Source organism: Pinus tabuliformis, chromosome 1_1 (genome assembly GCF_031772625.1).
Source record: "Pinus tabuliformis cultivar Carrire ecotype Pingquan chromosome 1_1, CPIR1, whole genome shotgun sequence".
Classification (NCBI taxonomy): domain Eukaryota; kingdom Viridiplantae; phylum Streptophyta; class Pinopsida; order Pinales; family Pinaceae; genus Pinus; species Pinus tabuliformis.
The window spans coordinates 613,263,485-613,335,573 of NC_142297.1; the positions used below are offsets into that span (position 1 = coordinate 613,263,485).

The following is a 72,089-nucleotide window of genomic DNA, read 5'->3' on the forward strand; positions in this document are numbered from 1 at the left end:
CAGAAGCATGGTTTCTAGGCATGAAAAAGTTCTCCAGGTTGCATGAATACTCAGAGAACATGAAGGCTAGAACGACTACATTCAGTCTCAAAGGTAAAGCAGAAATTTGGTGGGAAGATGTGAAGAACGTCAGTGGTATACATGAGGAATATTTGATTTGGAGTGAGTTTAAGCGACTATTCAAGAAGAAGTACTTGTTAGAGAGATACTTTGATGACAAAGCAAAATGATTTTATGAGCTAAAGATGGGATCCATGATAGATGATGAGTGCACTAGCAGGTTCTTGGAGTTGCTAAGGTATTTGCCTTACCTCAAAGAGGAGAAGACCAGTATTCAAAGATTTACCAATGGGTTACCGATGGCATTTAAAGATAGGATTGAGTTCAATGATTCTAGACCATTAGAGGAGGGCATTCAGAAGTTGAAGCATTGCTATGAATAGTTGAAGCACCAAACTGAGACGAAGCCAGATTGTAGAGGTAATGCAAAGAATAAAGGAAAATGGGAGAAGAAGCGAGTAAGACCATAGGATTTAGGTAACAAGGAGATTGTTGCACCACTTAAGAGGTTCAACTCATCAGATAGAGGACATGGACAAAAATCTGAGGAGCAGAATAAGGAGCCCATGCAATGTTGGACTTGTGGAGGAGATGATTGCATGAGGGATTATCCACAGTACAAGAGTGGTAGGCCTAAGATATACAATGTGCAGGAGGTACAAACTATTAGAGATGTTGGTCAGAGTATTCCATGTATCAATGCAACATTGGATAACGTACAAGTAGAGCATCAAGCATCTATCATTGAGATGGATGGTAAGCTTTGTGATCAAGTTATTTCTATTTTGATTAACCATGGATCTAATTATAGCTATGTTAGTCTTGGCTTGGTAGATAAGTGTGGTTCGAGTAAGGAATTGCATGCAGAGTCTTGGTTAGTGCAGTTGGCTACAAGTATAAAGAAACCAGTTCATCATTGGGTAAGAGCTTATGCATTTGATTTAAACGGTATGCCTACCGCAACACATTTGAATGTATTACCGTTGGGATCATACAATATGTTGTTGGGTATGGATTGGCTGTATCTTCATAGAACCAAGGTAGATTATTATGATAAATCCATTAAGAGTGTTGATGACAATGGAGAACCCAGAGTCTTACAAGGTAAGAAGAAATCCACATCAGTTAGGATGCTGATGTAGAAATTTTGAATAATTTAACACATATTCACAGAGATTATCCTGATCATACAATTATAAGCGGAACATGTATAATACATAATCTCCTCTACGTTGATAATCAATTTACAGAAGCAGAAACATTCACAGGCACACATAGAAGCATCAATCAAACTCATTAACACAGTATGTATCCCGGGGAAAGCATCTCGCTAAAATCCCCACACTATCTGTATATTATATTGATTGAATCATGTAACATTACAAATTACAATGCTTATCACAAGCAATCCAGTACCAGCTCCACCTGTTACACACAATACAGCTCAGATCTGATCTCCAAATCTATTCCACTGCTTGCCTGCCTCTCCAGCTCAATACCTGCTCAAGAACTGATGAGAATGGCTTACCAAACTCGTATTTGACCTGCAAATAATCACTTACACTCTGTTGGACGTGAGCACAGGCTACAATTCTTGGTATTGGCCAATTCATTGGCATACTCAATCCCTCTGATTGTGCAAATCATCATGCATAGCTATAGTCACAACTGATAGCAATCTAATCATCTAACACCTGTCCCTGCTGAACTGAACATGCACTGACATGCAACTGAGTTAACTGATGTATTCTATAGTTGCATTATGAGTTAATAACTTGTGAATTAATTAATAACTAATTCACCCAACTCATCTCTAGTCTATTGATCCGTTAGACTAAATACAACCAGTTTAACAAAGCTAAACTGAACACAACTCCATCTACTGCATCTCCAGTCCACTAAACTCAACTCACTTGAGTTCTAACTGAAGTCCTACATGCAAATATTAGTCATCCCATAGGTAACCACGTATTTCCCTCTGGGATCTGCATGTACCACATCCGTAGCTCATCCTGAAGTGCTCCAAGAGAATAAGATCAAGTTTATAGTCCAAATATTATTATGAGACAATAATATTTGACTTTTCTATTTTTGACAGCCAGTCTAAAAATAGACTTTGATCACTCACACTGTGATCACTCACACTGTGGTCACCCACACTGTGATCACTCACAATGTGATCACCCACACTGTGATCATCCACACTGTGATAAAAAATAGAACTTGCGCCATAATTTGCCTGTGGGCCCACTTAGTGAAGGCGACTCTTTTCGCTAAGCTCCATCATCTTGTTGCAATCTCAACAAGCATTTCTTGTTGCACACTTTTCAACAAGTGACAACTATGCAAGCAAAGCATAGTCGCAGGGAAGGGTGTAAGCTATTCACAGTGCACATTTCTAATGACAATGGTAAGGAGGTTGAGGATGCAAATATTTTGAGCAGGTACCTAGTTCTACATTAGTTCAAGGATGTATTTCCCGAGGATATTTCAGAGTTGCCACCTCACAGGGAGGTAGACTTTTCTATTGAGTTGGTGTCAGGGGCAGCTTCGACATCAAAAAAACCTTACAGGATGAGCACACATGAGTTGATAGAGTTGAAGTTAGAGTTGAAGGAAATGTTGAACAAGGGATACATTAGGCCAAGTGTATTGCCTTGGGGTGCACTGATATTGTTTGTGAAGAAGAAATATGGTATTCTCAGATTATGCATTGACTACAAACAATTGAACAAAGTGACTATAAAGAACAGGCACCCTTTGCCGAGGATTGATGACTTGTTCGATCAGTTGTAGGGAGCAGGAGTGTTCTCGAAGATTGACTTGAGATCAGGATACCATCAGGTACACATCAAAGAGGAGGACATTTACAAGACTGCATTCAGGACCAAGTATGGGAATTTTGAGTTTGTTGTTGTTCCATTTGGCTTAACTAATGCTCCATCTACATTTATGTGTTTGATGAATACTGTGTTGCGTCCATATTTGGATAAGTTTCTCATTGTGTTCATTGATGATATACTGGTTTATTCTAAAAGTGAGGAAGAGCATGCTGAGCACTTAGCAACAGTGTTGAGGTTGTTGAGAGAGCATCAATTGTATGCTAAGCTCAACAAGCGTAGTTTCTTTCAGTCTGGGGTACACTACTTGGGGCATGTTGTCTCCAAGGAGGGCATTGTAGTAGATCCATAAAAGATAAGGGTCATCATGGAGTGGGTAGCTCCTAAGAGTGTGGATGAGGTGGGATCTTTCATGGGTTTGGCAGGCTATTACAGGAGGTTCATCAGGAAGTTCTTGTAGATTTCTTATCTGATCACATCATTGCGGAGGAAAGTTAAGAAGTTTGAATGGACAGAGGAGTGTGAGACTAGTTTTAAGCATCTTAAGCAGTTGTTGACACATGCACAAGTGCTAAAGATTGCAGATCCAGATAAAGAATTTGTAGTATGCACAGATGCTTGCAAGAGAGGGCTTAGTGGAGTCCTTATGCAGGATGGACAAGTGGTATGCTATGAGTCGCGAAAACTAAATGAGCACGAGCATAACTAACTGACACATGATCTTGAGTTAGCATTGATCATACATGCATTGAAGATCTGAAGACACTATCTTCTTGCCAGGAGGTTTGTACTTATGAGTGATCACATTGGATTGAGGTATTTGTTTGGCCAACCGAATATGAACGCCAGGCAGGCAAGATGGTTGGCTATGATTAACGAGTTTGATTTCGAGATCAAGTACATCAAACGAAAGAGAACAGGGTGGCAGATTCTCTCAGCAGACGAATACATGTAAATCACTTAGCAGCTATGTGCTCCTATAGGATAGATCTATGGGATAGGATCTTGTGGGCAGGTCAACAGGATGTCAGATATAAGGATATTGTGCATAGGTTGCAACAGAGCACAGGTACATGTATTGGTACAAGTATAGGTACAAATGCAGGTGCACAGGGTATGGATTTTTATCTTACAATAGATGGGTTAGTCAGGTTCTGAGACAGGATATATGTACCAGATAACAATGAACTTAAGAAGGTGATTTTGAGGTAGTTTCACGCGAAACCTTATTCAGGTCACCCAGGTTATGAAAAGACATTAACTGCAGTGAATAGATTTTATTATTGGCCAAATCTGAAGAGGGATGTGGCTAGATGTTTTGATTGTTAGTGAGTGAAAGCAGAATGTAAGCATCCAGGTGGACTACTACAGCCGATTGCGATCCCAGAATGGAAATGGGAATTCATTTCCATGGACTTTATTACAGGTTTGCCGAAGACAGTGAAACAACATGATTCCATTATGGTTATTGTGGACAGGTTGAGAAGGTTGCACATTTCATTCCGGTGAAGTCTACATTCTCATATAGTGATGTAGCACAATTATTTATCCAAGATGTGGTTAAATTGCATGGTGTTTAGAAGAAAATTGTGTCAGAGAGGGATGCGAAATTCATTTCCAAGTTTTGGAAGGAGCGATTTTCAGGTTTGGGCACAAAGTTGGCCTTCAATGCGGCTTATCATTCAGAGATAGGTGGACAGACAGAGAGGGTCAATAGGATATTGGAGGACATGTTGAGGATATATGTGATGCATCAACATCGAAAGTGGGAAGAGTATCTCCCCTTGGTAGAGTTCATGTACAACAATGATTATCAGGAATCATTGAGGATGAGTCCTTTTGAGGCATTGTATGGGCAGAGTTGTAACACTCCCATTCGCTGGAGTGATCTGGTTAGCAATGTATTGATTGGACCAGACATGTTGGCAGACATGGAACATGAAATGAAGGTGATCAAGAAGAATCTAAAGACAACACATGATAGGCATAAGAGTTATGCAAATAGGAACAAGTTGTTCAAGGAGTTCCTTGTTGGGGAATAGGTGTACTTGCACATCAAACCAAAGAAGATATCCTTGCAGATTGGATCACGTGCCAAACTGGCACCACGGTTTTGTGGACCCTTTAGTATCATTGAGAGGATTGGGCTAGTATCCTATCGACTTACACTACCTTCGACAATGAAATTCCATGATGTTTTCGATGTGTCTTTTCTTAAGAAGTATGTTAAGGATGTTGATCATGTGATTGATTGGTTTGTATTGCATGTGGAACCAGATGGAGAATTCCATCCGAAGCCTCAGTGTATATTAAAGAAAAAGGTGCTCATGCTTTGTAACAAAGCAAGTTAAGGTACAGTGGAAGCACTTTGAGCTCGATAAAGCTACATGGGAGATGGTGGATCAGATGCGGGCTATGTATCCTTCCTTGTTTACCGGTTGAGGAAAAAACAATTTTGGCTTGGTGTTTGGGTGTGATTTTGGTATATTTTTTCGGTATATGTTTTGCTGATTTTGGTTTACGTACATATGTATATGGATGTAAATACCACCACGAGATGTGTTATAAAGCTCCACTATGCAGTATGTTGTTATGATGTCATGTTATTATGTTGCTATGTTGGTTTGGTTTCAACATGATGATCATTGTAAATACTAGATCGAGCTAAGCTATAAAGCTCCATCAACAGTATATATTTTGCTTACAACAATTTTGTGGTTATTGGTGTTGTTGAACACCGAGGACAATGTTCCCCAAGGGGAAGGGTTCTGTAACATCCTTGGTGAAAATTCCATGTAATAAAAGTAAATAAAGGCAAAATAATAACCATGGATGATGGGATGCTTATTCCACAATGAATGTTGGGCAGAATCCTAGTGATGGGGATCACTTGTGATTGGTTATGGCGAAGGAAACTAGCAAAGGCAATGGCTAAGTCTTTGGAAAGGCAAAATGACATTTTTGGCACATTTATTTATGAAAACAATGGAAGTTAGGAGAAAAATGAGGTGAAAGGTCATAGGTTGCATGCAAGGAGGAAAATGAAGGAAAATAATGGAAAATGAAGAAAATAGAGGCCTCATTCATAAAAAGGCTTATGAGGATCAGTTGGTAACATTTTGTTAGTTGAGTGTTGGAGCTCTCTCTCTTTATTCTCTCTCTGATACTCTTGGAGACTTTTCTTAGAGCACTCTTGGAGAGTGTGGCATACTTGGATTCTTGGAGCAAGAAGGCAAAGGAAAAGCAGGAAAGCGCATGAGGGTATCAGGATCAACAACTACATCAGATTTGTTTGTAGGTACCGAGTTGCATGTATGTTTCCTTCACTAGTTTTAGCATGCATGACATATGCATGTGGTTAGTTGGTTGTGATCTATCATTGGCATGGAGGATGACTGAGATTGATAGTGGATTGCATAGCCTTTCCATTTCCTGGATAACCATGGTGATTGTGGGTTTATTTCCTTCTTGTGTTTTTGGTTGGTTCTCATGTATCCTTAGCTTGGGTTGAGTTATTAGTCCCGTAGCCTTGGTTGGACAAATGCCTTAGAGCCTTGGAACAACTTGGGTTGAGTTACTAGTCCGGTACCCTGGGTTGGACAAACGCTCTAGAGCCCTTGGTGGGTTGAATTTCTTGTCCTGTAGCCTTGGTTGGACAAACGCTCTGGAGCCCTGGAATAACTTGGGTTGAGTTACTAGTCTCCTAGCCTGGGTTGGGCAAACACTCTAGAGCCCTTGGTGGGTTGAGTTACTTGTCCCATAACCTTGGTTGGAAAAACGCTATGGAGCCCAGTAAAAGCTGTGGGTTGAGTTACTAGTCCCATAATTGTGTTGGACAAACACTCTAGAGCCCTGGATGGTTGGGATAAAGACCGATCTGATGATGGTTTTGTGATGTTCGATCGTGAAGTGGAACCACTATTTGATGGGTTGAGGTGGATGGCCTTTGGAAGCCCTAAGTTTTGATTGATGTGTTCTATGAGATCCCACATTCATGCTTGGAATATGGCACGGGGGTGAATGGCTAAAGAGATATTTGGCTTAACCATTCTACGGTAGGGTGGAACGTGGAAGTCCCATTCCGGGTTTGGATTTTGCATCATTAATGGAAGGTTATTTCTCTTGGTATTTCTATTAGTATTCTGGTGGATTATATGTGGTGTATATGGTTGTGGTTTCATTGATATTTATGTCCCTATTATGCTGGTTATTTATGTGTTTTATGACAACAACTATGCATGGCTCTCATCATGTTTTTACTTGTAATTGAATGATTAATGTATCTATCGTTGAAGAAGCTAGGGCAATTAGGTGTAGAATGATTTTTTGTGACAAGATAACAATTGTGAAGTCTTGTTACAATTTGTCTTTGTTAGCTTAATCTTCTACTTTTCTTATTAATGCATGTGTGTGTGCTTTATCAAATTGCTATCAAAACATCAAACAAGAACACAAGATGTTGGCTGTCTGCCAGGGCCAAAACCTCTATTCTCTTGAGAGGAAACCCTTCGGTAAGTTTTTCTCTCATTGATGCTTCTTTCTTGATCAATGCCAAACCCTAGACCCTTGACTAGAAGATCCTCCAAGCACAAGTAAAGTCCTTCCTTTTCTCTGCACTATGTTTCCTTGACACTTTGTTCACCTCCTTTTGACACTTCGTTCACTAGGACTTTGTCCTTCTTCTAGCACTTCATTCTTCAGCACTGCAGCCCTAATTCTCGCACATGTGAGAGGTACCCTAGAGAATTAGGGTCCTTTTCCTTCGCTAGAGAGATAGGCTTCTTCGCTTGACTTGGGAGGCCTTGTAGGCCTAGTTTCAAACCCAATCAACAAAAGTTTATGGAGAATTATTTTTTAGCCGTTATAATATAACGATTAGATTTGACTAAATAAATAATATTTATTAACAAGGAAATAATTTATGTATTCAGGCTTCTGTGATTCATAATGAATTAAGCAAAGTCTTTTGGTAGAAATCACATAAGAGAAATTTTTGATCCACGCGTGGTTCATCATCAGGACCATATGAAGAGGCAGACCATGACAAAGGCTTAAATAGAGAGCAATGTAGAGACATAATTTCAAGTAACGACTATATTTGAACAATAATATTTAAATTATGATATTAATTTATTAATATATAAAAAATATCATTAAGTAACGACTATATTAAACGCCTAGTTTTTGAAAAATAATATTTAAATAATGATATTAGTTTATTAATTTATTAAAAAATATCAATAGGCAACAACTTAGGAAATAATTGTTAGAATAGAAATGTTAATATTGAATTAAGGAAAATAATTAATTAAAAAGAAAATTTTAACGAGTGGTCTACTGAGGTGGAGGAATTGCCTGGACGACAAGAGGTGGTCGTAAATGTTTTCAAAAAGTCTTGTAGAGATAATGTTTGAATCATGTTTTTGATGGTGGAAATGGATTCAACAACATTAAAAACGTCTCAGGGACCTAAAATTTTAATCAGAATTTCCATGACTTTCAGGGTAAAAAAATAGTCTCATTAGACTACGGCAAACTTTAATGACATAACTATCTAAAAATGAAAATAAAAATAATATTCAAGTCAAACCTAAATAAGCACAACAATAAAACAATGAATAAAATCAATATAATAAAAAATAATAATAATATATGGGTATAATCCAAACAATTAATTCTAAAAACTTAAAAATAATAAATAGTCAAACTTATAATAATAACAATAAAAAATAAGTTAATTAATTAATAAAATAAATAAATCAATAAAGAGGAATATAAAGTAATTAATCATTTATTAGTATGAGTAGACAAGATAGAAATACAAATAAATAATAATTTTTTAGTGTTTTGATTATTTAGGTTTTATTTTTATTTTAGTGTTTTGATTATTTAGGTTTGATCTAAATATTTTTTATTTAAGTTTGACCATTATTATTTTTATATTTTTAAGTATTTAGAATTAGTTGTTTTGATTATTTAAGTTTGATCAAGATATTATTTTTATTTTATTATATTATTATTTTGATTTTATTAATTATTTAGGTTTTACCTAAATTTTATTTTTATTTTTAGATATTTATTTCATTAAAATTTTCCTTAATTCAATATTAACATCTATATTCTAACAATTATTTCCTTATATTAATATATTATTTATTTAGTCAAATCTAACCATTATATTATAGCCGCTAAAAAAGTTTCTCTTCATCTATTTAACTTGATGCAAAGATGTGGTTCTTCATCTAACCATTATATTATAGCCACTAAAAAAGTTTCTCTTCATCTATTTAACTTGATGCCAAGATGCAGTTCTTCATCTTGTGACGATGGTTCTAAACATGTCATGATATGGATCACATAAGCCTAAATTCAATTATTACCCAAAAATTCATCGGGTACTCAAAATCTCCACATTAAACAATTAGCTCATGATTTTAAAAACCTTTACCAAATTTTAATTAAAATTAACCCCAAAAAAATCCCAAAAACACATTTCATATATTCATTAAAATACAAATAAACCACAAATTTTGAAAGTATAATTAGAATAGGTCAATGAACCACTCAATACTATTCTCTATATTTTAACATCTTTATTAACTCTTCCTAATAATTTTCATTTATATTTAAATTTATTAATATTCTTTTTATTGGAGAACACAAGTTGGACTACTTGCAAGTTGATTCCAAACACCAAAATTCTGAGAAAAGGCTACCACTCAACAATGTACATTTTTTTTTAATGTTTTTAGCAAATTGAGCTTTGTGTCTCTCTTCCACCTAATTATGCTTTTGCTTTCCACTCGGTATTAGTTTGTCTTTGACCCAAAATTTATGAAGCTTATCCATAATTTAACATTAGGAATTCAATTTTTGTTATTTTTTTATTATTATTTAAATTTATTTATTTGTAACTTGATTGGTTGAGGTCTTATTATGAGTTCTTTAGTAACTTACTTTTCTATTAGTTACTAACTTATGTTTGTTTTTTGGAAGTGAGAAAAATTATCATAAGTCAGTTGTTAAACGACGATTTTTTGGAAGCTTTTCCGGTGGATTTTTTTGGTCTAAATCACAAGCAGGGGTTTTTCAAGGTAATGAATCCATAGATATAGTCAAAAACCCAGTCTAAATAACACAAACCAAGATTCACCTTAATTATTTATTTATTATTTATTTTATTTTATTTTATTTATTTTTATTTATTCATTTTTTATATTTTATTTTTTATTTATTTTTTTCGGCCGGATTTTGGCACCGGAAAGTCCAAAAAGTTGCACTAAAGACAACTATGTTGTCAAATCAGCAGTGAGGACAACCATCTCTAGATGCTAACCGCAAATGTAGGCTGACTCATCACTGTTATTCAAGGAAAACCTCTTAGCCGAATAGAAGGTGACTTATTATACCTGTCACAACATGGTATAACATAGTTTTGCATTTGGTACAGTGATGTGTGGTTTGACGGTAAGACACATGGGCGAAGCCCGGGAGGTCTGAAGTTCAAATCTCATGGAGTACAGTGACCTGCTGTGGTGGCGGCTAGAGGGGCGGACCCCCCTACCGTGGGTGTGCTCTTGCCAAAATCATAGGATCTTAGTATACCGGACCTGCAGGTGGTTGGTTATGCTCTTGGTGTTATAGTGGCAGCAATGAGGTTTGATCCTGGGTCTCCCGTGGATTAAACTTGATAGTTACCGATTCACCATGTGTTAAAAAAAAACATAGTTTTGCATTTGACTCGGTATTATTTTGTCTTCACAAAAAATTTATGGCACTTATCCATAGTTTAACATTAGGAATTCAATTTTGTTATTTTATTATTATTATTTAAATTTATTTATTTGTAAGATAATTGGTTGAGGTCTTATTATGGGTCGTTTAGTAATTTCCATTTCTATTACTTACTAATTTTTTGTGTTTAGTTTTATTTTATTTTTATTTAACTTATATATATATTTCATGAATTATAATTTTTCCATAATATTTTCAATTTAAAATGACTTATTACTATATTAAAAACATGTTTTAATAAATTTAATTATAAACAATTATATATATTAATAAAAAAACACAAACACAAATATATGTATATTAATATAAACAATATTAATTAATCATATTTCTTAATTTTTGGTAATGACATTCAACAAATAATATTTTATTTGTTGTTTTATTTTAGTGATGTAATTTTTGTCTTTGTTATTTAATTAATCTATATTTAATGTAAGTGGCAAGTACTAAGAACTATATAACCCTTGGTATTATATTAAAAACATATTTTAATAAATCTAATTATAAAAAAATTATTATAAAAATATATATGTATGTTAATATAAACAATATTAATTAATCATATTTCTTAATTTTTGGTGATGACATTCAATAATATAATATTTTATTAGTTGTTTTATTTTTGTGATGGAATTTTTGTCTTTGTTATTTTATTTATTTAATTAAGTTATATTTAAGCTAAACAAGTACTAACTACTCTATAGCTTCTGTTATTATATTAAAATCATATTTTAATAAATTTAATTATAAAAAATTATATATATTAATAAAAAATATATATGTATGTTAATATAGACAATATTAATTAATTATATTTCTTAATTTTTGGTGATGATATTTAACAATATAATATTTTATTAGTCGTTTTATTTTTGTGATGAAATTTTTGTCTTTATTATTTTATTTATTTACTTAAGTTATATTTAAGTTAAACAAGTACTATCTACCCTATAGCCTTTGTTATTATATTAAAATCATATTTTAATAAATTTAATTATAAAAAATTATATATATTAATAAAAATAAATATATATGTTAATATAAATAGTATCATCCCCGGATGCGGGTGATTGCAATGAGAAATAAGTTGATGGGAGAGGGGATGGGCAGGGCAGGATGCCACTTGCCCGACCAGTACAAGAACAGTGGAGTGGTTAGGACACACGGCGCACGGCACAATCGCATGGACGGTTTTCAGGATACGCAAGGCCATCGGAACACCAGGCCTGCAGTGAGGGAGTTAAGACTCGCACGCACCAGCACGCAACGGAGAGCCCAAGCCATCAAGGGAGCAGTAATGGGAGGAGACTCCCGAGACAAGGCTGGGAACGTTAAAGCTAGAGAAAGGCCGAGGAAGATGGACATTTCGGTGGCTCTGCTGCTCCGCCAGCATACCTTCGATCATGCAAAGAAATTCAGGGAGAATGAGGGGAATTGGATCCCAGCGCTGATGGTCTTGGCCTTCCTTGCGAGGCTGGTTATTCTCCTCCCCAAGTATCGCTCAGGTATTGCAAATTGGCCCTCTCATTCATATTTCTTGGCAACTGATCTCTTTGTTTGGTCTTGGGTCTCGCATACGCGCAGGGATTTGGCACACCAAAAGGAAAAGCCCAAACTCGGCAGAGGAGGCTCAATTAGCAGGCAACGCCGCATCCAAGGTATTGCTCTACAGCTACAATCCTGGACCTGGGCCACCGTCAACTGCAGGATGCCTCGATTGAGACCAAGAATGGGTAGCCGCAGGGGGCAGCCGAGAAGAGCCCCAACGGATTCATCCTCCAGCGACTTGAATCATCCTCCGAGGCACGGGCTTTCTTCTCGCAGCAGAAGAGGAAGATCTCGCGCCTCTAACTCTCGGCCCGGACCTATCCCTACCTCTGGTTCCGCCATATTCACCTTTGACAACGCTCTAAACAGGCCCAGGATCACAGCCTATTTTACAGTGGTTTTTCAGGAGGAAAGTCTAGCTGATGATTTAAGGACTCAGGCAGGAAATTCAAGGGCAATCCCAGACCCCTCTTCATCATTTCAGCTGGCTGCGGAAAATACCCCTCAGCGGGAAACAAACGAACAAAGGGGCAGAGCACAGGAGGCGATGATGGTAGATCTGGGTCCTGAAGCTCAGAATGTGACTCAGACAGAGGAACTACCTGATATGGGCTGGTGTCGAATTATTGAAGAGCCCATTGATGAATAGCAATGCCACCCACGCTTCTTTTTCTGGTAGGATGCCCCTCACCACTGGGCACGGCTGTAAGGCGACTCAGTCATGGGACTTTGGTATCCCTCAGTTTTTTTTTTTGAGTTTTTGAATTGTCTTATGTTTCAGAGATCGTTCCCCTGTGTGGGAAACAAAATTAGACAATTTTCAAATGTGCTTGTTTTGGACAGAACTGCCTCCTGCAGGAGTAGAGTGCTTGACTACGATCATAATGTAAATTTACTATCTCCTGGTTAATATAATAGATATAGTTTTACATAGAAAAAAAATATAAATAGTATCATTTACTTTTTGATGATACATTCAAAGATACAATATTTTATTTTTATAATGATTTTTTTGGTTTAACTAAACTATATTTAAATTAAACGCTATTATTTTATTTTAAATTAATAATTGGTTTTTTAAAGTTTTTCAAAAAAACCTCATTTATATTTATATTTTATTTATACTTTCAGCAAGGTTTAGAAAATCTATGACGTATTAGTTTACACTTTTTTAACTGTTTACACCAAATTGAACTTTGTGAGTGTCTTCCATCTTATTTGCCGTATCATTTTAAATTAATAGCTTTTTCGAGAACCTTTCCATCCATATATTAGTGGCGGCCATCCCCGTGCAAGGCCACGAGAGTGTCTGCAACACTGTTAGAAGAGGCAAGGATTCATGGCAATATTTTTAGACAGCGAGCGCTGGAGGCACAATGACATCTCCTGCGGTTTTGAACATCATTTCTGGTTCAATAACAGGCACAGGAACCCTCGCTCTTCATCTTTTTCTTCCGACGATGCAGACAGTGATAGAACCAGACCGAATAACAGGCACCGAAAGGATGCCCGGCCATCCGAATCGCCTAACAATTCTTCAGACAGACGATTGCCACGTCCCAAGTTCAAATCCGGGCGACTCAGGCCGACTCCAGCCCCAATTCGGGTTTCTAATTATGAACACCTCCCTTGCAACGGCCCTTTCATGGACCACCTCCATTGGGGTCGCACGACAGTAAGTCTCTAATGATTTTGTTTTATCTTTTGCTTTTCTCGTTTGATTTAGGGTTCCAAATGAATTATTTAGACGTAAATCCCTTTACGATGATATATGGGAACTGAGAGCCGGACATTGATAAAATGTTATGGTCTTCAAACGAAATTGCGTCAAAATAGCGAGACTCGATGTGAACAACTCGGCCGTGTTGGAAAGTGAAGAGTGCGGCTCGAAGTCGGCAAAAATTTGGCAAATAAAAAAAAACTTAGATAACACAAATATTTAGCCAGAAATACGCTGTTAGTGAATGAATTGATCCTAAAGGAATTTTGACGGATCGAGGAGCTCGACCGAAAAAATTGGAGGACCGAACTCCAACAAGGAAAGAAGAAAGTATATCACTATAAATCATCATATTGGATCCAGTATATTCGCCGAATCAAACTCTGGTTTCGAGTCTGAAAAATTCAGGAGCTATTCCGGAGTTCTGAAAATTTGCCAAGATTTTGTCACAGCGTGTTTTTGCCTGGCCGAGTCTACTCGACAGTGGACACGGTTTTAGCACGCGTATGATTAGCGAGTCGATGCCATCTTGCTTCAATGCATGGTATGGCCAGCCTTGTTGATATTAGAAGTTGGGTTTCAGGGCTATTTATTTTGCCAAAGTCACTAGTAACTTTCATCTGCTCACTTTCCATTTGAACTCATACCATTCTAAAGGGGCAAACTACAACTGGAGTGTAACCTTGGCGGGAAACTCCTCGATCTCAGCAATGAACCCAACGCTCGGCTGGAAATTGCTCCATAGCTTAAAAGCTAAGTTGGAAATATTACTAATCTTTAGATAGTAAATTTGCAATACTGAAGTAATACTAAAATCATGAATACATCTTTCTTCGTCTTTTATATTGTTTCTCGATATATTTGCCAACAGTTTTGTTATCTATCAGTTTCAGTTTACCTTTGTTCTTAATTTTTATGTATTCCTTAATTTTTAAATTTTTTATTCTGATATTTTATTTTTTTATAAATTTTTAATATCAAGTGAGACGCGTTCCCTTGGAACACTTTACTCCTTAACAATTTTCTGCTTAAGTTTTGTACAACTCTAGCCAAACTTGCAATTTTTCTAAAGCAAGCTCTTAGTTTCAGCTGTGTGGGTTTTCTATGTAATCTAATCGGAGAAAGACCCAGTGCTGAAATTTTTATGATTGGGAGAGAAACCAATCAACATTGACGTGGAGCAAAATTGCCAACCAGTAAATTGTATGGCTATCAGCCCATCATTTTCCTTTACAGGTGTACTCTGGATATATATATATATATATATATATATTCGTCGTTTTGTGGCCTTTTCCTTTAAGGTGAACTCTTATTTAATATATATTAAATAAGATTTAGTATATGAGGAGTATTAACCCTCATACAATATGAACTTTTATTTAATATATGTTAAATAAGATTTAGTTTATGGAGTATTAGCCCTCATATTGTATAAGAGGTCAACACTAGTGATTTTCATCACAATGGATATGTTTGCAGCACGTGCCTATGGGCTTTTGATGAAATCGGGTGATTTATCCCTTCATGGGGCCTCTTCTCTACTTTTTATTCCAATCACTTGACAAGGACATGTATTTTTGAGGTCTTCATCCCTAAATCAGTAATTGTGAGAGGCAGCAGGTATAATCATTTTCATAGGAATCCCTAAATGTGAAGACTTGCAAAATTATGCATGATCCTGTAGGTCCAATGGAGATTTCTTCATCCACAGACTCCAATTCAGATCCTTCGAGAACATACTCAAATCAAGGTGCACATTTCAGTGAATTAGGAACAATGGCTTTCATTGTTCTTTTGAAGGTTACCACATCAAAGGGGGCAGTTTTCAAGATCATCCTGGATGATGTTAAGTCCATTAATGGGATTGGTATGAGAGCTTTCATGATGGCATCAAATTCAGCATATAAACTGATTTATCTAGGTCTGTTTCATCGAATATAAGTCACAGAAAAATGATGTATCTGCAGTTTTGCTTCATCCATGCAATGGCAGTAAGATACATTTATGACAGAAATCATTACAAATTGGTTTGTTCGCAGATTCATCATCAGACAGCAGTGGAATAAGATTGATCACATTTCAGCATGGCTTGCAATTTGTCCAAATGGATACATTTCGGTGGATGAGAAATGAAGCTAGCAGTATATTGGAACTAAAAGTATATGATCCATATATGCATTCTTTTGCTTCTAAATGGCAATAAGGAAAATGACTTTTTGGTAATTTGACCCCAAATTTTGTATCTGGAAAGGTCTGCACGAAATAACAAGTCTGGCTGTGCTTGCCAAGACAGTACGCTGGCATTACAGAGTGCCTTTAGGAAGCAGTGTTGCAATCCTACGAGCCTATAGATGAATAATCCGAGGATTGTCACCATAAAAAAGATCCTTTATAAAAGACTTGATGGAGAACTAGGGGAGTGTTCTATTTCCAGCTTGAGAGCATCTATTAGAAGCCTGTTTTTCTGAAGATGGCTGGTATTGGATCTGATCAGCAGATGGTGCGCTTTGTCAGTTCTTTCAGACTTGTTTTCTGGGTGCCAAATCCATGTCTCTCAATCATATTCTTAGCATCAGTATTTGAGAGAAACAGGAACAGCTCTAGGGTGAGCGCCCGTGAAGGCACGTGAAGGTTCTATGGCAGAATTCAAGTATGAATGCACAGAGATGGAAGAGAGCTCCACGTTGTGGGGTCTAGAAGTTATGTTGAAAGACGTCCTGGGTTAAAGGATTGTCTCCTATCATTATTATAGAATCTTAGAGCAGCACTTTTATCAAGATATTGGTTACAATAGAAAGTAACCCTCCACCATATTGGAGGGTTTTCTTGAGAAGAACACTCAGCATATCAATCCTTTAAGATAAACTCAAGCATTCATGGCCCAAGGAGCACTTTTCCGGGGAATTATGTTAGTAGCAACCAGTAATCTATCTCCAGGAAATCTTAACCATTTGACTAATTTGACATAAAAATGTCATTGGGAGGGAAAACACTGCATTTCATGCAACATGCTTTGACTTGTTCCGTATTTCAGTATGGTATGCAGAAGGACATTTACTAAATTCATTGCAAAACTGGAGCAACATTGTCGAAGTGTATTGGTTGGATGAAAAACCGACTACCATCGTGTGTTAGCCCATACAAATTTTGATAAGCAACATTTTCTTTTGGTCTTTGATTTCTAAGTCACATTCCAGATTTGAGAGAAGATGGCAGAACCTCAGAAGCCAGTGTGTGTTGAAATTTAGTACCGGAGGACAGGTGGTTCCCTAAGGCTTTGATCTTTGGCCTAGGGAAAAGTGTCAAAAGAATTTAATTTTTCTCCTAAAGTAACTTTATAATTTTTATAAAGTTAAATCTAATTTGAAAGTGACTTTAAGTGATAAAGTTACTAAGTCTAATTTTAAAGTGACTTTATAAAGTCAATGAAAAATTAGAAAGGAAAAGTGACTTTGGAAATAAATGACTAAGTGGGTCTTTATTAAAGTGGGGTGAATTAAAAAATAGAAAGTGAGATTTAAATGAGCATTTAATCTCAGCCATTGATCTAAATCTATTTCAGCCATTGGATTTAGGGATCACCCAAAAGTCATTTAGGGTTGGGTTAAGGGAGGAAAAGAAGGAAAAGATCATTCATTCTTTCATGAGCAGATTGGGAGAAGGAGAGCAAGAGAGCAAGGGAGATTTCTGGACAAGGAGGAGAAAGAGGCAGCAGTTTGGCACACACACCAAGGCAGCACTTCAGCAAATCCGAACAGCATAAAGAACAAGTAGAAAAAGACAGTTTTTGTGAGCAAAATAGTGGAAAAAATTATTTTTCAGCACGAATATCGAGGAGGCGATTTTCTGCACTTTTTCCGAGGGCTGTCCGTACAAGTCCGTACGGCCGTCCGTACAGTCCGTACATCCGTACGTCCGTACAGTCCGTACGGTCCGTACATCCGTACGGTCCGTACAGCTCTTCCAACATTTTTCAGATTGTCGTTTGGGCTGAAAACAGATAAGTTTTGCTTGCTGGAAATTTCTGTTTTTGCTGAAATTATTTGCTGAAAATTTTCTCTATAAAAGGCATTTTCCAGAAATAAAGAAGAGCTCTCAAATTGGTTTTCCCCAAGAGTTGTAGGGGGTTTTTCCAGGGTCAAGTTGACCAAAAATCACTGAGTTTAAATGTGTTTTAATGGCTGTTTTAATTGCTGATTTTTTATTTCTGCAATTTCCAGCACTCTGAAAAATTTCTAGAATTTGTGTTTTCAGCAATATTTATTTTTTTCAGTCTGTTAAATGTATGGCTATGGGAATGAGCATTTAACTATATGGGAGAAATAAGGTGAAACTGAAAACCGGGGTGGGAAACAGAAAATTTTACATGGTATCAGAGGTTGAGTGCTGAAGGGCAGTTTGGGACAGCAAAAGAGAAAAAAATACAGCTGCTGATTTTTTCACTCAGAAAATTCCAGCAAGCTGATTTTTCATAAACAACAGGTTTATCTTTACCACAGCAGTGCTATTTTTCAGTTTTAGGACAGCAAGATGTCATTGGGATTGAGAGTGGAGGATAGGTTGGATGGGCATACAAATTACAGCGTTTGGAAGGAGAGAATGCAGAGTATCTTTGAGGAGGCAGAAGTCTGGGATATCATGGTGCATACAGCACAGCACCCTGTTGTTGTGCCTACTGATGCTACTCAGTTGGCAGCTTATAATAAAAAGAACAACAAGGGTAAGAGGCTGATTCTAGACGGAATCAAAGACCATTGCATTCCTCATGTGAGAGGAAAGAGCAATGCCCATGAGATGTGGACAGCATTGTCCAATCTCTACCAGAGTACCAATGAGAACCGGAAGATGGTCCTGAAGGAGAAGTTGAAAAACATTAAGATGGGGAATGATAGTGCAGCTGGATATCTCACAAAGATTACCAATGTGAGAGATGAGTTGGCAGCGATTGGAGAGGCCATTCCATCCACTGAGTTGGTGCGTATTGCAGTGAATGGCCTCCCCCGTTCATGGTTGAACTTTGCTGATGGGGTTTGTGCACGTGAGACCCTTCCCACATGGGAGAGGTTTTGGGATGATTGTATTCAGACAAAGATCAGGAAAGGACAGCTTGGGGCAGCCAAGCCAGTTGAGCAGGATGAGGACGTAGCACTGGTGGCAGGAGGCAAGAAAGGCAAAGGTAAGAAGCAGGCTTCCACAAGCGGTGGTGGAGGCAAAGGCAAAGGTAAAGGTAAATAGGGTAACTCACAAAAGGACTATTCCAAAGTGAAGTGTTGGAATTGTCAGAAGATGGGACACTATGCAGTTGTGTGTCCGGAGAAGAAGAAGAAGAAGGGGAAGAACCAGGATGTGGCAGCTTCAGCTGAGATTGAGGACTTTGCAGGTCGTTTTGACCGGGAGTTTGCGTTCACTACATGTGAGTCCTCTAGTGCAGGATCACCTGCCACACAGGTTCAGAGGGAGCATGCTTTTCCCTCGATTAGCGGAGCATCTACAGGTATCTGGTATGTGGACAGTGGGGCTTCACGTCACATGACAGGAGTCCGGGAGTACTTCTCAGAGATTTCAGAGAGTGGCACTGATATTGAGATAGTACTCGGTGATGACAGAGTTGTTAGAGCAGTCGGGGTGGGGACAGTGACATTTCAGAGGGAGTCCAAACCTCCCTTGAAGGTGTCAGAGGTTCTTTATGTGCCAGGGATGAGGAAGAACCTCATATCCGTCTCAGCTTTGGAGGACAGAGGATATGAGGTACTGTTCAGGGAAGGACAGGTGTTGATGTATCCCAGGGGCTCTCCAGCTGATTCAGCTAGAGTGATAGGTGTACGCCATGCAAAGGTGTACAAGTTTGCATTCCAGCCCCCTTTGGCATTGAGCTGTAGTACCGACAGCAGAGCTAGCAGTTCTGAGTTGTGTGAGATTTGGCACCGCAGGATGGGACACATGTATCATGGAGCCTTGAGGACATTGCGGGAGATCACCACAAGTGTGCCAGATTTCAGTACTGATCTCTTCGATACTTGCAGAGGTTGTGCGATGGGCAAGTTTGCCAAATCCCCTTTTCCCAGCAGTGACAGCAGAGCGACGGGCATACTTGATTTGATTCATTCCGATGTGAGCGGTCGGATGTCTCATGTTTCCTTGAGTGGATATGAGTATTATGTGTTATTCATTGATGATCACTCCAGGAGGACCTGGATTTATTTCTTGAAGACCAAGAGTGAGGTCTTCAAGCGGTTTCAGGAGTTCAGAGCTCTTGTGGAGACTCAGACAGGTCGAAAGATCAAGTTCCTGAGGTTGGACAATGGAGGAGAGTACACTCTTGGAGAGTTTGTTGACTATTGTGCGGAGGCAGGCATTAGGAGGGAGTTCACTGTTCCTTACAACCCCCAGCAGAACCGGGTTGCGGAGAGGAAGAACAGATCCATCATAGGGGCTGCCAAAGCCATGTTACATGATCAGGGGTTGCCATTGTTTTTGTGGGCAGAGGCCTGCAACACAGCTGTTTACTTGCAGAACAGGAGTCCGCATCGTGCCTTGGGGCACATGACTCCGGAGGAGGCTTTCTCTGGGAAGAAGCCTGATCTTGGTCATCTTCATATTCTTGGATGCATTACATACTCCTATATACCCAAGGAGGAGAGGACCAAACTAGAGTCCACCGCAGAGAAGGGTATCTTTGTGGGCTACAGTGAGACCTCAAAGGCCTTTCGGATTTACATTCCTGCACAGAGGAGAGTTGTTGTCAGACGGGATGTGAAGTTCGAGGAGGACAGGGCCTTTAGGAGGTCACGGGAGTTAGAGTATCTGGATCAGCCAGACCCTCAGCAGCAGTTGAGTCAGTCGCAGGGATCCAGTGGGCAGGGATCAGGAGGATCCGGAGGTACATCTATGAGGATGTCAGGTCCATCAGTGAGCAGTGGCTCGCCGAGCCAGAGGGGTGGTGCTCCGGGCAGCATGCAGAGCAGTTCACAGAGCAGTTCACTAGGGAGTCCACTGATGGACAGTTCACACGGTACCTCAGCTTCTACAGGTTCAGGTACAGGCAGGAGGACAGCAGACAGACAGTCAGGAGTTCAGGCTACTGATGGGGATGAGGAGGAGGAGTTTCATTCTCCTATGGGAGAAGCATGCTCAGGGAAGAGGAAGCCCAAGTGGCTTCAGGACACCTTGAGAGATGCCACATCTGTTGCTGAGCCGAAGAGGCCGGTCAGAGAGAGTAGACCACCTGAGAGATTTTGTAGCTATATGGCGATGGTTACCAGCATCCTTGACTCTGAGCCTTCTAGCTATGAGGAGGCAGCTAGCCAGCAGGTCTGGAGAGAGGCCATGCAGGAGGAGTATTCTTCTATCATGAAGAATGATGTTTGGGAGGTGGTGCCGAGGCCTGAGGGCAAATCCGTGGTTACTTCCAGATGGCTTTACAAGGTAAAGCATGCTGCAGATGGCAGCATTGAGAAATTCAAAGCAAGGTTTGTGGCTAGAGGGTTCTCACAGGTAGAGGGAGTTGATTATGAGGAGACCTTCGCTCCCGTGGCTCGATATACTTCGATCCGCTCCATTATATCGATAGCAGCAGAGATGGGTTGGAAGATCCACCAGATGGATGTGAAGACCGCATTTCTCAATGGCTTCATACAGGAGGAGGTGTACATTGAGCAGCCACAGGGCTTTGAGGTGCATGGGAAGGAGTCCCATGTGTGCAGATTGAAGAAGGCCCTTTATGGCCTGAAGCAAGCTCCCAGAGCTTGGTACTCCAGGATAGATGCATACTTGCAGGGGATGGGTTTCACAAAGAGTGAGGCAGATCCGAACCTTTACTTTATTGTGATTGGTGAGGAGCCTCTCATTCTGGTGCTGTATGTGGATGACTTGATCATTACAGGTGCAGAGAGACTCATAGAGCACTGCAAGAGAGATCTTGCGACGGAGTTTGAGATGAAGGACATCGGCTTGATGCATTACTTTTTGGGTTTGGAGGTGTGGCAGGAGGAGGGGCATTTTTTCCCGGGGCAGGGGAAGTATATTGTGGACATCCTTAGCAGATTCCACATGGAGGATTGTAGACCCATGTCGACACCGATGATCACCAACTGGAAGAAGCTTCATGCTTCGGATTCCGAGTTGGTGGATCCCACATTGTACAGGCAGCTGATTGGTTCCTTGATGTATTTGGTCAATACCAGACCAGATATCTGTTTTGCAGTCAACACGATGAGTCAGTTTATGTGTGAGCCTAGGAAGGTTCACTGGGTAGCTGCAAAACACATTTTGCGGTACTTGCAGGGGACAGTGGATTATGGTCTGGACTACAGGCAGGGAGATGGAGTGAGATTGGCAGGATACACTGATTCTGATTGGGCAGGTTGTGCTTCTGATAGGAAGAGCACTTCAGGGTGTTGTTTTGGGTTGGGTTCAGCAGTAGTGTCATGGTTCAGCCGGAAGCAGCAGTCAGTAGCACTGAGTTCAGCGGAAGCAGAGTATATGGCAGCCAGTCTAGCTAGTTGTGAGGCCATCTGGCTTCGCAAGATGTTGTTTGGCTTATTTGGTCAGCCGTTGAGACCTTCAGTGATTTACTGTGATAATCAGAGTTGCATTAAACTCACGGAGAATCCAGTATTTCATGACAGGTCAAAGCATATCGGGATCAGATATCATTTCATCAGAGACTATGTTCAGAAGGGAGCTGTGAAGCTTGAGTATATTTCCACTGATGAGCAGGTTGCAGATATTCTTACCAAAGCCTTACCACGGGGCAAGCATGTCTACTTCAGAGACAAGATGGGTGTGGTGAGGAACACCTTCCTCGGTAAGAGGGAGTGTTGAAATTTAGTACTGGAGGACAGGTGGTTCCCTAAGGCTTTGATCTTTGGCCTAGGGAAAAGTGTCCAAAAGAATTTAATTTTTCTCCTAAAGTAACCTTATAATTTTTATAAAGTTAAATCTAATTTGAAAGTGACTTTAAGTGATACAGTTACTAAGTCTAATTTTAAAGTGACTTTATAAAGTCAATGAAAAATTAGAAAGGAAAAGTGACTTTGGAAATAAATGACTAAGTGGGTCTTTATTAAAGTGGGGTGAATTAAAAAATAGAAAGTGAGATTTAAATGAGCATTTAATCTCAGCCATTGATCTAAATCTATTTCAGCCATTGGATTTAGGGATCACCCAAAAGTCATTTAGGGTTGGGTTAAGGGAGGAAAAGAAGGAAAAGATCATTCATTCTTTCATGAGCAGATTTTGAGAAGGAGAGCAAGAGAGCAAGGGAGATTTCTGGACAAGGAGGAGAAAGAGGCAGCAGTTTGGCACACACACCAAGGCAGCACTTCAGCAAATCCGAACAGCATAAAGAACAAGCAGAAAAAGGCAGTTTTTGTGAGCAAAATAGTGGAAAAAATTATTTTTCAGCACGAATATCGAGGAGGTGATTTTCTGCACTTTTTCCGAGGGCTGTCCGTACAAGTCCGTACGGCCGTCCGTACAGTCCGCACGGTCCGTACGTCCGTACATCCGTACGGTCCGTACAGCTCTTCCAGCATTTTTCAGATTGTCGTTTGGGCTGAAAACAGATAAGTTTTGCTTGCTGGAAATTTCTGTTTTTGCTGAAATTATTTGCTGAAAATTTTCTCTGTAAAAGGCATTTTCCAGAAATAAAGAAGAGCTCTCAAACTGGTTTTCCCCAAGAGTTGTAGGGGGTTTTTCCAGGGTCAAGTTGACCAAAAATCACTGAGTTTAAATGTGTTTTAATGGCTGTTTTAATTGCTGATTTTTTATTTCTGCAATTTCCAGCACTCTGAAAAATTTCCAGAATTTGTGTTTTCAGCAATATTTATTTTTTTCAGTCTGTTAAATGTATGGCTATGGGAATGGACATTTAACTATATGGGAGAAATAAGGTGAAACTGAAAACCGGGGTGGGAAACAGAAAATTTTACAGTGTGGTCATCTAATTACTCCAATGATTGTACCTTTATGTTTGGACGGTTATTGAGTTTCCAGAGAGCTGCAATGGGGTAGCACTCTTCACATTTAATCAACTTTGTGGTCTTCTGGCAAGAAGGTTTATTACCTTTGTGGATGAACTCTACAACCATCGTTGTTGCCTTATATGCATTGCAGCTTCATCTATTAATGATCTATTTCTGGGAGCAGATGAAGGAACACTATAACTTGGAGAAATTTCAGTTTGAAACAGAGATATAGAAAGGCCATGGATATAGGAGGTGATTATAACCACTAACTAACCATTTCCATTCACTTGCACACTGGTCTCTCAGATCCATATTTTGGGGCATATATATTTTGTGATCCACTTTATAAGGAGTTGGTCATCCACCTTGGAGAATGCCCAGCACGTTGAGGAGGTTTAAAGGGAGGCATATGACAGCTGGAAAGCATCAAGCGCATATTCCTAAAAACCAAGACTTAGGGAAGTTGGTTATGGGTAATGATCAAATGAGCCATGACTCAAGGGAGGTGTTCCATTACTTGAGATATTTGTTAGCTTTAGAAGAACACCCATCAAAGAGGAAGTTGGATGTACTCATCTAGCAAAGATTTAAAGGGAAAGTCCCTTTCAAGGAGATCATCCAGTTTTCAAGGGAGGCATCCCACATTTGGAGGCTTTCTTCAACATGAAGAAGCATGGCAGCCAGCACATATTTCAAGAGCCTTTTTCGTTGGAGAGATTTAAGGATGTCAAAGGGTCACTAGTCCAAGAAGAAGAATTCCCAGTTTTCTTTGATTTGATCCTCCCTCAAATCATGGATTTTAAATTGCCAGGCATATTTTATTATTATTAATTGGAGGAGAAAGTGCATCTAAATCTACTTTTGGCTGTTTCTGGGAAAATTAGTTGAGGAGATTGAGGAGTGATGTATTTTATTGCTTTACCTTGGCGCAAATTGTGGATCTGGAAGAAACTTTAGTCAACATGAAGAAGAATGGCAGTCAGCACATATTTCAAGAGCCTCTTTGGTCGGAGAGATTTAAGAATGTCAAAGGGTCACTAGTCCAAGAAGAGGAGCTCCCAATTTCCTTTGGTTTGATCCTCTCTAATCATGGATTTTTAATTGCCAAGCATATTTTATTGTTATTCATTGGAGGAGAAAGTGCATTTAAATCTACTTTTCGTTGTTTTTGGGAAAATTAGTTGGGGAGGTTGAGGAGTGATGTATTTTATTGTTTTCCCTTGGCACAAATTGTTGATCTGGAAGAAATAAATCATATTTTATTGTAAAGGAAGTGAGGCTAAACTCTAGATAAAGAGTAGCTCCTCCCATTTGTAAATTGTGAATTGGTAGTGCTTTCAAGCCTTGGAATTAATTTACTCTCATATTTGTCTAAGCTATTGAGGGATGGTTGTGTTATTTTGTTGAATGTGTGGCAAATGTTCTTGGTGCATATTGGTGATTTTATTGTAGGTTTTGGATTGTCAAAGTCGACTCAAGGAGCCATAAAGGAGTAGTCTTGCTATGTTAGAAGAGGTTAAGTACCCCTTGGTTTCTTTGTTTCTTTGTTTTAAAGAGAACAAATTATGACCTAGATGTCTTGAGAGTGAATGCAATAATTGGAATCTTGTAGGCAAAGCCCCACCCTTGATTTGGTTTGGAAGTGGATATCACTACAAAGTCCCTTTGTTTTCTCTAATTTGTGATTATTGTGTTGAGAGGTGCTCTACAATCTAGTGTGGGGGAGATATTGTCATGCTAGCGTTAGATATTATACATTAATAATAATAAAAAATTAAATTGACTCAATTAAAATGATGATAATAATAATAATAATATGAGTCCTCTCATGTGCTCATATATTAACCCGATTTGATCTTAGGGAGGATTTCTCCATATTTAGCGTCTTAGAAGGCCTTTGGATAGAGCTTGGGGATTTGTTGGAGTGAGCTCATGAAATGGAAAGTTGTTGAGTGTGAAGGAATGAAATACATCTCTCTATATATACAATAATGTCTAAATACTCCAACATTTTCGATTATATATCTTAATATAATTTACACACGTTAACTCTCTTCGAGTTTCTTTATAGGTTATGAATTGTTGTCTTCTTTGCAACTGGGAAGTGGCTAAATAACCTTGTCCCTTCAAGCACTTATCTTTCTACTGTACATATGGGTGGGGATGGGGGGAAATATTGGGAAAGACATAATATGATGATTCTTTAAGGGTGTCTTTCTAGCATATGCATTGTTGGGTGGGAGATATTCAAAGATTAAAAAACTAATGATGTTAGAATATTGATAGATATCACATTCCCAGGGTAGTCATGCAACCATGAACAATTAGTCACGCAAAAGTGAACAATGAAAATGTTGAATTCTTACTATTACTAAGAAAATATGTCTTCAAGACTTTATTTGCCATAATAGTGGGATTTGAGGTTAAGTAGATAAGAAACGAAAAGTTAAAATCTCTTTTCCTCCTATAGGCATTTTGTTTACTAGATTTAAATGTAGCAAACACAATTTCAAGAATATAGCTCTACAATATTGTAATTTATCTATTACATAGTTGTAATTTAAGAAAAATAAAAGAAAACAAATATTAGTTGTTCAACATTGAATGAACAATATAACACCCTATAGTTGCGCTGAGCCTAGTATAGGGTAGATGTGTGGGCGTTAGATGTGAGATGTTAGATGTGTAGGCGTGAGATGTTAGATATTTTTTAAATTCATTTTTTTTTTGTTTTTTATTAATAAAATTACGTACAATTTTCTAGATAAAAGAAAATATAGTATACATATCACATTAAAATATATAACATATAAATAGTACTTATATAGTAAGGTCTATTTTACCATATAAATTAAAATAATGATTCCATAACCATCTTTAAATTTAATTAATACGCGGATAGAAATTTAGTATTTACTTTATAACAAGATTTTTAATCAGGAAATTTATCATGGATATTACTAACTTCTAATTAGGTGTTTTTACAAAACCATAGGCCAATACCCAGAAGAGAAAGATAGAGAGAGGGAGGGAGAGAGGGAGAGGAGGGAAGAAAATCATAATACCATGGGCTAATACCATGGGCCATCTAGGCTTTTGATTATTATGTTATGGATCTAGGCTTTTAATTATTCTGTTAAAATACCATGGGCCAATACCATGGCTTATCAATACCACATGCCCAAAAACCATGACTTATTTCAAAATCAAATATTTTGCAAATACTTTATTTTAATTTAATTTTATAACATTTTTTAATTAAATCTAAAAGTAAAAAGGTTATAATTACTTTTGAGGTCTATTTAAACCCTACATCCTCACGACTACTAAAAATATTCCCATTGATGTTTTAATAAATTAAAAATGAGAATATTTTTATATATACATATGTGAAATCTATATAATATAAATAATATTATAAATGTTAAAATTGGCAACTAGGGCCAAACTCCAGGTGGGTCATCTTATTAATGGAAGTTGATATTTTTCTTGGATCCCTCTCATCAAGGGGTGTAAGATTGATCTAATTATCATCCAATTCCGATAAGTATTCATGGAGATATGAATTTATTTGTGTTATGGGACAATTCGTCAAGGTTGGCCAGCAACCAAATAAACCCCACTTGTGCTCAATGTTTTAGTATAAATAGAGGTGGCTTTCAAGTCATTTCAACACACTTGGGATCTCTTCCTCTCTACTTTTCTTTGGGTTTTAGTAGGAGGAGATATCCTAAGGGATAACGCTGCCCTAATCTAGAGGGCAGAAGCTGGAATTGCCGGGAACAACTAGAACTGTCGGAACAGCTGGGAAAGCTGACACAGAGGGTAGAAGCCGGAATTGTCGGGAAAGCTGATGCAGAGGGCAAAAGACGGAACTGCCGGAACAGCCGGGAAAGCTGACACAGAGTGCAGAAGCAGGAATAGCCGGAATGCTGATGTAGAGGGCAGAAGTCGAAACTGCCAGGAACAGCCGGAACTGACGGGAACAACCGGAATTGACGGGACAGCCGGAACTGCTGGAATTGTCGGAACAACCGAGAAAGCTGACGCAAAGGGCAGAAGTCGGAACAGCCGGGAAAGCTGACGCAAAGGGCAGAAGCCAGAACTGCCGGGAAAGCTGACGCAAAGGGCAAAAGCCGGAACTGTCGGGAAAGCTGACGCAAAGGGCAGAAGCCGAAACTGTCGGGAACAGTCGGAACTGCCGGGAACAGTTGGAACTGCCGGGAAAGCTGACGCAGAGGGCAAAAGCAGAATTGCAGGGAATAGCTAGAACTGCGGGAACTGTTGGGAACAACTGGAACTGTTAGGAACGCTGACGCAGAGGGCAGAAGCCAGAACTGCCGGAGTGTTTATTCGGGGTTTCAATCGGAGCATCTGTTTTCGAAGGAGAGCAGCGTGCAAGGGACAAGCATGTATTGGTACAACTAGCATACAAGGGACAACTAGAATGCAACAACAAGCATGCTAGGGACAACAAGCATGCTAGGGGCAACAAGCAAGCAAGGGACAACAAGCAGGCAAGGTGCAACCATCACATAGGTCAGTATGGCAACATGGTGCAGCAATGGCACATAATGCAGAACAGTGATGGGTATAATCATGATTAGTGAAGCATGATGAGATGCAACATAGTGATGATGGGTGCAACATGATGACGAAATGTAGCACAACGATAGGTGAAGGAGTCACCTTGGAGAATCAATTGAAGCAACATGTCTTCAACTAATCTCATGTATCATCTTCTTAGAGATGATCTATGCTCTTATCTAGATAAGTCAAAGTGTTGACTTCTGTTGTAAATGTACTATCTCTCTCTCTCTACTGAACTATTGAAGAACATATAAAAAGAATTGATCAAGGGTTTCCCCGCATTGGGGTTTATCCCTGGCTAGCGCCACATCTTGTGTCCTCTTGTCTTGGCTTGTCTTCTGCGATTTATATTTATATTCTATATGGAGTTTACTTTAATGTTGATGTGATTGCTAATCTGGAAAAGATATTGAGTTAACTGTGAAAATTGAAATAAATTGCTCTAGCATAGAACATACCTAAACTAACATGGTATAAGCGCTGAGGTGAAGACAAAGCCCAAGCAAGAGTGAAAGAGCAATCACTGAAGATAGTTGGGAAAGGACAAAGGATCAATGGATTTCTCATCCCTCTTCAAATTCACCAAGGGTGAAGTCGAAGCAGAGTATATTATCAAAATGGCACAATGAAAGCTTCTGATGGCCTACCTAAAGATCACTTCATTAGGAAGTCCGGATCTAAGGGAGGAAGGAAAGGCAGATGCCTTAGTTGCAATAAGTTCGGCCATTATGCGAAGGAGTGTCCGAATGGCAGGGACACATCACTTGATGATGATAACAATCATTCCAGGGTCATCTTCAATGATCAGAGGAATGACAGGTAATGCAGGTTGTCAAGGAAACGACCGACTCTTCATAGAAAGCAAGGAACTCCAGGTATGAAGAATCAAATGTTGTTTCTAATAAGATAAAGAAGCATCATAAGATTTCAGATTTAAAGCACGTGCCAACGTGTGCAATGGAGTGTTTAAGCCATTCCACCTCGAAACAATGATAGACCTCACTTGCTCTGCAAAATCAAGATCAACAAAATGAAAACTACGAACCTCCTGTGAAATAATTTCCAAGGTTTTCTCAACCACGTTTTCCATGCCATCATAAACCTCTCCCAAGAAAGAATTGTCTATGTTTACATCTCGAAGAAGATCAAATGCAAGTTTTGTGAACTTGAGCAAAAAATCAATCTTGATCCACCAATCTTCATCAATCAACACCCTCCTCACCATACCTCCCCTCTCTGAATCTGATTGTCTCCACTCGGCCCAAGTTGCACCCACCACCATACTCATTAATGCAGGTTTGACTTCAAGGAGGTGGTACAACATGATGAAGTTAGAGGCATATCTTGTCTTGACAACTTTGAGCAACTCCAATTTGGAATATTCTCGATATATTGCTTGTGACTAGTGGTGATTGGTGATGAAATTTATGATCTCCCTTGCCTGCCCTATGACCTCCTTAATCCTTTCTATCTTAGCATCAATATATTCTAAAATCATATTCAGATTGTGTACAATGCAAGGAGTCCAAAATAAATGATTGCATCTGCTTTCAACAATCAAGCCTGCATCTTCGGACCCGACCACATTGTCTATGATAACTTACACCACATTTTTTGGCCCCACTTGTTCAATAGCAAAAATTAAAATTTCTGCAATGTATTTGTTGTCTAATGTGAAGTGCAACAGGTTGGGATTGCAGAAGGTAGAGGACCTTGTATATGTGCATTCAAACCTATGCCTTGTGTCTCACATTGTCTCACATGTTGATTTGGGTAGCATTGGATGTGCTCTAGCCATGAAAATTGGTGGAGAGGTGAAAGTACATGAGATCTCCAAGACCCAAAAATGGTTTGGGTAGATTCTAACTAGTTTGGGAGATATTAAAATAATTAATATTTTTAATGGAGTTCCTAAGTCTAAACTTGGGAAAAATAAAATATTAATAGGTATTAATATAAAACTGGGTTAGAAGGTTTCAAAAGTCATGGATCAAGCCAAATCTAATCTTTAGCCATTGATTAGAGATTTAATCTCGGCTGTTGATGGATCAACGAGAAAAGTATAAGAAGAGGCTCGAGGGTCAGTTGGAACACATACCAGAGTGATCATTCATTCATTTTTCTAGAGTAGGGTTGTTAAGCAAAAGGGAATCAGTGATCAACAGCGAGGGGTAGTGAATACATTGCAGAGAGGCAGAGTTAGTACCAGAGAGACAATGCAAAGCCTGGAGAGGTTGACGCAGAGGCAGCTGGGAGCTGTGTAGAGCCATAAGAGGCCTACGTGGGTGATGCAGAGGGTCTAAGGGCTGACGCAGAGCCTTCAGTAGCTGCATAGAGGCTAGTAGAGCTGATGCAGGGCCAAGAGGCAGCGCTGGGAGGATTTTCGTGGGGAAAACTAGGTGCTGGTGAGCTGGATAGGGTGACACAGTCCCTATCAGAGTGATGCAGAGCATTGGAAGCTGCAATTGTTGCTGTGGGATCGTTCATCCGGTGATTAATCAACCGGAATATTTGTCTCCGAGGAGAGGTACTACTGCCGAGGGCATTCTCTGTTGGGTGAGCCATTTTTGGCACCCTAGTTGTATTCTGAAAACTGTATAATAATAAAACCCTCTGAATAGTTGCACCAATTTTCCCGCATTGGGTTTTTCCGGGGAAATTGGTCAAAAAATAACAGTGTCACTTGTGTGCTTGTTTTCTTTCAGTTGATGATCTGTAGATGTTGATACTGTACTTGTGTTTATTTTCAGTATTTACATGGTAAATAACTTGTTAAGTAATTAAACAAGTAGGAAGAAATAAACCAGATAGTACAGGAATAATTTCTAATGGGTTAAACTTAGAAATTCCAACATGGTATCAGAGCGTGGTTACAGATCACAGGATAACTGAAGGCATCAGCTAGCAGAGCAGTAGCAGTAGATTCAGCTGTCCTGAGTGACAGAGCTGATTCGTGTAGAAGGCGACAGAGGAAGGAGTGACGCAGAGAGACTGCGTCATCAGTTTGGGCCAGAGAGAGGTCAGCGCAGAGGCTGTGGGAGGTAGAATCAGGCTCACGCAGAGGCCAGGAGGGCTGACGCAGTTGGCTGAGGGAGCTGATTTGCCAGTGCTGGGATTGCGCAGAGCCAAGTGGCTCAATCCTTTAGTTGCTGGGGCATAGGAGGTTGTGGGTAGTTTTTAGAGCGAATCTGGGTGGGGTACTGTGGTTAGAACAATACCTAACAGGGCAAGACCAAGGTGGAGGAAGTTGCTGCCGAGGCGGATTTCTAGCCAAGGAATCCTGATCAGTGTCAGACGATCGGAGTGGGGCAACTTGACGTTGGCAAAAGGATTCCCAGAAGGGAAATCGAGACTCAAAGGGAGTCGAACCAAGAACTTCCAGGCGGGAAGTTGAGAGACTCGGAGGAGTCAAAAGAAGAGTAGCATAATGGTCGTGAATGGACTGAGAGATCAGGATAGGTTGGACGGAGCATCCAACTTCGTGGTCTGGAAGGCTAGGATCTTGTCCATTCTAGACAGATATCGCATCAAGGACTTCGCCTTGAAAACAATAGCGATCCCAGTTGACCCAGCTGAAAATGAGAAGTACGAGGAGGCAATGGCTAGGGCAAAGTGCATCATCCTTGATGGGGTCAAGGATCATGTGGTGCCGCATATTGCCAAAAAGGATATGGCAAATGAGATGTGGGAGGCCTTGAAGAAATTGTACTAGCATACTTTCGTGTAGAGGAAGATGTTACTTGAAAATCAACTGTAGTCATAACAGATGCAGAAGGAGAGCAGATAGATGTCTTCCTTGGTCGATTGAAGGAGATCCTTGACCAACTAACTTCCATAGGGGCCACGCCGGATCAGGAATTGATGGTGAGGGCCGCATTGAATGCAGTCTCAGAGGATTGGGAGGTATTTGTCCAGAGCATATTGGGCAGAACGAGCCTTCCAGATTGGGAGAAATTGTGGGCGACTCTTCGTCAAGAAGAGATCAGACGGGTGACCAAGGTAGGGAATAACGACAAAGGGTTCAGAATCAAGAAGGAGGAAGAAGAGGATGCGGCTCTAGCATCTGTGGGGAAGCAGGAGAAGAGAAAGAAGGACCTCTCCAAGGTTAAGTGCTTCCTTTGTGGGGAACTGGGTCATTTTGCGAACTAGTGTCCTAGGAAGAAGAGTAAGGGAGAGGCTTCTGAGACCAAGGCAGGGCCAACGAGGGTGGAAAAAGAAGTCGAGGAGGATGACGATTGTGCCATGAGTGCTCATGTGCCACTTGAGAAGAAATGGGGAGACATCGAGCTGTAGTCAGACAGATTACATGCGATGAGGGGCAGGATCCTTGAGGTACCCAACCTCTTGGATTATACCTTGCTACGGGAGCCCCGAAGAGTAGCAACAACACTGGCGGATGTAGGTAGAGACGAATGTGGATGGAGCGGCATAGAGTGCTACAGTGCAGGAGTCCCCGGATAACGCGTGGCTAACACACTGCAACAGTGCGAGAGGCACGGGAGTGTTGCACCAGTGAAAGATGGCACAAAGAGGTGTGCAACGGTGCTAGATGCAGGGAGTTGTTGCAACAACGCAGAGGTTAGTAGAGGGAGCATTTGTTAGCGACAGAGGGAGCTTCAGCATCGGGAGTGTTTCTAGCCTGATAGGGATGTCAGAGTTGGGTGGATCAGTTACTTCTCAGTAACTGAGTTGCAGTGCAGTAGCACGATGCAACATGATGAGAGGGGATGCAGTGCTGGGAGGATGGACCAGTAGCAACACAGATGCAGAGGGAGCTGCCGTACGGATGCAGCAGTGGCAGTGGTAGTGGCAGGGCCATGGGCAACAGTACAGGATGCAGTAGTGTAGAGGATGTTGGGCAGGGAGGCTTAGCATTAGCACAGGGACCGGTGCTAGATAATTAAGGTGATACTCAGTGTGGAGTATTACCAGAGCATAGTCCTCGCTAAGAGGGAGTGTTGATTCGGGTAGTATTGGATGTGATCTAGCCATGAAAATTGGTGGAGAGGCTAAAGCACATGTGATCTCCTAGACCCAGAAATGGTTTTGACAGATTCTAACCGGTTTGGGAGATATTAAGATAATTAATATTTTTAATGGAGTTCCTAAGTCTAAACTTAGGAAAAATAAAATATTAATGGGTATATGAACCTATACTCAGTGAATTGTTTGATGTGAAACGGTTCAATGAGAAAGCAATTTGTCCATCCGAGCTACGACCAACCTTCAGTCCTCCATTTACGGTCTCCGCATCTCGTCACTGTCACTGGGCTAGTGGCACTAGGTCAATATCCTGAATACGACCACGTCTATGCTGGTGCCCCTCCAGTCGTACTGGAGTTGGTTGTTCGAGCTACGTGCCTACTTCTCTCTCTATTGTTCTATTAATGGTTAATGCCAGTCAATTGTAGCTAAACCCCAAAACCTTGGGATGGGGACTAGAAAGACGGGTAAAACTAGGTTAGAAGGTTCCAAAGTCATGGATCAAGCCAAATCTAATCTTAGCCGTTGATTAGAGATTTAATCTCGGCCATTGATGGACGAACGAGAAAAGTATAAGAAGAGGCTTGAGGGTCAGTTGGAAAACAGACCAGAGTGATCAGTCATTCATTTTGCTAGAGCGGGGTTGCTAAGCAAAAGTGAATCAGTGATCAACAGTGAGGGGCAGTGAATACATTGCAGATAGGCAAAGTTAGTACCAGAGAGACAACGTAGAGCTTGGAGAGGTTGACACAGAGGCAGCTGGGTGTGACATAGAGGCAACTGGGAGCTGCGCAGAGCCAGGAGAGGCCAGCGTGGGTGACATAGAGGGTCTAAGGGCTGACACAGAAGCTTCAGTAGCTGTGCAGAGGCTAGCAGAGCTGACGTAGGGCCAAGAGGCAGCGCTGGGAGGATTTTTGTGGGGCAGACTAGGTACTGATGAGTCGGATAGGGTGACGCAGTCCCTATCAGAGTGACGCAGAGCAGTGGAAGCTGCAATTGTTGCTGTGGGATCATTCATCCAGTGATTAATCAGCCGAAATATTTGTCTCCGAGGAGAGGTACTATTGCCGAGGGCATTCTCTGTTGGGTGAGCCATTTCTGGCACCCTAGTTGTATTATGAAAACCGCATAATAACGAAACCCTCTGAATCGCTGCATCGGTTTTCCCACATTGGGATTTTCCAGGGACATTGGTCCAAAAATAACGATGTCACTTGTGTGTTTGTTTTATTTCAGTTGATGATCTGTAGATGTTGATACTGTACTTGTGTTTATTTTCAGTGTTTACATGGTAAATAACTTGTTAAGTAATTAAACAAGTAGGAAGAAATAAACCAGATAGTACAGGAAGAATTTCTAATGGGTTAAACTTAGAAATTCCAACATCACAAGGGTGAAGATTATATAAGTGGAAGTAGGATGTGGATGCAGAATGCCCAGACTTGGAGATATCTCTTGCTACTCTTGATGTTGGTGGTAGTGGTGATGTAACTAGAAGTGGAATTGCCTATTCTTCCAATCCACAAACTAGTTCTGTTGAACACACATTTTGTTCTATTTTTGATGATGAGGATGAGGATTATGATGATTGGTGATATGTAATTTTATTTGTCTTTAGCTTATGTTTTATTTCAATTTTAACACATACAACCTCATGTATAAATGTTGGTTTTGGAATCTTGGATGTATAGCCTCGTCTGTAAGTCTAATTTTGGATTTTGCATCATGTAATCATCTATGAGAGTTAATATAGATTTGGTTTTCCTTCTAAATTGTCATCTTTGGGTCTTATTCCTTTTTTGCTTGCAAGGTAATGTGTTATCCACTTATTTATTCACATTTCAGCCGATGTTTGCATTTTTGGGAGGTGATGTTTCTAAACGTATCTATTCCGGAAACTCCGAAACGTTTCGATGTTTCGTGCAACATAACTCCATTGCCGTTTTTGGATTTGGCACTAATATATATTTCCTTCCTCACCTCTTTATATTCCAAAATGACAAAAGCATTGTTTTATTAAAGTTACTCCCACTTCACCTTATGTCTCATTGCTTAACTTTAGTAATCTTCCTAGGTATAACCCCCTTGAACTAGAGGAGGATAGATTACTTAGATGATAGTGGTGATTGCCCTACTAGTTCCCTCTTGGCTTGTGCCTTGGGGATTAGCCCTTTTATCATCAAGTACAATTTGGGAGGTAATAAAACCAAAACATTCATCGTCCACATCTTAACAATATCAACATCCTCATCATGGTGATAGTGTTGAAATATGTAAATAGGTTCTGTCTTCATAATGACATATGTAATCATGATTTTATGTATTTGATGTAATGAGAAAATTAAATTTGTTATTGTTTTCTTGAGGCATGGGTTTCATGTTCAAAAATAATTTATTTTTATAGTTCAAAGCTCCCATTGAGAGCTTCTAGTGATTATGAGTCATTGTCATATATGGAAGACCCTTCTTGGGCATGTTACATATTGTAAGAAAAATTACTTAAGTCAAATTCAAGTAAATTAACCCTCCAAGACCTTGTCAAATGCAAAATGATCAAGCCGGCCTTCAAAGGAGCAGTAGGCCTCTCTAGAAGATGATGTCGGCCTATTTTGAGGACTCAAGAAGGACTATATGAAGGCAAGTTCGACCTCACTTAAAATACACTCATAAAAGCATCATCAAGTATTTGATCAAGAATAAGAAAGGAGCCTAACTCCTAGCAAAGGAAGAAGAAGAGCACAATAAATTCCTATATGTTTTGGGCTAGAAATATCTCACATGTGCGAAGAGAATCAGGGCTCTAACTGTTGCAAGAAGACCAAAATTACAACCATCATAGAAGTTCGAACTTGGGTGGCAAAGGAATCATATTGAAGACTGAATTGTTGAAGAAGTATCTCGCCAAGCGAAGAAGAAAGTAGGATGATTTCTCCATGATCTTGTCCACACGAATGGCCTAGGGTTTCTACAGTTAGGCCGAATTACAATCAAGAAGTTGCAGGTCTGAAAAGCAGGTCGAAGGAGAAGCTTTTGCTATAGAAAGGCTAGGTTGACTTTGTGGAAGGAGAACTCATTAAGGAAATGCATTGACTTGGTCTTGGAGGGGTTATTGGTCAAGGGTCTAGGTCTTGGAATTCATCAATTGAAGATTCTATAAGAAGAAGAATTCTATGGGTTTTACTCTCATGATTCGAAAGGTTTTGGCCCTGGCTGATCGCTTATATATCATGTCCTTTGTCTCATTGTTATTTATGATATGGTAGTTGTTTGATGATAAAGAACACTAATAATAATTAAAGAAGAAGAAGTCAATCAATTAAAGTAAAAATACATCACATGCAATTATCATTTCAAGAGAAATCATCTCATCTCACTGCCCTAGATTTGTCAACATAGTTTCAAAGCTAAGGTGACAAGTACGGGAAGGGCAGCTCAACAAAGGACATTCAAGGACTAAAGGGCGTTAAAAAATAGAAAAGATCCTCTCATCTAGAAGGCATTTCAAAGACAAGGTCTACATCATCATGTTGAAGGAAGTGTCAAAACCCTAGATTGATCAAAGAAGAAATCCACACTTAAAGCATTCCTGGGAACCTCGCTCTATCATCACTTCAAAGAAGGAGACCTTAAAGACCATATCTTTACTCAAGAAAAGGACTACGAATTGAAGCATCTTGAAGCCTCCACATCAAGAAAAGCAAGAAGGAAGGTATTGTCATCATCAAAGGATTCAATGTGATCTCCCTCTCTTTGGAGTCAAGAGTCACTTTTGAAGGAAAACATCTTCTCCAAGCAGAAATCTTCTAAAACCATATCATGATCAAATCCGAGAAGGAAACAAATTAAAGATATTGTCATCAAGGATTATTTTCACAAGTATATTTATGTCTACATCTGAATCTATCAAAATGTCTTTTTGCAAGGAAAGCAACAAGTTGGTTGGGGCTTAAAACTTTCTTGCATGGAAGAAAAGGATGGATCTAAACCTCATAGAAAATGAAGTCATGGAATATGTTAAGTGCTCAATCTCTAAAACTCCAAAGGAAGAAGCTCAAGCTCTTGCAAAATTCATGAAAGGGGAAGTAAGGGCTCAAAGGATTCTCATAGAATTTATCAAGGACCCCCTCAGTCCATATGCATCAAAATTAGAAACATCAAAAGAGATATATGACAAACTTGTAGAATGGTTCTCCGTATGCACTGTAGGAGAAGTAATCTCGTTAAGGCAAGAACTCTACAAGATGAAGATTGTTGGGACTCAGAAATGTCGTATTTTCATCCACCTTTTTCTTCATTATTCCTTACATTTCATCATCCCATTAACCTTTTATCGTATCATTTTCATAAATACATTTGGGTTTCACCTTCTTATTTTCCATTTTATTCATTTTTGTATTACAAGTGAATTTATGATTAAATATGAGAAAATATACATATTTTTATATATATCTCAATAATATGTGAGTTTTGTGATGTGTAGGAAATATGTGAAGAATTAATATCTCCTCCACCATATTAAGGAGATAATTAGCAAGCCTTTTCCTAAGGAGAAAATCATGGAGGATTTGGTTGGCATATCTTATCCTATTCCTAAGGAGAAAATCATGGAGGATTTGGTTGGCATATCTTATCCAATTCCTAAGGAGAAGATCATGGACGATTTGGTTGGCATATCTTATCCAAGATATGTGAGAGATTTATGGAGGATTCAAAGGGATCATATTTTGTAATAATGGGAAAGTAGTTAAAAATGGTTGCAAAATTTATGGAACTAAAGAGAGATTAGTGGATGATCATTATGAGTTTGTTACTCATCCCATTGTATAAATAGGAGTACAATCTCTTCCATTTGTAATCTGGAAGTTTTTGCAATCTTAGAATTTTGGAGTATGTAATCTTAGAAGCTTAGAGTTGTAATCTTAGAGTTGGTTTGTAATGAAGATTTTGAAATAAAGGATCATACTTCAATTTTGCTTCTACATCTGAGTCTCCATTGAAGTGGTGTACTGGTGGAGTTGTGGAGGGCCCCCATAGCCTCACTTGCATGCTTATTTGTTTATAATTTATTTTATGTTTTTGTTTGATTTCAGTTTTCAAGTTTTGTTAAATGTTCTAATATTGGAAGAATCTTATTTGAAGGTGTTCTTGTAAGAGAACCGTAAGATCTCATACAATTATTAGATCTAGCTTTATTTCATTTCAGCTTTTAATTTCTTATTAGATGTTCTAATGTTGGAAGAGATCTTGTAGAATATGTTCTTGTAAGAGAATTGTAGATCTCAAACAATTGTTAGATCTAAGTTTGATTAGTTATTGAAAGAGATCTTAATGAATATGTTGTTGTAAGGGGACTTTAAGATCTTGGACAAATTATGAATCTTTCTAGATCTATATATTTTAGATAAGCACTTCTAAGTTTACCTTCCCGGGTTGACATTAAATTAAACTCTAATTTGCATCTGCATTTTAGACCACACAAAGATATCAAAGGAAGAAGCAATAGCCTCATACTTTATGAGAGTATCTGAAATAAGGGGCCAACTACAAGAGTTAGGAGAGAATGTCTAAAAAGGAAATGACTACTATAGTACTTAATGCACTACCAGAGCGATAGACGATGTCAGAAAGTCACTATGCAAAATTGAAGAAACTGGGGTCAAGGCATAATCTGATGTTGGATCAAATGAGCAAACTTAAGCATATGTTGCCATAACGAAGAGAAAAGGAAAGTTTGGGAAATTTGGTCCTCAAAAAAGAAGAAGAATATGGAAAAGGTTCAATGCTATGGATGTCAAGAATATGGGCACTACAAGAGAGATTTGTAAAAATTTCTGTTTTCCCACCCCGGTTTTCAGTTTCACCTTATTTCTCCCATGTAGTTAAATGCCCATTCCCATAACCATACATTTAACAGACTGAAAAAAATAAATATGGCTGAAAACACAAATTCTGGATATTTTTCAGAATGCTGGAAATTGCAGAAATAAAAATCAGCAATTAAAAACAGCCATTAAAACACATTAAAACACTGATATTTTTGGTCAACTTGATCCTGGAAAAACCCCCTACAACTCTTGGGGAAAACCAGTTTGAGAGCTCTTCTTTATTTCTGAAAATTGTCTTTTTACAGTGAGAATTATTCAGCAAAAAATCAGCAAGCAAATTTACAACTTATCTCCTTTCCCGTGCCTCACAGCAATCTGGAAATTACAGCAAACAGGACAGCAATAAATGCTGTACGACCTCCGTTTTGTGTGCAGAAAAATCAGCAAACTGCTCCTCGATTTTTGTGCAAAAATCTGCCTTTCACTATGCGCTGAATCAGCTGTACAAATCTGCTCAACTGCTGCCTTGGAATGTGTGCCAAGCTGCTGTCTCCTTCTCCTCCCTGCTCAGAAATCTCTCTTGTTCTCCTTCTCCCAATCTGCTCTTGAAAGAATGAATGACCTTTTCCTCCTTTTCCTCCTTTAATATAACTCCAAGTGACTTTTGGGTGATCCAAGTGACTTTTGGGTGATCTCTAAATCCAACGGCTGAAATAGATTTAGATCAATGGTTGAGATTAAATGCTCATTTAAATCTTACTTTCTATTTTTTAATTCACCCCACTTTAATAAAGACCCACTTAGTCATTTATTTCCAAAGTCACTTTTCCTTTCTAATTTTTCATTGACTTTATAAAAGTCACTTTAAAATTAGACTTAATAACTTTATCACTTAAAGTCACTTTTAAATAAGATTTAACTTTATAAAATTATAAAGTCACTTTAGGAGAAAAATTAAATTCTTTTGGACACTTTTCCCTAGGCCAAAGATCAAAGCCTAAGGGAACCACCTGTCCTCCGGTACCAAATTTCAACACTCCCTCTTACCGAGGAAGGTGTTCCTCACCACACCCATCTTGTCTCTGAAGTAGACATGCTTGCCCCGTGGTAAGGCTTTGGTAAGGATATCTGCAACCTGCTCATCAGTGGAAATATACTCAAGCTTCACAGCTCCCTTCTGAACATAGTCTCTGATGAAATGATATCTGATCCCGATATGCTTTGACCTGTCATGAAATACTGGATTCTCCGTGAGTTTAATGCAACTCTGATTATCACAGTAAATCACTGAAGGTCTCAACGGCTGACCAAATAAGCCAAACAACATCTTGCGAAGCCAGATGGCCTCACAACTAGCTAGACTGGCTGCCATATACTCTGCTTCCGCTGAACTCAGTGCTACTGACTGCTGCTTCCGGCTGAACCATGACACTACTGCTGAACCCAACCCAAAACAACACCCTGAAGTGCTCTTCCTATCAGAAGCACAACCTGCCCAATCAGAATCAGTGTATCCTGCCAATCTCACTCCATCTCCCTGCCTGTAGTCCAGACCATAATCCACTGTCCCCTGCAAGTACCACAAAATGTGTTTTGCAGCCACCCAGTGAACCTTCCTAGGCTCACACATAAACTGACTCATCGTGTTGACTGCAAAACAGATATCTGGTCTAGTGTTGACCAAATACATCAAGGAACCAATCAGCTGCCTGTACAATGTGGGATCCACCAACTCGGAATCCGAAGCATGAAGCTTCTTCCAGTTGGTGATCATCGGTGTCGACATGGGTCTACAATCCTCCATGTGGAATCTGCTAAGGATGTCCACAATATACTTCCCCTGCCCCAGGAAGAAATGCCCCTCCTCCTGCCACACCTCCAAACCCAAAAAGTAATGCATCAAGCCGATGTCCTTCATCTCAAACTCCGCCGCAAGATCTCTCTTGCAGTGCTCTATGAGTCTCTCTGCACCTGTAATGATCAAGTCATCCACATACAGCACCAGAATGAGAGGCTCCTCACCAATCACAATAAAGTAAAGGTTCGGATCTGCCTCACTCTTTGTGAAACCCATCCCCTGCAAGTATGCATCTATCCTGGAGTACCAAGCTCTGGGAGCTTGCTTCAGGCCATAAAGGGCCTTCTTCAATCTGCACACATGGGACTCCTTCCCATGCACCTCAAAGCCCTGTGGCTGCTCAATGTACACCTCCTCCTGTATGAAGCCATTGAGAAATGCGGTCTTCACATCCATCTGGTGGATCTTCCAACCCATCTCTGCTGCTATCGATATAATGGAGCGGATCGAAGTATATCGAGCCACGGGAGCGAAGGTCTCCTCATAATCAACTCCCTCTACCTGGGAGAACCCTCTAGCCACAAACCTCGCTTTGAATTTCTCAATGCTGCCATCTGCAGCATGCTTTACCTTGTAAAGCCATCTGGAAGTAACCACGGATTTGCCCTCAGGCCTCGGCACCACCTCCCAAACATCATTCTTCATGATAGAAGAATACTCCTCCTGCATGGCCTCTCTCCAGACCTGCTGGCTAGCTGCCTCCTCATAGCGAGAAGGCTCAGAGTCAAGGATGCTGGTAACCATCGCCATATAACTACAAAACCTCTCAGGTGGTCTACTCTCTCTGACCGGCCTCTTCGGCTCAGCAACAGATGTGGCATCTCTCAAGGTGTCCTGAAGCCACTTGGGCTTCCTCTTCCCTGAGCATGCTTCTCCCATAGGAGAATGAAACTCCTCCTCCTCATCACCATCAGTAGCCTGAACTCCTGACTGTCTGTCTGCTGTCCTCCCGCCTGCACCTGAACCTGTAGAAGCTGAGGTACCGTGTGAACTGTCCATCAGTGGACTCCCTAGTGAACTGCTCTGCATGCTGCCCGGAGCACCACCCCTCTGGCTCAGCGAGCCACTGCTCACTGATGGACCTGACATCCTCATAGATGTACCTCCGGATCCTCCTGATCCCTGCCCACTGGATCCCTGCGACTGACTCAACTGCTGCTGAGGGTCTGGCTGATCCAGATACTCTAACTCCCGTGACCTCCTAAAGGCCCTGTCCTCCTCGAACTTCACATCCCGTCTGACAACAACTCTCCTCTGTGCAGGAATGTAAATCCGAAAGGCCTTTGAGGTCTCACTGTAGCCCACAAAGATACCCTTCTCTGCGGTGGGCTCTAGTTTGGTCCTTTTCTCTTTGGGTATATAGGAGTATGTAATGCATCCAAAGATATGAAGATGACCAATATCAGGGTTCTTCCCAGAGAAAGCCTCCTCCGGAGTCATGTGCCCCAAAGCACGATGCAGACTCCTGTTCTGCAAGTAAACACTGTGTTGCAGGCCTCTGCCCACAAGAACAATGGCAACCCCTGATCATGTATCATGGCTTTGGCAGCCTCTATGATGGATCTGTTCTTCCTCTCCGCAACCCCGTTCTGCTGGGGGTTGTAAGGAACAGTGAACTCCCTCCTAATGCCTGCCTCCGCACAATAGTCAACAAACTCTCCAAGGGTGTACTCTCCTCCATTGTCCGACCTCAAGGACTTGATCTTTCGACCTGTCTGAGTCTCCACAAGAGCTCTGAACTCCTGAAACCGCTTGAAGACCTCACTCTTGGTCTTCAAAAAATAAATCCAGGTCCTCCTGGAGTGATCATCAATGAATAACACATAGTACTCATATCCACTCAGGGAAACATGAGACATCCGACTGCTCACATCGGAATGAATCAAATCAAGTATCCCCGTCGCTCTGCTGTCACTGCTGGGAAAAGGGGATTTGGCAAACTTGCCCATCACACAACCTCTGCAAGTATAAAAGTGATCAGTACTGAAATCTGGCACACCTGTAGTGATATCCCGCAATGTCCTCAAGGCTCCATGATACATGTGTCCCATCCTGCGGTGCGAAATCTCACACAGCTCAGAACTGCTAGCTCTGCTGTCTGTACTACTGCTCAATGCCAAAAGGGGCTGGAATGCAAACTTGTACACCTTTGCATGGCGTACACCTATCACTCTAGCTGAATCAGCTGGAGTGCCCCTGGGATACATCAACACCTGTCCTCCCCTGAACAGTACCTCATATCCTCTGTCCTCCAAAGCTGAGACGGATATGAGGTTCTTCCTCATCCCTGGCACATAAAGAACCTCTGACACCTTCAAGGGAGGTTTGGACTCCCTCTGAAATGTCACTGCCTCCACCCCGATTGCTCTAACAACTCTGTCATCACCAAGTACTACCTCAATATCAGTGCCACTCTCTGAAAGCTCTGAGAAGTACTCACGGACTCCTGTCATATGACGTGAAGCCCCACTGTCCACATACCAGATACCTGAAGATGCTCCGCTAATAGAGGGAAAAGCATGCTCCCTCTGAACCTGTGTGGCAGGTGATCCTGCACTAGAGGACTCACACGTAGTGAACGCAAACTCTCGGTCAAAACGACCAGCAAAGTCCTCAATCTCTGCTGAAGCTGCCACGTCCTGGTTCTTCCCCTTCTTCTTCTTCTTCTCCGGACACACAACTGCATAGTGTCCCATCTTTTGACAATTCCAACACTTCACCTTGGAATAGTACTTCTGTGAGTTACCCTGTTTACCTTTACCTTTGCCTTTGCCCCCACCACCGCTTGTGGAAGCCTGCTTCTTCCCTTTGCCTTTCTTGCCTCCTGCCACCAGTGCTACATCCTCATCTTGCTCAACTGGCTTGGCTGCCCCAAGCTGTCCTTTCCTGATCTCTGTCTGAATGCAATCATCCCAAAACCTCTCCCATGTGGGAAGGGTCTCACGTGCACAAACCCCATCAGAAAAGTTCAACCATGAACGGGGGAGGCCATTCACTGCAATCCGCACCAACTCAGTGGGTGGAATGGCCTCTCCAATCGCTGCCAACTCATCTCTCACATTGGTAATCTTTGTGAGATATCCAGCTGCACTATCATTCCCCATCTTAATGTTCTTCAGCTTCTCCTTCAGGACCATCTTCCGGTTCTCATTGGTACTCTGGTAGAGATTGGACAATGCTGTCCACATCTCATGGGCATTGCTCTTTCCTCTCACATGAGGAATGCAATGGTCTTTGATTCCGTCTAGAATCAGCCTCTTACCCTTATTGTTCTTCTTTTTATACTCAGCCAACTGAGTAACATCAGTGGGCACAACAACAGGGTTCTGTGCGGTATGCACCATGATATCCCAGACTTCTGCCTCCTCAAAGATACTCTGCATTCTCTCCTTCCAAACGCTGTAATTTATATGCCCATCCAGCCTATCCTCCACCCTCAATCCCAATGACATCCTGCTGTCCTAAAACTGAAAAATAGCACTGCTGTAGTAAAGATAAAACCGTTGTTTATGAAAAAATCAGCTTGCTGGAATTTTCTTAGTGAAAAATCAGCAACTGTAATTTTTCCTTTTGCTGTCCCAAACTGCCCTTCAGCACTCGAGCTCTGATACCATGTAAAAATTTCTGTTTTCCCACCCCGGTTTTCAGTTTCACCTTATTTCTCCCATGTAGTTAAATGCCCATTCCCATAACCATACATTTAACAGACTGAAAAAAATAAATATGGCTGAAAACACAAATTCTGGAAATTTTTCAGAATGCTGGAAATTGCAGAAATAAAAATCAGCAATTAAAAACAGCCATTAAAACACATTAAAACACTTATATTTTTGGTCAACTTGACCCTGGAAAAACCCCCTACAACTCTTGGGGAAAACCAGTTTGAGAGCTCTTCTTTATTTCTGAAAATTGTCTTTTTACAGTGAGAATTATTCAGCAAAAAATCAGCAAGCAAATTTACAACTTATCTCCTTTCCCGTGCCTCACAGCAATCTGGAAATTACAGCAAACATGACAGCAATAAATGCTGTACGACCTCCGTTTTGTGTGCAGAAAAATCAGCAAACTGCTCCTCGATTTTGTGCAAAAATCTGCCTTTCACTATGTGCTGAATCAGCTGTACAAATCTGCTCAACTGCTGCCTTGGAATGTGTGCCAAGCTGCTGTCTCCTTCTCCTCCCTGCTCAGAAATCTCTCTTGCTCTCCTTCTCCCAATCTGCTCATGAAAGAATGAATGACCTTTTCCTCCCTTTAATATAACTCCAAGTGACTTTTGGGTGATCTCTAAATCCAATGGCTGAAATAGATTTAGATCAATGGTTGAGATTAAATGCTCATTTAAATCTCACTTTCTATTTTTTAATTCACCCCACTTTAATAAAGACCCACTTAGTCATTTATTTCCAAAGTCTCTTTTCCTTTCTAATTTTTCATTGACTTTATAAAAGTCACTTTAAAATTAGACTTAATAACTTTATCACTTAAAGTCACTTTTAAATTAGATTTAACTTTATAAAATTATAAAGTCACTTTAGGAGAAAAATTAAATTCTTTTGGACACTTTTCCCTAGGCCAAAGATCAAAGCCTAAGGGAACCACCTGTCCTCCGGTACCAAATTTCAACAAGATTGTCCTAAACTCAAGAAGGACAACAACAAAAGAGGAAGGGAAGAAGCCCATATCACTGCAGAAGTAGAAGAAGCTGAAAAGAAGAAATTCAAGGAGGAAGTAAAGGATATCTACTATGATTGAGATAACCTTCGCCACCTAGTTCTTTTCAAGTTTCTGTTTCGTTTTTTCTTTTGTAAAAATATAGCTATCATGGTAGGAATCATTAGAAGCATGATAGGATGCATCATTTTAGGAGATGGCATCATAGGATCATACAACTAAAGCAAGACCTCAAGACATCATCATAAAAAGCTTGAAAGGTAGATGAAGTAGAATTCTATGACAGTCATCATTAGAAGGAAGTAGCTCTTAGTAACCTCATTTGAAGCATAAGTAGCACTTATGGGTAGAAGAAAGTCATTTAGTATAGAGATCATCATACATTATTCAAAAGGAGCATTTGCAGGATGAGGATGGTCAAGATCCTCTATTGGAATCTTCATTGGAAGGTTCACCTACTGGAAAAAGCAAGTGTCTCACTGAGAATTCCACCTTGTATGGGATTCATGGAATGATGACAAAGAAGTGAAGCAAATCAAGATGATTGAAGCACTTTCAATCAAGGAAGCTGCTGAAGGAAGTCTAGATGAACAAAAGGAAGAGAAGAGGTATGTATGCATGTATTTAATAAATTCATGTCATTATATTGTTGCAGATAATAAGGATGCATGCTCTACCTCATGAACATGATTGAGAGAAAATTATCTCTTTCATTAAAAGGATGCAGAAAGTCATGGGTCACATATTAACTAGATGAAATCAACATAATATGTCCTCATATGGAATATGAGATGGTTGCCCAACTAAATGGAATTATGATTGGGAGTTCCTGAGAAGCAATATGTGAATAAAGAGAAAGAAAGAGAATGTGAAAAAATGCAACTATGGAGAAGACAATCAACATCCTACGAGAATTGACTATGCTATCTCCATGGGAAAGATGTAAAGACCTTGGAAAAGTCCGAAAAGGAAGACTCTTGACAAATGAATATCTTGGAGATGTGTCAATATGAATGCATGATGTTGATGTTGCAAAAAGCAAATGTAATGATGAAAGACCATCACAAAAGGTAATTTTTGATTTGACGTTCATTTATGATTTTTGAACAATATATGGATGGGCTAATATAGGGCTACCAAAAGAAAGGCGTGGATGCCATCTACAATTGGTACTCCTGTGGTGGGATGGAAGATCCTGAAGGATACATGATGTGGAAAAGGTAGCTGTATGAGGAAAAACCAGATATGGTCTAATGGATCACTCTTCGATAAAAGGAAGAAAGACATGACTACCTTGATTTGAGAAGGAAAGTGATGAATGGTCGATGCCCTACAAAGAAGTCCTAAAGATGAAGGCTCCATAATATTAAAAATGAAATTCATGACATCAAATGGAGGAGTGCTACAAGCAACTGAAGGTCCCATGATCTCCACCAATGAAGAAAGAGATGCTGCTGGAAATAGGTCCCTAATTAAGAGGGAGCTTGAAAGCAAGTTTCTAATTAAGAAGAAACTTGGAAGCAAGTCCCTAGCTATGAAGGAGCTTGGACAAGTCCCTGGATAAGAGGGAGCTTGGGTGCATTCCTTCATTGGGACGGGTATATCCTCCCAAGTTGAGAGGGAGAGAGAGACACATCATTCTTGTCTTCACTTGGGAAGAAAAGAATGGAGGATTGGGTAAGCGTTTGACATCTGATACTCTTTGAGGACGTGGTAGGGCATCCAAGATAAGAGTAGTCATAGAGGATCGATATTCTTTGAGGACTAGGAATCCAAGATAAAAATAGTCCTGGAAGGGCATACCTTGTGACCACTCGGGTGGGGTATGCTCCTGGGGAGACAATGATGAAGGTGTCTATAAATCATTGGTCTCGCTGACATTGTGCTCTGATCTTGTGGAGAGATAGAGCTGTTGGTCAAGGCCTTGCTATGTGACAATGCGGGATGATATGATGCTATACAAATGGGTTACCAATCCAACTCTTCTTATGAGAATTCTTCAGATTGAGAATGTCCAGGTACCTTGTATGGATTATGAATACCTCCCTAGTTAAGAGGGAGTGTTGAAATATGTAACTAGGTTTGGTCTTCATAATGACATGTAATCATGATTTTATGTATTTGATGTAATGAGAAAAATAATTTTGTTATTGTTTTCTTGAGGCATGTTTCATGCTCAAGAGGAATTTATTTTTATAGGTCAAAGCTCCCATTGAGAGCTTTTAGGGCTTATGAGTCATTTCCATATATGGAAGACCCTTCTTGGGCATGTTACATATTGTAAGAAAAATTATTTAAGTCAAAGTCACATAAATTAACCCTCTAGGACCTTATCAAATGCAAAATGATCAAGTCGGCCGCTCTAGAAGATGATGTCGGCCTATTTTGAGGACTCAAGAAGGACTATATAAAGGCAAGCTCAACCTCATTCAAAATGCACTCAAAAAAGCATCATCAAGTATTCGATCAAGAAGAAGGAAGAAGAGCGAAGTAAATTCTGATTTGTTTTGGGCTAGAAATATCTCATGTGCGAAGAGAATTAGGGCTCTCACTGCTACAAGAAGACCAAAATTACAATCAACATAGAAGTCCGAACTTGGGTGGCAAAGGAATCATCTTGAAGACTGAATTGTTGAAGTAGAAGCATCTCACCAAGCCAAGAAGAAAGGAGGACAATTTCTCCATGATCTTGTCCACACGTACGGCCCAAGGTTTCTGCAATTAGGCTGAATTACAATCAAGAAGTTGCAGGTCCGAAAAGGAGGTCGAAGGAGAAGCTTCTACTACAGAAAGGCTAGGTTGATGGAGGTTGACTTTGTGGAAGGAGAACTCATTAAGGAAAGACATTGACTTGGTCTTGGAGGGGTTATTGGTCAAGAGAATTCATCAATTGAAGATTCTATAAGAGGAAAAATTATGTGGGGTTTCCTCTCATGATTCGAAAGGTTTTGGCCTTGGCTGATCGCCTATATCTTGTGTTCTTTGTCTCATTGTTATTTATGATTTGGTAGCTGTTTGATGATAAAGAACACTAATAATAATTAAAGAAGAAGAAGTCAATCAAGTAAAGTAAAAATACATAACAAGCAGTTATCATTTCAAAAGAAATCATCTCATCTCACTGCCCTAGATTTATCAGCTGATAGGTGTTCATGGTTTCCATCTAGGTATCAACATTCTTCTTGTTGCACTTATTGGTATGGCAATAGTTCTTCTTAGAAATGGACAATAAAGAAAGTGTAGATGGCAAAATATTGGATAAAGGCCCACAATCAACAATGTGTGAGGTTGGATTAATGATTAATCATGGTAATGTTTTAGAAATTGCTTGAATTCATCCGAATGTCTAGTATCCTTCACTACAGGACCTTTTACTTCCCATGATGATTGTTTAGCTGTAATAGTAGTGTCTTCTCGATAGTATTTTTTATGGTAGCTTTTATTGTTTTCTTATTTTACCACATCACATGTTAGAAAAACACATTGTTGATAGGAAGATCATCTTGTTGCATGTGATATTTGGGGCACTCGTTGAGCCTTTGGCCCACTTGCCAAAAAACATCCTTTTCTCTTGAAGCACACTTGTGATCTTAAACACTCTCGCTTTCATAATATCTTCATCATATCACATAACTTCAATGAGTCTCTTGGATTGCTTACTTGAAACCCATTATCGACACCATTGTTTTATAACATCTTTTTTGAGATCACTATTAGCATCAACGTTCTCTTCCTTAGCTTTGACATGCTCTCCTTTACCGATCCTTGTCATTTTTGGGAGGCTATAGTCACTGGGCGTGACTATATCCCTCACCCCAAATAAACATTAAAGGGGGTTGTTGTACTGCTTATTTGGCCATTTTTCTTAATTTTCTAACCCCAGTAAAATGACATTATTTCCTAGTAATTTTCTTGCTGATTTAAATTTAATTTTTAGCTTATTGAATAAAAAGTACTATTGGGATTTTAACTTGCAAATAAAAAATATTTTAGTAGAAGGAAATCAAACCAATCTCCACAAATATGCACATAGTATTTACCGCCCTTCAATTTTGTTGTTCATTCAAGAACTTCACAACATACAAGGGCACCCTTATTAGGAAAATGGCCCACTAAGGAAAATACAAGCTACAACAATTAAAGGAAAATTTATTGGGCACCTATACTGCTGCACAACCCTTTGTTTTCCTAGAAAAACCTTGATTTGTAAATCTTCCCTCTACAACCTGCTATACAACGTGTGGTGTTGGGAATCACGATTGTCGTTAGACCAAAACCCTGAGGTGTTAGTCAATGATCGCACCACCAGAGATAAGGATCCATGAGAGGCAGTTAGTCCATGTATGAAACACACAGGGAGTGTTGGTTTATCCAAGGCCCAACGATTTCCCCCCCAACGCAAGCCGTTTGTGTATTGAACCCATGACCTACGCTCTGATACGACTTGTTGGGAATCACAATTGCCATTAGACATGTCATCGATTAGATTATACAAGCACAGTGCGACAACGACTTAGGTTGGGGGCTGTCACTTTGATCTTCGACCTCTCCGTTCTAGCTATCTCCTAACAAAGGACTATGGGGGGTAGTCCCTATGAGATTTGGAAATGCAAGACCTGTTGGCAACCAACAAGTCTGAGAGACACGATTGAATGGCCTAGCCACTTGGTTGATTTTAGCAAGTTATGAGATTAGATTGAATTCTTAATGAGACTAGTGCCTTATGGAGGCAATCACTTTCTCTGTATCAATTAAGGACCAAATGACCGGGACAGAAGGCTGCTAAGGGTTGGAGAAAGGTTAAGGGAGGCCACTAAGGCCTACCGCAAGCCCTCCAAGGGTTGTGGCCTAGGGCACCCAGTCCCTTTGGGACTACGACTCAAGGAATGGCCTCGAAGAGGCTTGCGACACCCACTTAGAGGCCATGGAAGAGGATGAAAGGGAGGTTGAGAGGCCTAGGAACCACGAAATAGGGGAATAGGGTAGCGGAGGAGGAGAAGAAGGTCGTTAAGGTCTATGGCTAGGCCTAAAAGGCCTAAGGAAACTTGCGACAAGGTAAGGAGGAGGCAGCAGAGGGATAAGGAGGGAGAATGAGGGGGCCGAGGAGGAAAAGAGGCCACAATAGGTTTGCGGTAGGGGTTTAGAGGGGCTAGAAGCCCACAACCAGGAAAAGAAAGGTAGATCGAGACCCTTAGGGGCCTACGTCTAGGCCTATGGGTGGACGCTGGGCCTGGAGGCCCAAAATTTTTTTGAAACCCTTGCCAAAAATTATATTTACTTTAGATCTTCAAGCTTATCTAATTTTGCTGCAAAATCCTTGGATGTTGGCCCTGCAAATTTTTTGGAGACTAGATCTTACCCTCAAGAGCCTAGATCTAGGTCAAATCCCCAACAAATCTTCTTGAGGACCTTGAATCTTACTTGCACAAATGAAAATAAAAAATACGTAAAACCCCAATATATACAAAACTTAAAATAAAAACCCAAAATCCCAACTAGCTGCAATACAAGGGTTAGAAAAAATATTTTACAAAATATTTACAAGGTATATACAAATATACAATGCTTGAAAATAAAATATCTTTTGAGAAATAAATTATTAAATGATGAATAATGACAATAGTACAAATTGTTTCGAAAGTTATGGCATTGCCCACAACGTTAACAAAGTAAGAAACCCATATAAAATATCCGAAGCCCAAACAAGGTCAGCTCTCCTCCAAAGTCTGTGAACTTGGAGCCCAAGGGTCGGTGTACCTGCAAACTCTATATATTCCTTCAAGTAAACTTGTTAGACATATGGCGAATCAAATCACCTAAGATGCACCCAAAATCTACCAATATAACATTCTTATCACCATCTAATGAACAAATGTTAAAATTGGCAACTAGGGCCAAACTCCATGTGGGTCATCTTATTTATGGCAGCTGATATTTTTCTTGGATTCCTCTCTCCGAGAGGTGTAGGATTGATCTAAAGATCATCCGATTCCGACATGTATTTATGGAGATATGAATTTATTTGTATTATTTGACAATTTGTCAAGGTCGGCCAGCAACCAAATTACCCCAGCTCAACCTCAACGTGGCATTATAAATAGAGGAGGCCTCAAGTCATTTGTTACACACATCTCACTTGATCTCTCTCTCCACATGTTTTGGGTTTGTCTTCTCTCAAGGAAGACGTTGTGGAAAGAGCCATCAAAGAGAGTCCTAGCTGCTGTTCAGATGTGCCCTAGCCGCAGTCTAAAGGAAGGCTCCTATACGCTGTCTAGAGGAAGCCTATATCCGCAGTTGAAGAAGGCTCTAATACGCTAACAAGAGGAGCTCCAATCCGTTGTACAGAGAAGCTCTTATATGCAACAGAGGAGGCTCTAATCTACACTTAAAGGGAGGCCCTAAATCCGCTGTCCTAGAAGCCCTAATACGCAGTCATAAAGGAGCCCTAATCCGGTGTCAAGAGAGCCCTCAATCTGCAACAAAAAAAGTCTTGTTTACAAAAGATTTATCGGCAAAGATCACATGAAACATCATTTGTCTACGCGTTTCGAACCAACCAGTGTGGTTCATCAAAGTCTTAACAAGCAGATTTGAGGAGCCATAATACGCAGCCATTGATTGACCCTAGGCCACAGCAAAAAGTGCCCTAAACGCAACAAGAATAATTCTGTTAACAACGTGAAAGAAGGTTGTTCCTAGGCATGGGTTAAGGGATAGTTTAGGCATCGTTTTGTGACTGCGTGAGGCTGTGTTCCTCTTGTAGGAGGGCCGAGTTAGAGGAGATAAAGACCAGATCTGTTGGGGTATCGTTGGAGGGACAAGGAATAAAGATCATGTTGCCTGGAAGCTACAAGAAGACTGTGTGTTAGGCCGCAGGCCATAACACCACAGTCAAGTATTGCGTATGGGTGTTTGAGGGCTTATATATGCCCAGATCATCAACATAATCTAGGAGCTGTCTTGTGAGTTAATACTGCTGAGATTAAAGGTTGTTTTGATGACTATTGGAGGACTGTTGCAGTAATGTTTGGTGCCCTAACTGCTGAAGCAGTGACAACTAGTGCAGCAAAAGACATCAGAGTTCTGGGAGATGTTTTGGGTCAAGGTTTGACCCTGATTGGCTCAGTTTGTTGAACATCCTGTTGATACCATATGAATGATCTTCAGAGGAAGATTTTGTCCTGTGTGACCAGCATTGTCTTCTCTAGTCCAGACTTTTCTACTGCTGTCATAATTATTAGATTTGTATATTTGTACTATCTCTCTCTGCTGAACTATTGAAGAATATAAGAAGAATTGATCAAGGGTTCCCCCACATTGGGGTTTTTCCTTGGCTGGTGCCACATCTTGTGTCCTCGTATTGGCTTGTCTTCTACAGTTTATGTTTATGTTCTATCTGCATTTTACTATCATGCTGATGTGATTGCTAATCTGGATATTGATATTGAGCTAATAAGAAAATTGAAGTAAATTGCTCTAAGCATAGAACATACCTAAAATTAACAACAAACAAGCTTATACAATTTTAAGCACAATATAGGAAAGCACATAACCAGCACATACCATAGACCATCGGACAAAGAACACCATGAACTGAACCCCAAAGTCTTCTATTATGATATTTCAAACATTCCTAGCAAATCAGTGGAACGACACTAGTGTTACAAAATTACAGAGACCAGAGTCAGAAATTTCATCATGACTTGAGAAGCAAAATGCCTTCTAATTTATAGATAAATCTTCCAAGTGGAAAATAACGACTAGTTGGTTTGATCCCCGTCAAAGTAATCTCGACCGTTGATAAATATTTGATCATTTTTTAATCTTTGCTGTTGAAAATATTTATTTTTGAAGACTTTTCGAATTTCTCTTAGAAACCATTTTTTATTAATCCAAAAATTGTTTTTTTGGATTAATTTCCTCAAAAATTTGACTTTATCTTAACCACCAAGGTCCAAGGGCTTAATTTTTTTTAAAATATTCATTTTTTCCTTGGTGGGGGGACCTCCAAAAATTAACTTCTTTTTGACCCACAAATTTTGTGGTCATTTTCCACTTGGAGAAATTAATTTCTCAAGAATTATTTTTGAGTCTAAATTAATTAATTTTTTAGCTTAGGATTTAATTTTGTTTGTGCTAGAAAAATTATTTAATTGACTCAGGAGGGGATTAATTATTTTTCACCCTCAAATACTTTAGCCATGGTGTCTGATTGCGAGGGACCATGCACTAAAATATTTTTACGTTAGAGAATTACAGATTCAACCCTCAAAGGGGGAATATATATTCGTTATAGACCCTCAAAATAATTACCCAATTCCGCGACCCAATATGATCTAATAGACCAAGTGATTTGTAATAAAATAATTTAGCTAACTAGCTTAAATTATTCCCAAACCACTTTTACAATAGACTCGACTAAAAACAATAGGACTCACCTAAGATCTTGTTAATGAATTCCACCTTAGCTTTGGGGTTTTAAGTTGAAGGGAAAAACTTTGCTGATTATTCGTGTTTATAAACACACATAATTTGGTGAGACGAAAAACCTCTCAGGATGGAATTCGTTGCCAAAATCATAGGCTTACCCAAATTGTTATATAATTAAATGGTCGTACTAGCATCATTTACATTACAATTTGCAAAAATTGGGTTTACAATGCACAAATATATAATGCTTGCAACATCTGGCTCCATATGGGGACCCATTGCTTCAATGAAGTGACGTGAGAATCCAGAATCCTGTATCCAAGAAAAAAGAAGTCCATCAAATAGATATCCATTCATAATCAAAATCATCAAGCATATATATAATATTTGCTGGAATAGAAAACATCTACTCTAACAAACTAACAAACTGAAATGTAAAAACATGTAACATAATTGCATGAAAAGGAAACTAACTAATGACACAAATAAAAGGGAGTAGGGTTAGAGATACTATACAAAGATGCCTCCCATGGCATCAGATTTCATCCTTGTGGCGCAATACGAAACACTTGTCTACTTGTTGGTAGGTGCATAGGCTGCTTGTCAGATATCCCTCGCTGAAACTTGACCCTTTTTGGTTGATGAAGCTCATGATGCGTATATCTGTCAGATTCAGACCTGCTTCTTTTCTTGCTCGGAAGCTGAGATGTAAGATGAGATGAAGAGAAGTGATAAACAGGCTAAATGAATTCTGCCTCACACTGCGGTGGATGAACCGGTGGTTCGATTTCTTCACCATTCTCTGGCCTCTTGGGAACTTCAACATGGTATCTTCTTTCTACTTCCCTGTATAACCTGACCATACCACCTGCTGTTGTGGGAATAGTGGCATAAGAGAAATCCATCTGAATGGATCCACCCAAGTTCGCTGCAAACTTCCTTGATAGGAGCATTCCCCATACATCTGGTACATCAATAATTGCTACATCCATAATCACACAAGATGAAAAGGGATATTTCAAAATTTCTGTTCCATATGCATACATAGATTTGGGAAGATGCTCATTGAGATTAGTTGAATCAATGACAATATGTAGAGATTTGGTTCACTCATACCATTTTGATTCTATATACATGCAACATCCAGATGGCGAATAGCATCCCTTTTCAAATATGGATTTAGAAATTTAACTCCAATGGAGTCATGAACAGATGCAAGGTACAACATATATATTGTGGTAGCAAATGACAGTATCTGGCTCGAAAATGCTGTTTGAACATTTTTTTTGGCTGTTGTCATCAGCACTGCAGCAATGAGGTGGCTCTTTCAGACTTCAATTAGTTGATTTCACTGTTTCTATGTTTTCAAGTTAGCTCGATGGATTGTCAATTTGCATTTCGTTTAGCATGATGATGTTGATATTTGGTGGCTTGGCATTTTTTTTGCTTCTTTCTTGATGATTATCAGCCATAGTTTTTGGGGCCAAATTTATATCTGTTGGTTTTTTACCTTGTTTTGGTTCTACCATTTTTTTCTGTACATGCCTATTATCATATTATGGTATATACTTCTTTATTTGAATTGTATAATTGAGTTTGCTTTACTACGAAATTCTTAGAAACTTGTGACTGCATCCTGGCTATGTTGGCCCCTGCTCCTCAGAGTTGCCTAAACTCAATATGTATGCTGATTACATTCAGTGACCGTACCTCAAAAGTAAAGCTGAAACACATACAAAGATAACTTGAATTTTATTGTATCTTCGGGGTTTTAATGCTGTTAGACTGCATGGCAGTCATGATTGCTATGATGCTTTCTATTGGCAACAAGTAAAGAAGTGATCCAGCTAATTCACATCACAAATAACACCTGCCATGGTGCTTCTGAAGGCAACTTTCAAGTACTGTTTAGTGACATGCTATGTTTGTGTTTATGTTTACAGTGTGCCTGTTTATTTAATCCTCTCTTAATTGATGAACAAGCGGAGTAGCTTCTTGTCATTTGTAACTAATAAAATTGAACATGACATTTACCATGACCAATTTTTATAGACGATTCAAATTTCAAATTGAATTCATGTGGCAGGATCATCAAGTGCCTCTTTTTGAGGGAAGTTCAAGTAGTTCGAGGATTTATAGCGAGTCCAGCATAGAAGCTTCCTGTAATAGAAATGGTGTTTCACATAGACCTCTGAGTACATTTTCGGAGCAAGCAATCAAAAACAAAATTTTACCGGGAGAAGTTATGCATGCCAGAGATCGCCTTAATGAGAAATTTAGAGCGTCATCACTTTTGAGCAACAGGTTAGCTAAACTGTTTGATAGAATGCAGTTATCTTGTTTGTGCTGTCGATACAGTGCAGTGCATATTTTATCAATGTAACAATATTCTATTAACATGGGCAATAGTGACTCTGCAGGATGACAAGCGTTCCCTTAGCTGCAACAAGAGTTGATAACTATGCTGCAATTGATGAATACATCCATTTAACTGATGCAGAAAACCGGGAAACTGATGCAAGAAACTTGCTGGCTTCCAGGATTAGTGAGTCTCAGGATCTCGTGGAATGGGATTTTTCATTGCGAGGTGGGTCAAAGCCACCAGCACTTACAAAAATGGCCATTTGTAGCTTGCAGAGAGAAGCTTTTATTCCAAGGTCGACCAGAGTCAAAGAATCTGGGAATGAAAATCTAGAACCAGATCAGGAGGATTGCCCTGTTTGTTTGGAAGAGTTTTTTCCTGGGGAACAAATTATACGCCTTCCATGCTTCCATAGGTTTCACATTGGCTGTCTGACTCAATGGCTCATAATTTGTGGAGAATGCCCATTTTGCCGGGCAATTGTGCATTTGTCATCAGCATGATGATGTAGGATAACATGAGTTAGGGCATCATCAACCGTGACCACTTCTGTCAATAGGATGAAGGAATATGTAACTAGGAATAAATTTTCCTTCAAGGAAAGCAGTTATTGTTGGAAGGTCACAATCTCAATGAAGGTTGAGGCCATGGCACCTTAAAATGAAACTCTTCTCTTCTTTTATGTTCTTTGTCAAATTTGTGTTTGTTAGGGTCAAACTTGAAGGTATGCAAAATTTTCCCAATTGCCATTGTTGCTGGAATACTATTAATACTTGCCATACTCTTGGGTCCTCTCTAGGGGAGGTTAACAGAATTTGTCTTATTCCAAAAATTCCCCAGCAACAGGCTTTTTCTGGAGATGGATATAACGCTGTCATTTTTATTATAAAGAGTTACAAAAATGTAGTAAATAATAATGTAATGACCTTATCATCAACACCTTTTCTGACTTGAGGCCGAAGGGTGATATTTCAGGCTACTGGTCTATGTTGGCTGATAAAGAGGTGTATGATTTATTGTGCATTACTTTTCAGTTAAATGTATGATATACACCTACCAGGTTTTGCTGCTTAACCTACTGACAGCAACCGTTAATTACGAAACTATGCCTACCAATTAAGAATACTGTTTCTTTTTATCACGAAGCTATGTTTGATTGTTGAACAACTGCCTCCCTTTAGTTTATTTTGGACTCAGAAATCATGGGAAGTCTATAATGATTTTGCGTTTAGTAAAATGTAATCGTTTAAGAATTTTTTCCTGTGTTTTGTTTTTGGAAAAATATTAATGCTCAATAAGTAGTAAAACGAAGTAACTTGCATCTTCAACAAAATCTGATCTGTTGTGATACCAAAAGACGATATACTGTGTTTTGGTCGAAATAAAATGTAAATGCCCATGTTCCATGGTAAATAAAATAATCATGATGTTCTAATATTGTGTTAAATGGGCTTCATGGTAGCCTTAAAGTAGGATAGCTATAATGATATTAAACCACACGTATAGAATAAGAAATAATAATCATTCCATCTGGAGAAAACAATAACTTAAACATAAATCTGAAGGGTATAAATAAAGCCATGAGGTGAATTTAATCTGGAAACCATTTATTTCACAGGCAAGAGACGGTGAGTTTTATCTGGAAACCGTTTATTTCACATGCAAGAGATGAATCTAAGGAGTCAAAAAGTTCTAATTAGGTCCTCGAGTTTCATCGGAGGTGTGTGGGGATTTTGGTTATTGGAGGTAGCCGGTGGGAGACTAAGCTGTGGTCAACTGCAACATCAATGCTGCCCTTCGATATTCTGGGCATCTGTTGGCATTATACCTCTTTGGAAAGTCTTTGTCATGCGTTGTTTGGTTTAGTTATATCATATAAGACGACAAACTGTTTTTTTGGCAAAGATTTATGTATATTTTTCTGTGTGTGTTCAATTTTGGAGTTTCTCTATGTGGAATCTCTAGCGTTTAGTTGTTTTTTGGTGCTGAACCAGTTGTTGATCTAGTATTCTCTAATCTGTTTGTTTATTGTACTGTTGTAATTGTTGAAATTACTCTTATTGTAGAATCTACTTTCATTACAGTTGAATCTACAGCTGTTTGTATACTAGTGCTATTGCTCTAGTAGATTTGGCCTAACTACACCTTGTGTTATAGTGCTATTTATCAGTTGCTCCTATAGTCTTACTATCTATAACGATTTGGATCCATGACCGTGGTATCAAAGGCTAAAGCTAGTTTCTTAGTTTCGTGGGAGCAATACCAGTGATAGACAGACTTCTCTAGATGTAGAAAAGTTACAAGAGGAGAGGTATAGCCTTTGTTAGCCATCATTGAAGAGTTTGCAAACTTATTGAAATCTTATAATAAATGATCTTTTGAAATATAAGCTTTTTAGAATATGTTTGGCTATATGAAGATCAAATAAGGTGGTTCTCAAACTTATTGAAATCTTATAATAAATGATCTTTTGAAATATAAGCTTTTTAGAATATGTTTGGCTATATGAAGATAAAATAAGGTGGTTCTCAGAGTTCAAGGTTTCTACAAATGAGATTATTATTACTGTAGAGGGGGCTAGTGCTGTTAGAATTTCGATGCCAACCATTCCAAGAACAATAAGGTTGTGAAGGGCAATATGATGAACCAATCACCTTGAGAATGAATGCAAATGACAAGATAAGATGCCTATACCAATGAATCTTCTTTATTCTAAGTAGAAGATAAAGTGCCATAATGTAACATACCCTTGAGCCACCCTAAACATAGCTAATAAACTAACAATGAATGTTTGCTAGAGCTTTAACATAGCAGCCCTATGGCCTTAACATAGCCCCCCTATTTTAAAAAGCTTTGCCCTCAAAGCTTGTAATTGAGGATGTTTCTTTATGAATTGATGATTTTTCCATTTAGCTTCTTCTACAGGCATATTCTTCCACTTGATGGTGTATACTTCATAATGGTTCTATTTTGAAGAGATAGAGAAAACCAATCCATCAACCTTTTTTTGATTCAAAAATCATTTAACCGTCATTTAATTATCAAAGTTCTATGTGCACTATCATAGCTTTGTCTCAAAACCATTTTTAGGCAAAATACATGAAAAAATTACAAATGCGTGAATAAAGTAAAACTAAGTCGAATGCCACTTGTCCAATCTTTCGAATAATCTTTTGGGGTCCATAAAATCTTGGAGTTAATTTTTTATTCTTATTTTGTTTGAGTGTAGATTGTTTATGAGATTGTAGTTTGAAAAATACACAATCACCCTCCTCAAGTTGTCTTTTACTTCTATGTTGATTCTCTTGTTGATTCATCCTCTTTTATGCTATTTAAGGTTTTCCCTAAGAATTGTTAAAGTTTTTGTAGTCTTCTGCACATGTTACTCTATTTCTTGTACTTTGACTCTATTTCTTGTACTTTGGACTCATCTTGCAAAAAATGTCAAATACCAGAAGTATGTAATCTGTAAAGGGCCTCATATGGGGACATTTTAGTAGATGTATGATATGTGGTATTATAACACCATTTTACTAGAGGAAGTCATTTCATCCATTGAGATTGCTTGTCTAAACATTTATTAATTGTTTATGTTTTCCCATTTGTTTGTGGATGATATGTTGAACTCATAGTTGGTGTTGTGCTATTCATATTTTATAATTCCTTCCCAAAATTTCTTGTGAATTTTGGATCTTCGTAACTTACTTTTACCTTATGAAATTCATGAAGCCTATGGATTTCCTTTATAAACACTTTGACCACTTGGCTTTTTGTATATATAATTTAAATCCTCCAAAATGTGCAGATTGTGTGAGTCTATCCACAACCACAAAAATGGCATCCTTACTTTTAGATTTTGTGAACTTGTATTCACATCCATTGATATCTTTTCCCATTTTTGATTAGGTATATGTAATGGTTGAAGTAACCTTGAATCTTTTATTATCTCTCCTTTATTTCTTTGGCAAACTTGATATTCTCTTACAAACTTTTGAGTATCATTCTTTCTTCCTTCCTAGAAAAAAATATTTTTTTATACCTTTGATATGTTTTAAGGAACCCTAAATATTGTTAGATTTCGTTGAAACCAATGCCCAATAGTTAATTCCTAGTAAAAAAATATTGAATAAACACAACTTCCTAACAAAAATATTAAGTGATAGCAAATAATGATCTCAATCACAATAATACGAACATATTTCTACCTGGAAAACTAGTTCATAATTAATACAATCTCATAACCTTCTTGGGCTCTCGTCTTGGGATAATGACCCAACTGAGAAAATATAGATACAATAACTTGGATATGATCCGATAGTAGATCAATGCTCAATCGTTCTTGCATATATAGATCTCCAGCCCCTCTGCACTCCCTTAGATCAATCACACTACTAATTGAGATGCCACTCTCAATCTTGTGCTATTGTTGTGTGTCTATCTCCTCTCCTCAGCTTTGCTTTTATAACTTTACATTGAGCCAAAACCCTAATCCTAACCCTAATCTAAAAATGATTGATGACGAAGATTAAATTTTGCATCACTTGCCATCAATGGGTAAGATAAAGACTTACTAAAGCAAATTACTTTACTTTTGCTAAGTTTGCTTTAGCTCAGTAAGATGATGTATTAATGTGGTTTTTTCTAATTTAGACTTGGGCTAAGTTACATTAGCACCTGGAGCAAGTATTCTAAGGAGATGTGGACGACTTCTACACACATAGACACAAGCACTATGCAAAAGAACTTGCCCAAGCTACAAATATCAACAAATATCTTGCGATGGGAGAGTCATTGTATCTTTGTGATATTTGTGGCTTCAACTTTGATTATATCCACTTTTCACTACTGGAGTTCCATAAAGCTCATCCTTTCCTTTATACATTATATTTTTCTTTAGTAATGTAGTATTTTACCATTTGTGGTGAGCTTCTTCCAGTGACAAAGGAATAGAAGATGTAATAGAATATATACTTGCGGTTGCTTCTATTCGAGCAATAGTATTTGTTACTACATTGTCCTTCCTTTTTTTTTTTTATAGATTATTTAAAATCAAATCTTTGCATTTTTGCTACCCATTTTTGTTGCTCTTATAATAACAATCTTTGCTCCAAAAAATACTATAGGCTATCATGGTCTCTCTTCTTTGCATTAATACCGCTCCAATTCTTTGTCTTGATGCATCACATTCTACTATGAATGTTTTACCAAAATTAGGCGTTGGCAACACTGATGTAGAAGACATTGCATGCATCACGTTCTACTATGCATGTTTTACCAAAATCAAGTGTTGCCAATACTGATGTAGAAGACATTGTATCTTTTAAGATAGAGAATGCCAAGGTAGTGCCATCATTCTAGACAAACGATTTTTTTCAAGGAGAGATGTGATTGGGCTTGCAATGTGTGCATAATTCTTAATAAGTTTTTGATAATATCTATAAGATCCACATATCCTTTAAGACTCTTGATGTTCTTGGGAATATGCCATTTTGTAATAGTTTGAATCTTTTGGGGGTCCACCTTAATCCCTTTTTCAAAATAATGTGACCCATAAAAGCACATTTATTTTTTTACATACAATTGATTGTTCTCGAGAATTTGTAGGATTTTATTTGCATGTTTAATGTGGTCTTTTCATGATTTTCTATAGGTAAGTGTATCATAAAAAAAAGCCAACACAAACTTTCTAATACGGGGTCATTTTTTTTTGTTCATAAAGCTTTGAAAAGTACAAGAAGCATTAGTCAACTCAAAAGATATAAATAAGACCTCATAGTGCCCTTCATGTGTTCTAAAATTTGTTTTGGGAATGTCTTATTTTCTTAGTTTGATTTGGTGATATCCTGATTTAAGATATTTGTAAAATAAATCACTCAAAGAAGCTCATCTAATAGCTCATCAATATTTGGAGTAGGGAATTTATCCTTACGGTGATTTTGTTTATATTTTTATAATTAGGACACATCCTTCAAGAGTCATCACCTTTTCTCTTTTTTGTTAACTAAAAAGAGAATTTCTAAATAATCAGTAACTTTGAAAGATTGACTGCCACTAGTACCCCAGAAACAACTATTTCATAAATGCCACAAATGTGCCAGTTACAACATTTCTTCGGAGGCTTGAACCCACCCAGTTAGGGAAATGAATTGTTCACCAAACCACTTGAGCTAAGATCCTTTGACTTATCACTTTTTCTCACCATCACCGTTGGTGCTGAAAACGAACCCCTTCTAGGTTGAATAAATTTTTATTTCAATATTTCTTGTACCATTTTCTTGTATTTCAAGGTGTTCGTTCAATTTGATATTCATGATGCTAGATTGAGGTAGTTCATTATGAATTTGTTGAAAGACCTTATAATGCTTTTCCTAGAATATTTTCATCTTCTCGCTTTCTTTCCATAGAATGAAGTTTAACCACAATCCCGCTACTGCCTTTTTTTGAAGCTTTTTAATTTTATGAGAGGTGATGGCTTGAGAAGATGCAAATTTTAACCCTTTATTCATATTGAATTCCTTCAAATTTAGATTTTATGAGTAATTCCTTATAGTTTGTAGAAATTGCAACTAATATTCTCTACTATTGAATTTTCAAATCATTTACTCTTTCAATGAGAATGATATACATTGAAATTTATAATTTAGAATCCTCACACTTAGTTTAATGTTGTGGCATTTTCTGATGCAATAAATACTATCCCCACGAAGCATCAGAACTTGAAAGTTTGTTATTGAATATACAAAACAATTGAGGTGTTGTACTAATTTTATTGATGAAGTTATGGGTTTTATAGAGTCTATAAGTGCTACGACCTTTTGTTTTTGAATGTTTCCTACAATATTAAGGGTTTGAGGTGTTGGAAAACTTGGAAATGCATTAATAGATATTTCATATATGTTTGAAACAATGTTGTGCACAATTTTAACATCTATTTTTGGCTCCTTTAAGCTAACAAATTCTTTCTCATCCCTTTGTGTAAATTCCTACATTTCCTTTTCATAATTATTTTCCTAGGTGAACATTATTTGTTTTTTGACATGATGTGCCCTTGTGACCATTTGTTGTTACAACTAAAACACAGTGATTTTGCTTTCCTTTACTCCATTTCCTTATGCTATATTCAAGTAGGTTGAGGTAGGGTTGCCTTATGATCCCCAAAATGATCTCTGCTTCTTACATATGTTCCAATGGCAGTCTTGTGTGTAGCCCTGTTCTTGGCTTGAATATGATGAGTTGCGTAGCTTCCATAATATTTTCAAGATGTTTTAAGATAATATCATGTTTACTGCCTTATTTTAATCAACACATGTAAGCTTCTAATAGATTTTCATTGCTTATGTTATCCACCTTCATGGCCAATGCCTAAAATTTCGAATTGCAATCTTCAATATCACTTAACTGCTTGATTCTTGTCAATTGATTAAAGTAGTCTCGTTCTCAAACTTTTCCATATTGTGCTTTTAAGTATCTTGTAAATAATCTCCAAATTTAATGATAAGAACAGAGCTTCCTTTTCACTGCCAATTAATACCATTGATAGAGTTTAATTTCAAAGTATCACCCATAATATTATGTAATTCAAGTATTTCTCAATTTGGTTCACTCATGTAAAGATTTCTATTCCATCAAAATTCTTTGATTCAACCATGGGGAAGTTGATACCATTAGGAAACCATTCATAAGTAACTCCACTTTTGGAGTTAAATGCTCCTAACAAATTCTTATTATTGGAAACTTGTTGAACCTAAAGATTACCTTTATATTCATGAGTCCCTTTAGTCACATTACCAATTCTATGAAGCCTCCCATTTAGGGCTTCTATAATATTTTGTTCCATCTGTTCCAACATTCTATACATCTTTTGTTTCAACCACTTCATCTTTTTTTCCATCTGTTCCTTCATGATTCTTTGAAAACTAATTTTGAGATTAGTTATAAACCATATCTTCCATAAATTATGTCTTTGAAAATAATGGATTAAAACTTGAAATTTTTACCACTTTCACTCTAATTTTTTTTCTCAATCTCCTCAAAATTTCACTATATGAAACTTCTCAGAAACAAATCTACAACAAAATTTCTTAGGTGATCCATTCAAAACTAATTTTAGGATTAATCACAAGCACTATCTTCCATAGGCTATATCTCAAGGGGAGATTTTCCACATCTATGTTAGGATATTCCGACACATAGGAAATAGTTAAGTATAACTTGGTCTAGTATAGAGTTAGATAAAGTGTGTTTCTTTACTATGTACATTTTGTAACTTACAATCCGACGATCACGATATGTAGTGATCCGACGGTTCATTATCTCCTCGGTATTACCGACACTTGATCCGTGGCTTAATACCCGATTGGTCCATGATCTCTATTTAAAGAGCATGGAGGGTCATTTGTAGGTTAACCGTCCATGAGAGAAGCTTATGTAAATTTTCATTCTTTTATTAATAAATTGCCTGAAGTGGCCGCGTTGGCTCAGGCCGTGGACTATTTCCCTCTTTGAGGGTTTTAACCACGTCAAAAGTACTAGTGTATTGATCTGTGATCTGTTTGTGAGAGGTGTCCTTTGGTGTTCTGTCTGAGGAACTTACCCTATAAATTCCCACATGGTATCAGAGCTATTTGAGGGTCGTGTCCGTTGGTGATCCAAATCTGAAGCCGGTAGAATTGCATCTGACTGCCGTTTCCTAGATCTACTGTTTCTGACTGCTTTCGGGCCGAGAGGACTGTTCTGTTGTGTTGGGAGCATCTATTCCAGTGAGGAACCCCTTTCGTTTCACGCGAAAAGGTTTCCGGTAGCCCTAGCTGCATCATTTTTAAGATCTGGAGGTATACATTGTTTATTTGCAGTTTACAGTGATTTTCTCTCTGTTTATTTCGGTTTCGGTTTATTTAACCTTTTTTATTTCTGGATCTATACCTTTCATTTCTGCGTATGCTTTTTGCCCCGCAACTCTATGCGATCTGGGCAAATCAGAAACAGAAAGGAAGGATTTTTTCTCATGCGTATGCTCTTTTCCGCTGCGCCTTAGTGTGATCTCGAAAAATCAGAAACATTGAGGAAAATATTTAGTTTCCGGCTAAAGCTAACTTCGAGTCGTAAGGTTCGTTTTTTTGTATGTCCGTGTTGGGTTTTGTGTTTTTTGTTTTGTAGGGAAAAAGAGCTTTCTCAAAGTAAGCACGCAACCCAAAGCTTCAACCCCCCCCCTCTCTCAAACTTTTTGTATAGCTCACTTGGTCCAAAGCTAATTTATGAGAGTAGAGGTCTTGAGTTCAAATCTCCTTTTTGTGGGGGCGGAATTTTCATTTCCGCACATTCTCGCACTTTGTCGGCAACTTCATCAAATTTTCTTTAAAAAGCCATAACTTCTTCATCCGGAAGCCGTTTTCAGAACCGTTTTTTTTGAAACAACCTAATTTTTCGAGATCTTTCCATTGGAACACTTAGTTTCAGCATATATAGCTTCAGTTTTTGTTAAAATGGAAAGTCCATGCCAAGTTATTCTTGACAGCACTAACTACTTCCAATGGTGGTCCTACATTGTGGATTTACTTAGAAGTAAAGGTCTCTACAGAATAGCCACAGGCCAAGAAACTAAACCGAAAGATGAAGATAAGGCAGCTAAATGGGAAAATAGGCAATACCAAGCACGTGGGTTGATAGGGATGTCTATTTCTCCAGATCTTAGATTCCATATTGCAGAACTTGATGCCCCTTATGAAGCAATGAAACAGATTACTAAAGTCTTTGGAATTAAAAATGAACTTAGAGCCCATCAACTTGAAAATGAGTTGCTTACATTGGACCCCAATAATTTTTCTTGCATTGAAGATTTTTTGTCCAAGTTCAAGACCCTTAGACTTCTCTTGGAAGGTGTTAAGGTTAATAAAGAAGATAGTAACCTTATCTATTCCATTCTTACTAAGTTGGGACCAACCCACTCTGTGTTTGTTTCCACCTTCCATTCTACAAGAGAAGCCTTCATTTCTCAAGGACAAGACTACAAGTCCCCTTCCTTTGATTCTTTTTATGATTCTTTAATAAGAGAACAAGAAAAAATCTTACACCTTGGTCTTCTTAATCTTGGAAACTCTTCTACGAAAGCGTTAGCCGCCCAGCAGCAACCAAATCCAAAGAATCCTAAGAAGTTGTATCCTAAAAGGAATGGTCCTAAACCAAACAAGGGTCCTAAGCAATTTTAGCCTCAAAATGAAAAATCATTTCAACAAAATGATAAGACAAATAAAAACAAAGGGAAGAAGACTGATAGACATTGAAACTTTTGTAATCGAGATGGCCACTTAGAATCCAAATGATTTAAGAAGATGGAAGCCTTGGAAGCAACAATGAAGAAGCATAACATCCATTTGGAGTACTCTTCAACTTCAACTTCATCTTCAGGAATGGCACTTTCTACATGTGGTTGTCAAGCATCTCGTTTTGGCTATGCACTAAATGTATCTTCTTCTTCTCATTCTCATGAGTGGCTCATTGATTCTGGAGCTTCTTATCACATGGCCAAAAACAAAGCCATGTTTTCTTCTTTAAATGATTGTAACACCAAAAATATATATGTTGGTGATGATAGATCTCTTAGTGTTGTAGGGACTGGAACTGTTCATATAGACAATGGTCAATTTAATGATGTATTATGTGTTCCAACTTTATCCTGCAACCTTCTATCTGTATATCAGATAACTCATTCAGGTGAAGGTAAAATCGTTGAATTTTCACCTCACGATGTTGTAATTAAGGACCTAAGAGATCCTAGACAGATTTTAGCTACTGGGATTGCTGATGATTCTACAAGGTTGTATAAGTTTCACAACTTTGGATCATCAAATCTTCCCTCGGTATTTGTTGCTCATAATGATGAAGTGAGCAAACTTTGGCATGAGCGATTTGGTCACTTAAACTATCGCTCTCTTCAGAATGTATGTAAAGAAAATATGGTGACAGGTCTTCCAATGGTATCTTGCAGAGATGGTGTTTTTTCCGGATGTGTACTCGGAAAACATCATCGAGACAGTTTTGAAAAACATGCCTCTTGGCACGCCTCAACCCCTTTACAGCTCGTGCATAGTGATTTATGTGGTCCACTTCCAGTTGTTTCCTTCTCTGGCTACAAGTATTTCTTAACTTTCATTGATGATTTCTCCAGACGCACTTGGGTATACTTCTTAGAACTCAAGAGTGAAGTATTTAACATGTTCTTGGCCTTTAAGGCCTTTGTTGAAAAACAATCTGGACATCAAATTCTTAAGCTAAGATATGATAATGGCGGAGAATATGTTAACAACAAATTCATCAACTTTTGCACTGAGAATGGAATTCAAATGCAACATACTGTTCCATATACTCCACAACAAAATGGTGTAGCTGAAAGGAAGAATCGCACCTTAAAGGAAATGGCTAATTGTATGCTTCAATCTAAAGGACTTAGTCTTAATTATTGGGCAGAAGCAATTAACTGTGCAAATTACATAATAAATCACACTCCTACTAAGGTTTTAAAGAATATCACTCCAGAAGAAGCATGGAGCTCAATCAAACCAGATGTAAGTCACTTTCGTGTTTTTGGAAGTGAAGCATGGGCCCATATTCCAGATGAGAAACATAAAGCTTTAGAACCAACGAGTGAAAAATGTATTTTTGTTGGATATTCTGAAGATGTCAAAGGATATAGACTTATTCCACTTAAGTCCAAAAATGTTATCATTAGAAGAGATGTAAAGTTTGCTGAAAATATATCGGCCTGCGAGCCTAGTTCGGCGGATGTGCCACCTCTTCCTATCTCTTCTACTTTTGAAAATATTTCTTCTTCAGATGATGAAAGCGAGGATGAAAATCCTCCCCCACCTTCTCAGGATCCTCCTTCAGCTCCTCAGCTTCCAAAATGGGTTCGTGCTACTCATGATGCAGCAGGTGATCTTGCCGGTGATCCTACAGATCAGCGACGTACACGTTCTCAGTTTGATAGAACCTCTTCTTTACTGGCTCAAGCTTCAGTAAATCATGATCCTGACACCTTTGCAGAAGCTTCAGGCCATCCAGATTGGGAAGCAACAATGAATGAAGAATATCATTCATTATTGGCGAATGATACATGGGATCTTGTTCCTCTACCAAAGGGACGAAAGCTTGTTAGATGCAAATGGGTTTACAGAACCAAGTATGGACCAGATGGGAAAGTTGATAAACATAAAGCTCGTCTTGTTGCTAAGGGTTTTTCACAAGTTGAAGGAATTGACTACACTAAAACCTTCTCCCCTGTTGCCAAAATGAACTCTATCCACCTTGTTCTTTCCCTTGCTGCCTCTTTCAAATGGGAAGTCCATCAGATGGATGTTAAATCTGCCTTCTTGCATGGGGACTTGCATGAAGAAATCTATATGGAACAACCTATTGGCTTTATAAAAACAGACTCCAGCCTTGTATGTCGTCTTAAGAAATCCCTTTATGGTCTCAAGCAAGCTCCTCGAGCTTGGTATGCCAAAATGGATAACTTTCTTTTAGAAAATGACTTTTCTAGGTGTCATTCTGACAATACTGTCTACACCAAGAAAGTGGGAAAGTCCCTTATCATTCTTGTTCTTTATGTTGATGATCTTATCCTGACTGGTAGTGATCCCAACCTTATAAACCATGTGAAGTCTAGCCTTAAAAGGAAGTTTGAAATGACAGACTTAGGACACTTACATTATTTTCTTGGTCTTCAAGTCTTGCAATCCAAGGAAGGTATTTCCCTTTCCCAGTCCAAATATGCCTGTGATATTCTACGCCATTTTCACATGGAAGACTGTAAGCCAGCCCCTTCTCCCTTTCAGTCTGGAGTCAAACTTTCAGTCACTCGTACTTCTCCTGAAGTTTATGCTACCTTATACTGTCAACTTGTAGGAAAACTTTTGTATCTAACCCATACTCGTCCTGACCTTTCCTTTGCCGTTGGCCTTGCTTCTCGGTTTATGCAAAACCCACGTGAAAGTCATTGGAAAGCAGCTAAAAGAATACTTCGTTATGTTCGAGGTACAATTCAGTTTGGGATTCATTACAGTGCCGAAGCATCTCCTCTATTGGTTGGTTTCACTGATTCCGATTGGGCTGGTGACCCTGATGATCGGAAGTCTACTGCAGGTTATGTGTTCACTCTTGGTTTAGGACCTATTACATGGGCTTGCAAGAAACAAGGTGCCATTTCTCTTTCTTCAGCAGAAGCAGAGTATCGTGGTGCCAGAGAAGCTAGTAAGGAAGCCTTGTGGCTTCGTCAGATCCTGTCAGATTTTTGGCTTTCAACAGCAACATTCGACTACACTTTGGTGTGATAATCAAAGTTCCATTCAACTATGCAAATATCCAGTCCAACATCAGCGCAACAAACACATTGAACTACACATGCACTTCATCAGAAAGCTCATCCACGACCATGTTCTTGAAGTGCAATATTGTTCAACAAATGATCAAGTTGCAGACATCTTTACAAAGGCTCTCATAGAGGCGAAGTTCACTAAACTTCGATTTATGGTTGGAGTTCACAAAGTTGTCACTAAGGGGGGATAGGCTCTAGTGCCTCCTTCCTTCTCCTAGTGTGTCATATTTGTAAATCCTTCAATCTATCCCAAGTTGTTCTTAAGGGGGGATGTTAGGATATTCCGACACATAGGAAATAGTTAAGTATAACTTGTCTAGTATAGAGTTAGGTAAAGTGTGTTTCTTTACTATGTACATTTTGTAACTTACAATCCGACGGTCACGATATGTAGTGATCCGACGGTTCATTCTCTCCTCGGTATTACCGACACTTGATCCGTGGCTTAACACCCGATTGGTCCATGATCTCTATTTAAAGAGCACGGAGGGTCATTTGTAGGTTAACCGTCCATGAGAGAAGCTTATGTAAATTTTCATTCTTTTATTAATAAATTGCCTGAAGTGGCCACGTTGGCTCAGGCCGTGGACTGTTTCCCTCTTTGAGGGTTTTAACCACATTAAAAGTACTGGTGTATTGATCTGTGATCTATTTGTGAGCGGTGTCCTTTGGTGTTCTGTCTGAGGAACTTACCCTATAAATTCCTACACTCTATACACTCTTTATCATTGATGTCAAAGGGGGAGAAGATGAGTGATCCAAACATTAAGATGAGGATGCAGTTGAGCAGTCCAAATATTGATGTTCTAGACATAAAACAAAAGGGGAGAAGATGCTTCAGTGTAGGGATAACAACTCAAAGGGGAATAATGTGTAATCAACCATGGAAAGTATCACATTCAGGGGGAGAAGAGTAAGCTTGATTGGTGTCAGGAGGAGTGTTGTTGCATGTTGCATGCTGTTGCCATAGAAATGTTTGGCAAAATTTCCATCAATGATGAAGGGGGAGATTGTTGAGCATAGTGTTGTCATTTATTGGCACTAGAGATAGTTGTGCAGTGATTGATATCAAAGGAAGTCTCAAGCTCGTAAGTACGATCTTTAGTTGAGAACCATCATAGTAGTAAGATAGTGATGAATCTTTAAAGACTATGATTATGACTATGGCTGCTGGTAGTTGAGGTCTCTAGTTGAGAATCATCATAGTAGATTAAGGGATGAATCCTTAAAAAATATGATTCTTGGGTGTTGAGGGCATTAATGAAGAATCTTCATAGTCTTCAGAGAGTGTCGGGCAATCACAATAAGGCATTTTGTCTATAGAATACCAAATCAGGTGTCCCTAAAAGGTGCTTAGTTGTATATCCCTATGAAAGATCTTTCCAACATTATATGGAATTTAGAAATACCAAAAGTTCAAACCACATATATGCTAATATTTCCTCTTAGTCTCAAATTTTCATTGTTTGAAACTTCCTAGAAAATTTTTATAGTGAAAATGACAAGATCACTTGATTGAAGAAGTGAAACACTAGGATCATAACTTTGATACTAGATTTTATAAACCAATTTCCTAAGAACGATAAATAGTCAATAAATGATGGTCCACTTTGATAGGGAAACCTCCTTTTGCAATGAATCTAATGTAGGAGACAAGATAGATGCCTATACAAATGAATCTCCTTTATTGTAAATATAAAATAAAGTGACATGATGTAGCATACCACTAGGTTGACCTAACAACAACTGATAAACTAACAATGAATATTTGTTAGTGTGTTACCAAACAACTATGATTCCCATAATCATGATTCACTGTGTGAGTTTAATGTTGATAAGGAATATTATGACACAAAAGATATGGTTTCTATCATGACTTTGAAATTAATGACAGAAGACCACACGACACGTTTGCTTCCAAGAATGATATTGTAGATTATTGCAACATTAGATATGGAGAATTGTCTCATTAACCTTGAGGGGATTTATTGAATATGACCTTGTGACCTATACCCTACCCATCTATAACATTCCTTAGGTTGATTGTTCCACTAATGGAACTAATATTTGG

General features: G+C 38.8%; 1 protein-coding gene across 1 annotated transcript; it reads left to right on the forward strand.

Moving 5' to 3' along the window:
• The first annotated feature begins 13,443 nt into the window (after nucleotides 1–13,443).
• Nucleotides 13,444–57,623, forward strand: LOC149214775 (uncharacterized). The gene is made up of 3 exons (XM_089392418.1): nucleotides 13,444–13,917; nucleotides 56,374–56,591; nucleotides 56,708–57,623. Exons 1-3 carry the CDS (start codon nucleotides 13,582–13,584, stop codon nucleotides 57,150–57,152), a joined length of 999 nt encoding a protein of 332 aa, XP_089248544.1. The 5' UTR covers nucleotides 13,444–13,581; the 3' UTR covers nucleotides 57,153–57,623.
• Nucleotides 57,624–72,089: the final 14,466 nt, after the last annotated feature.

Coding starts and splice junctions, on each gene's coding strand:
- LOC149214775 (XM_089392418.1), top strand. CDS start 13,582: ATGGCAATATTTTTAGACAGCGAGCGCTGGAGGCACAATGACATCTCC. Junction 13,918..56,373: donor TCCATTGGGGTCGCACGACA/GTAAGTCTCTAA, acceptor TTCATGTGGCAG/GATCATCAAGTGCCTCTTTT. Junction 56,592..56,707: donor TCATCACTTTTGAGCAACAG/GTTAGCTAAACT, acceptor GTGACTCTGCAG/GATGACAAGCGTTCCCTTAG.